The following is a 72089-nucleotide window of genomic DNA, read 5'->3' on the forward strand; positions in this document are numbered from 1 at the left end:
TAATAAGGAAACCCTAATTGAAAAACCCACGTGATTCTGCATAAACCCTAAAATTTTCATTACAATCAGAATCAGGATCAGGGCCCCTAAAACTTAGGGGGGGATAAACCCTAGTTGGTAATATCTTAATAAAATTTACGTGGGAGCTAAGTTTCCGTCGAAACTGATTCAGCAAAGCTATACCACGACAAGGCTACTCTAGGCTAGATAGTCACCTCAGGCGAGTCGCGACAGGATCAGGAACATCTTCCGCGACACGCGGGGGAGTCCAATTTCAAGTATAAATAGAAGGGGTTGGGACTTGAATTCAGATGTTCATTCGACGTTAAAACTCATAATACACACTGAGTTAGACGTAAATCACTATCAAACACACACGAATCACGAGGTGCTGCCACAATCAGGGTAATAACTCGATCGCTATTACGATTCAACGTCCGATCGATTATAACTATCCAACGATAGTCCGGGTGCTGCTCAATTGAGCTTGTACTTTGATTATTCGTCGTGATTTCGACTTGAATATTTGAGTGCTGTTCGAATTCGGACTATGCTCTGTTATTCGCTGTGAATCCGACTGAATTATCGAGTATTGCACTGATTAATCGTTGTGAGGGTTTAATCTCGTGAATTGACGTAACTGCTGTATTAGTTACTAACCTGTCTGTGTGTGCATTGTGTTAAACTAGGTGTAATCAAGGCTAATCAGTAGGCTTATATCTATTGCTCGTTAATCTGCAATGTGAGTCATTCTTCTTTTTAAATTGTTTTCTCACCGTTTGTGAGTAAGTATTACAATACCTCAAATTATTTTCAAGGTTATAATTACAGGGATTAAGTCTTTGTAATCACCAAATTACAGCTGGTATGTTGGGTATTGTGCACATTACTATTTTTATCACTCTATGTGAGTGAATATTACTCTATGTGAGTTATTATTACTCTGTGTGAGTACACCGTCACTATTAGGGCAACGGGACCCAATAGTGGTATGACCACAGTCACAGAAATGAATCGAGTGACAAATACCCATTCTTGATAATTGGTTGATAGAAACATTGTAATCGTTCTTAATACTGTGAATTATAACTAACGGGTCGTTTTAGAAAACAGAATGATTCACTCAGTATTTCCCCGCTGACAAAACCTTTTTCAAACATGTTTCAGGTGATCTGTGTGATCCAGGAAAAGTGCAGTAAAGCACTATCAAGCTCAGAGAAGTGGCTCAGTGTAAATAAACCAATAAAACGTGTTTTGAAAAATAAAGATTTCTGTGTGAAATCAACTTATTGTAAATTATGGGATTTATCCCTTAAACTTTGTGTAATATATTAAACGAGCATTTTACGGATAAAAGATCCTGTTATAAAAAGACTTCCGCTGCCGCATAAATAAAATACCACGGGAACTGCCTCGCGGGCCCCTACTCCGTCCAGGGTGGGTCGGGGGCCGTGACAGCGAAGGTGGTATCAGAGCTAATAATTAAATTGAGCCACTGATCGAGCCACTGATTAAGCCTAAATTAAGTATTTGGACAATGCTTAATTTTACTAATTGTTATTCGGTGATTATATGTTTTATTAACTGGCTATTCTTAGTTACAGTATGGGTAAGCAAAAGCTGTCTGCTATCTACCACAAACTAGATGTGGCATCTTCTTCTAGAAACCCAGTAAACCTAGAAGAAGGAATCTTTGTCCGCAAGGCAAACTATGAGAATCCACTTTCCCCAGAGAAAAGGGATTCGATACTTAAAAAGAGTCAGGAGACAAAGAAACCCCGAACCAAGAGAGTTAGGTTTAACCCAGAAGTCCAAGAATTGGGTAATAGTACACCTTGGGAAGATAAACGGGAAATGGGCAAATCTCTATATGCTAGCTACTGTAGCAGAAAATGCTAATCTCTAAATATCCGATAAGTTGGGTCTAGTAAGAGAAATCACTATCTAGTAAATAAATAAAGTCCTAAGTGTGTTTATTTCTGTTGTCCTTTGTATAAATTAGTATGCAATAAAACTTCAGTGTTTTGTTTGTTAAACTTTGTTCCAAAGTTTTAACATTACATTTTGCATATATGCTATGCAGCATGAATGAGATGTCGGAAACATTCCAGAATCTCAACTTATATCCAGTGCCTATCGAAGTCTCTCACGACTTTACTGGTTACATTGCTGACATAGAAGAACCTGTGGAATTCAAAGCTCCACCGCTGGAAAAAGCCAAACCGAAAAAGAAGAGAAGATACGTAGGGTGGAGGAAAGTACGCCGTAGGAAACCTGCCACTAGGAAACTCCCTAAAATAGAAAATCCTGTGAGTGTGAGCAAGGGAAAGGAAATAGAAACTGGAGAAAGTTCAAAACCACCTGAAAAAGAAATAGGAATAGATCTGAAACAAAAGGGAATAGAGATTGGCGAAAGCTCTAAACAATCTGAGGAATTCACGTTCCAAGACGAAATAGATCGCCTACTGGAAGATTGTGATGTCTTAGAGCCTATCAACGATAATCTCTTTTCTTACCCGGCTACAGTTCAATTCCCACTAAACCTAGGACCAGCTATTCCAGACCCACTAGTTCATACCAGACCATTAGGCCAAATGGAGGAATGGTGGACTAATGACTGGCAATTCCAAAATATAGTTAACAGTCCTTATAGCTTCCTTCCACAATTTGACCCAGAACCACTCCCAAATCCTCCCATGAGTAATGAAAACCTAGCTGAACTCCGTCAGTTCGGTGAAGAACTGATAGGTACAGGTAATAGGATCAGGGAAATGGGAGAGCATCTAACTTGGAAGTACGATGAGAGGGAGCATCGTTACTAGAACAGTCAGTTAAACCACAGAAAGCCGTATTGTATGATAGTAACTTAAAATTCTGTAAAATGGGCAATAAAACTCTGTAAAATATGGTGTGTATGGATGCATATACAATTTACCATAACAAAGTAAAAGTCGAGAAATCGACAATTTTGGTTATATTCGTATGATGTGATAATCTATGTGTATCTATGTGAATTTTGTCATTGATAAGTTAGACACTAATAATTTTACCAATTAGCAGATGGAAAATGCTAACAATGAACCAATTAATGAAGTAAATCAATCTGAGCAAGAACAGGAAAATCAATATATAACTCGACAAGATATCGAGCATTTTATCGCCCAAGGGATAGCTCATGCTATTCCAGAAATTGTAGCTGCTGTTCAGAAACCTGCCGAACCACAATTAATTCCTAGTAAACGTATTCCAGAAGATAACGGCAGTAACAGCATAAATGGAGGCGGCAATCATGACGATCATGATCCGCAACAGGCCCCACTCCCTAAAAGAATGAAAGCTGCAACGTCTGGTTGCACTTACAAGGAATTTCTTGCTTGCAAACCCGCTGAATTTGCAGGTAATGAAGGGGCAACTGCAACACTGCGTTGGTTAGAGAAAACCGAAGCAGTAATTGCAATAAGCAAATGTGCCGATGGAGACCAGGTGATGTATGCATCAAACCTGTTCAAAGAAGGAGCACTCGAATGGTGGAACACGGTCCTCCAGGCAAAAGGAAGAAGGATAGCCTATGCCATAGGTTGGGAAGAATTTAAGAGTTTGGTAGAAAGAAAATTCTGTCCCGAATACGAGAAGGAACAAATGGCAAACAAGTTCCTAAGTCATCGTATGCTAGGAGTAGATTGTCGGGGATATACTTCGACATTCTTTGAATATGCAAGGGTAGTGCCATCACTGGCTTCGCCAGAACCGGTACTTATCTCTCGTTACATCTGGGGGTTAATTAGTGAAATCCGAAACATCGTTAAAGCTGCGAGACCTCGTACTATTGACGATGCTGTAGAATTAGCTAATACCCTAACAGATGAATTGGTACGCACAAGAGAGGAAGATCGCAAGAAGGAATTAGCTCAAAAGATTACCCAGGGATTTCGTGTGGGTAATGCCAAGAAAAGAGGAACCGGACAATCCTCATCATCTCCTTTCTGCAAAATTTGCAAAAAGAAGCATTATGGACAATGCAACATGGTTTGCAATTTTTGCAAAATGAAAGGACATAGGGAAGAAGACTGCAGGAAGAAAACAAAAGTTTGTTATAATTGCAGAGAGAGGGGACACTTTCAATCTGAATGTCCTAAGTTAGCTAAACCTATAGTTAACCAAGCCAAACCCACGGAAGGAACAACCAAGAGAAATGCACGAGCATTCCAGCTAACCACTCAAGAGGCCGAACTCATTCCAGATGTGATAGCTGGTACGTTCTTAGTTCACAACGTATTTGCAAAAGTATTATTTGACTCTGGTGCGAACCAAAGTTTTATAAATACTTTATTTTGCCAAGATCTTAAGTTACCATTAACCACTCTTAGGCAAATCTTCACAGTAGAAACCGCAGAAGGAAATTCTGTAAAAATAGATAAAATCTGGCAAGAAGGAAAAATAGAATTATTAGGCCATAAGTTTTCTGCAAATTTGTTACCAATGAATTTAGCAGGATTCGATGTAGTGTTAGGAATGGATTGGTTAATAGCCAACCATGCACAAATCCTATGTGACAAAAATGCTGTAGAAATTCAAACACCTACAGGAGAAGTAATTTTGATTACTGGAGATAGACCTCGAAAGCCACTGAAATTTATCTCAGTAATGAAATTGGCTAGTTATTCAAGAAAACAGGAAATGGTGTATATGATTTCAGTAATCATTAACACTAAAGATAAAGAACTTCAGGACATCCCCGTAGTCTCAGAATACCCAGACGTTTTTCCAGAAGAATTACCTGGATTACCACCTGATAGGGAAGTAGAGTTTAGAATTCATTTAATTCCAGGTACTGCACCAATAGCTAAAGCACCTTATAGATTAGCACCTACCGAAATGCTAGAATTGAAAAAGCAATTAGATGAATTACTAGGCAAAGGATTCATACAACCGAGTTCATCCCCTTGGGGTGCACCAGTATTGTTTGTGAAAAAGAAAGATGGATCGATGAGAATGTGTATCGATTATAGAGAATTGAATAAGGTTACGATTAAGAATCGATACCCACTACCTAGGATTGATGATCTTTTTGATCAATTGCAAGGAGCTAGGTATTTCTCTAAGATAGATTTAAGATCCGGATACCATCAGTTGAAAGTACAAGAAGAGGACATACCTAAAACTGCTTTCAGAACTAGGTATGGTCATTATGAGTTTACAGTCATGCCCTTTGGATTAACGAATGCCCCAGCAGCATTCATGGACATGATGAATCGAATCTGTAAACCATACTTGGATAAATTTGTGATCGTTTTCATCGACGATATACTTATTTACTCCAAAAGCCAAAAAGAACATTGTGAGCATTTACATGTTCTCTTAACTTTGTTAAGAAACGAAAGGCTTTATGCCAAATTCTCGAAATGTGAATTTTGGCTACAAGAAGTACAATTCTTAGGTCATGTGGTAAATCACGAAGGTATCCATGTAGATCCTGCTAAGATAGAAGCCATTACGAAGTGGAAAGTTCCACAAACAGCTATGGAGATAAGAAGTTTTCTAGGCTTAGCTGGATACTATAGACGATTTATCAAAGATTTTTCTAAGATAGCCGTACCATTAACCAAGTTAACCTGTAAAGCTGCTAAGTTTGAATGGGGACCTAGACAAGAAGAAGCCTTTAAGATTTTAAAGCATAGGTTAACAAATGCACCAATCTTAGCTTTACCCGAAGGAACAGAAGATTTTGAGGTATACGGTGATGCTTCAAAATTAGGATACGGATGTGTGTTAATGCAACGCAAGAAGGTAATTGCGTATGCTTCTAGACAACTGAAAAAGCACGAAGAAAATTATACGACTCATGATCTAGAATTAGGAGCCATAATCTTTGCCCTTAAGATATGGAGACATTATCTGTATGGAAGTAAGTTTACTGTCTATACCGATCATAAAAGTCTAAGATATATATTTGGGCAAAAAGAGTTAAACATGAGGCAAAGAAGATGGATGGAGCTGCTAAGCGAATACGACTGTGATATCCAATATCACGAAGGAAAGGCAAATGTAGTTGCAGATGCCTTAAGTCGTAAGTACCATGAGAAACAGAAACGAGTCCGTGCTCTGAGATTAAATCTACAAGTAGATTTAATGGCACAAATCAAAGAAATTCAGAAAACAGCAATCAAAGACGATGCTGAAGGAATGAAAGGTTACCTAAAATAATTAGAACAAGGAAATGATGGAATTTGGAAATTCCATAAGAAACGAATTTGGGTACCTAAGCAAGGAGAGTTAAGAAATAAGATTTTAGAAGAAGCTCATAAATCTAGGTATACCATGCACCCAGGAAATAATAAGATGTACCAAGATTTAAGAAATAATTTCTGGTGGATAGGAATGAAAAAGGATATAGCTGAATACGTATCCAATTGTTTAACTTGTTCACAAGTTAAAGCTGAACACCAGAAACCTTCAGGACTACTACAACAGTTAGAAATGCCTGTATGGAAATGGGAACTTATAACAATGGACTTTGTTACAAAGTTACCCGAAACCAAAAGAGGCAATGATGCGATTTGGGTAATCGTAGACCGATTAACCAAGTCAGCTCATTTCCTACCAATGAAAGAAACCTTTAGTATGGAAAGGTTAGCACAACTGTACGTGGACGAAGTAGTATCCCTACATGGAGTCCCACTCTCTATTGTATCGGATAGAGATAGTCGATTTACTTCTCATTTCTGGAAAAGTTTTCAGAAAGCAATGGGAACTCGACTAAATCTAAGTACTGCTTATCATCCACAAACAGACGGACAAAGTGAAAGGACAATACAAACTCTAGAAGACATGCTCCGAGCATGTGTAATTGACTTTGGTGGTAATTGGGATAGCCATTTGCCATTAATTGAATTCTCCTATAACAATAGTTATCATTCAAGCATCGAAGCTGCACCATTTGAAGCACTGTACGGACGTAAGTGCAGAACTCCAGTATGTTGGGCAGAAATCGGAGAAAGTCAATTATCAGGTCCTGAAATAGTACATGAAACTACTGACAAGATAACTCAGATTAAGGAAAGATTGAAAACAGCTCGAGATCGTCAGAAGAGCTATGCAGACAATCGTCGTAAGCCTTTAGAATTTCAAGTAGGAGATAAGGTACTTTTAAAAGTCTCTCCTTGGAAAGGAGTAGTACGATTCGGAAAGAAAGGAAAGCTAAGTCCAAGGTACGTTGGACCATTCCCAGTGATTCAACGAATCGGACCAGTTGCTTATCGTTTACAACTACCAGAAGAATTGGCTGGAGTACATGATGTATTTCATGTATCCAATCTCAAGAAATGTTTAGCAGATGAATCCCTGGTAGTACCTCTTCAAGATGTAGAGGTGAATGAAAAGTTGAAGTTTATAGAGAAACCACTACAGATCGAGGACAGAAAAGTTAAGTTTCTCAAGCACAAACGACTAGTACTAGTAAAAGTCAAATGGGAATCCAAGAGAGGACCAGAATACACTTGGGAACTGGAATCGGAAATGAAGCGAAAGTACCCTCATCTATTCCAGTAAATCTCGAGGACGAGATTTTTCTTAAGGTGGGGAGGATGTAACAACTGTCACTAGAATCCATAATTAGGATGGTAATTAGGTAATAAGGAAACCCTAATTGAAAAACCCACGTGATTCTGCATAAACCCTAAAATTTTCATTACAATCAGAATCAGGATCAGGGCCCCTAAAACTTAGGGGGGGATAAACCCTAGTTGGTAATATCTTAATAAAATTTATGTGGGAGCTAAGTTTCCGTCGAAACTGATTCAGCAAAGCTATACCACGACAAGGCTACTCTAGGCTAGATAGTCACCTCAGGCGAGTCGCGACAGGATCAGGAACATCTTCCGCGACACGCGGGGGAGTCCAATTTCAAGTATAAATAGAAGGGGTTGGGACTTGAATTCAGATGTTCATTCGACGTTAAAACTCATAATACATACTGAGTTAGACGTAAATCACTATCAAACACACACGAATCACGAGGTGCTGCCACAATCAGGGTAATAACTCGATCGCTATTACGATTCAACGTCCGATCGATTATAACTATCCAACGATAGTCCGGGTGCTGCTCAATTGAGCTTGTACTTTGATTATTCGTCGTGATTTCGACTTGAATATTTGAGTGCTGTTCGAATTCGGACTATGCTCTGTTATTCGCTGTGAATCCGACTGAATTATCGAGTATTGCACTGATTAATCGTTGTGAGGGTTTAATCTCGTGAATTGACGTAACTGCTGTATTAGTTACTAACCTGTCTGTGTGTGCATTGTGTTAAACTAGGTGTAATCAAGGCTAATCAGTAGGCTTATATCTATTGCTCGTTAATCTGCAATGTGAGTCATTCTTCTTTTTAAATTGTTTTCTCACCGTTTGTGAGTAAGTATTACAATACCTCAAATTATTTTCAAGGTTATAATTACAGGGATTAAGTCTTTGTAATCACCAAATTACAGCTGGTATGTGGGGTATTGTGCACATTACTATTTTTATCACTCTATGTGAGTGAATATTACTCTATGTGAGTTATTATTACTCTGTGTGAGTACACCGTCACTATTAGGGCAACGGGACCCAATAGTGGTATGACCACAGTCACAGAAATGAATCGAGTGACAAATACCCATTCTTGATAATTGGTTGATAGAAACATTGTAATCGCTCTTAATACTGTGAATTATAACTAACGGGTCGTTTTAGAAAACAGAATGATTCACTCAGTATTTCCCCGCTGACAAAACCTTTTTCAAACATGTTTCAGGTGATCTGTGTGATCCAGGAAAAGTGCAGTAAAGCACTATCAAGCTCAGAGAAGTGGCTCAGTGTAAATAAACCAATAAAATGTGTTTTGAAAAATAAAGATTTCTGTGTGAAATCAACTTATTGTAAATTATGGGATTTATCCCTTAAACTTTGTGTAATATATTAAACGAGCATTTTACGGATAAAAGATCCTGTTATAAAAAGACTTCCGCTGCCGCATAAATTAAATACCACGGGAACTGCCTCGCGGGCCCCGATTCCGTCCAGGGTGGGTCGGGGGCCGTGACAGCCATAGAGATAAAATTGACGATGGTGACATCAGTTTCATCAAAGATTAACAAAATAGGGTAATGATGATGGTGGGTTAAACCATACCTGAACCCTAATTGCTTATGCTTTAAGTATTTTGTTTCCTTTAAATCTTTTCAATATTTGGCAAGGTTTGTTTTGATTTCACTACAAGAAAACGGGGCAATAGTCGCGACAAATGGCCCGACTAATCCCAAATACGAGGAAGAAGAGAGACTAAAAGTGCCAAATGGCCAAAGATGTAAAATCCAAGGACTAAACCTGCAAAATCCTCAAAATTCATTTTCTGGTTGTTGTATATGGACCGTAAAGCCTTATGGCTTATGGTCCGCAAGCCTTTTGAATATTTCAGCGCGTTAAGGTCCTTACGGACCGCAAGGACTTAACCCTTACGGTCTATAAGGGACTGCTAGTGGCAGTTTTTGCTTGGGGACCAAGGTTTTCTGCCACAATGACACCTATCTTGCACTTTGGCCACCCATGCTCAGTCCATGCCACCTTAATAACACCTGGGATGATCCTAGGATGATCATGGACACTTGTCTTGATCTTGTTCTTCATCTTCAACTATAAAAGGGCATGAATTCTTCACTTGCAACTTGCTCATTTGCTCTTTTCTCTCTCAACAACTCTTGGAGCCCTCCTCTGGACAAGATGACTCCTATTATCGGTTTCTTTTCTGCCAAACACTTCCAAGTAAGTGTTTACTTTAGTGCAATTTCATTTTATTTAGTTATTTTAAGATAAAGTCAAACAGAAAACAGTTGACTTTCTGTTTGACTTTAGCTTCTGACCATTTTGGTCAAAGTAAAGTTCGATCCGAACTTTACTACGTGATCGTAATAACTTTGGTATGATCTCTCTGCGATTATACGTTCGGACAATCATGTTTACTAGTCGAATTGTAAGTTGAGCATTTTCCGTAAAACTTGAATTTACGACTAAAATGTACAAATGGTTTCTACAACTTAAAACTCAGTTCTTTTTATCAATTATACAAGTTTTATAACTAATATAAACTGAGTATAACATGCTCAACTTGTTCAATTCAATTTAAGGTCTTATTCTATGTCAAAAGTCAAGCAGTTTGACTTTTGCTTTGAGTTTTGATTCTGACCCATTTGGTCAACGTTTAGGCATGTTTTAAACTTATTTTAGGACCATGTTATTCTTAAGTATAACTCACTGAAGTTATACTACATGGTCAGTCCGTTTAATGGGTTTTATGACAAGTCGCAATTATATTGTCAAAAATGACAACAATGCCCTTGTATTGTGAAAATAGCTAAAATAATGATTTTAAACTAAATCAAACTTATAATCTGACTTCAGATCAGTAAGTATTTCAACTCAGAATGTATTTTACTACTTGGACTTGTCTTATGCTCATCCGACCTTCCGAACCCGTCTTTATGCGAATAACTAGTTAAGCGAACCTAGTTCGCATAAACTAGGCGTAACGGGTCAAAACCTTTTAAAACTTATCCAAATCTGAATGTTGGTTAAATTACCATTATCCAATGAGTCCTTACACTCGGATAGGTATAAACCACATTCAAATCAATTTACGCTTAATCTTATTCTTACGTAACGGGTCGTGTCAAAGGAACTAACCTATGACCCGTATACATTCTAACAGATAGCTAAATCTGTTCACTTCGGACTATAGAACCCCCCAGATAATCGGACTTGATTTTAATACTTTGTCTTTACAGCTTTTACTGTTTTTGAAAACCAGTACGGTTGGAAGCGAGCTAAAAGGTAAATACTCTTAACTTATTTTCTTTGAAAACTTGGGGTATGGCGAATACGCCACTTAGAGCGAGTATTACATAAATGAGCCGCCTATGATTGCTCATAAATGTAAAAACCCGGTTTAATCCATTATATTTGATAACTCAAACAATTGGGGGTTATTGGTACCGTGTTCGGGCGTCCCGGCTCATGAACTATTATGGCCATACAGAATAACGTGCCGGGTAGGCATATCGACTGTAAGACACGTTATTCAACTTGGTGTGTACCTTAATCATTATAGCACTGAAAATGACCGGCTTTGATATCTGGTTCCCATTTTATGACAAATATGTAAATCTGGTGACAAGACAAAATCCCAAAAATATTAAATTATTACCTACGAGTTTTCTCTATGTATAAAATTCATTTTTGAAATTCTATTTTCAAAATGAGTTAGTTAATTGTATTTATCAGCGAAATCTGACGTATTTTCAAAAGACTGAACTGCAGGTACCGAACCTTGACTATTAGGTTGGGAATCCGAGTCGGCTATAATAAAAGCATTAGAATTTGCAACTCCTAGCTTAAGGCCTATGATGTCTAAGCTTCGTTTACTTCGATCCGCCTGTGGGCTATTATCTGAACACTTGAACAATCTTTGTATTTGAATATTTGAACACTTTGAATGATATGAATATTTATTCGAGCCGGGGGTCTCACTGGAAGCAACCTCTCTATTCTTATGGGATAGAGGTAAGGTTGTCTACATCTTACCCTTCTCATACCCTACCTTAGCTTTGCTATTGGTGGGATTTACTGAGTATGATGATGATGATAAAGACTCCTAATACTTTCATTGCATTATTATTAATTAATTGTGATAAACTGATATCTAACTGTCACGACTAAACCCGTCTAGAACCACCGGAAATCAGGGTGTATCACCCACCGGAAATCATATGATGATGATGATGATGATGAGGATGATGATGATGATGATGATGATGATGATGATGATGATGATGATGATGATGATGATGATGATGATGATGATGATGATGATGATGATGATGATGATGATGATGATGATGATGATGATGATGATGATGATGATGATGATGATGATGATGATGATGATGATGATGATGATGATGATGATGATGATGATGATGATGATGATGATGATGATGATGATGATGATGATGATGATGATGATGTGATGATGATGATGATGGATGATGATGCATGATGATGATGATGGATGATGGATGATGATTGATGATAGATGATGATGATGTGATGATAGATGATGATGATGATGATGATGATGATGATGATGATGATGATGTGATGATGATGATTGATGATGGATGATGATGATGATGATGATGATGATGATGATGGATGATGATGATGATGAGATGATTGATGATATGATGATGATGATGATGATATGATGATGATGTGATGATGATGTGATGATGGATGATGATGTGAATGATGATGATTGATGATGGATGATGATGATGATGATGATGGATCGATTGTGATGATTGATGATGATGATGATGATTGATGATGATATGATGATGATGATATGGATGATGATGAATGATGATGATGATGATGATGAGAATGAGATGATGATGATGATGATGATGATGATGAATGATGATGATGATGATGATGATGATGATTGATGATGATGATGATGATGAGATGATGATGATGTGATGATGATGATGATGATGATGATGATGATGATTGATGATGGATGATGATGATGATGATGATGATGATGATGAATGATGATGATGAATGAGATGATGATGATGATGATGATGATGATGATGATGATGATGATGATGATGATATGATATATGATGATGATGATGATGATGATGATGATGATGAATTGAATGATGATGGATATGATGATGATGATGATGATATATGATGATGATGATGATGATGATGATGATGATGATGAGATGATGATGATGATGATGATGATGATGATGAATGATGAGATGATGATGATGATGATGAGATGAAGTGATGATGATGATGATGATGATGATGATGATGATGATGATGATGATGATGAATATGATATGATGATGATGATGAATGGAATGATGATGATGATGAATACGACCGCCGTCTTCTCCAAATAAATTACCCTCCTACCGGATTGGGCTTAGCCCACCTAGAAAATATTTGTTCCTTTTCTTTGCCCCTCTATTCGTCCTGTGAAGCCATCTTTTAAGGTTAACCCAAACATCTGGATTAAGGCCCAAGTCATTCCCAATTAATTACTTTTATAGCCCACTGCCAATTAATTACTTTTATAGCCCACTAGTTTATAAAATAGAGATAGTGGCCTTGGCCCACTTAAGGAAAATAGTGGCAATTATAATTCGGTCACTAACGTCCTACTCTACTCAACTGGCTGGTTATTTACTTATAACTCGTTTTCGCTCCATTTGCACCAGGAGCTGGCAAAACACAAAATAATATAATAGAACACTAAAAACTAAAAAAACAAATAATGACTATATAAAATTTATACACTTCACACGGTACAAATATGTGTATTTTACCATATATCAATAAGCTAGCAGAGATTGTATTCAATACCGAAAGAGTTTACATCGTTAAGCACTAGATCAGAACATGTGTGTCCTATCCTCTCAAGACGTCTCTTGTTCAATATCATGACGCTTTTATTTATAGGCCATACCCATACGATTGGGAGCTTCAATCGTATGAAACATACGATTCAAAGGTTTAAGCGAATGGCTCATGCGACTGGCCTCAGTCAAACGTATAGCTCATTCGTTTGACCGTTCCATTCATTTAAATACATTCTAATACACATATACATTACAAACTCGATCTAGCATATTCCGACAATAACGAACACAAGTATATATCAACAGATACTAACACTAAGATGGATGCTAATACAAATACATAAAGACACTAAGTCAAACTGATACAAAACAGGACATGATGCTAACATAATCTGAGGCATAACTCGATACTTGATTCATATATAATCAGATGCATACCGAAGCATATCAGAATAAGATTATACAAATATCAAACTACATGACTACACATGTCATTAAATTAATTCATGTCAGATGGAAGAACCCACGAACCTAAAAGACTAGTGCACAATTGTCTAGTTTATGCACCTATGAGATGGTGAGTATGACGTGCACCATTATTCCATCTCCACAATACAAAATCAAAGCTAAGTTCGAACATCTAGGGGCCAAGGTGCTACATAAGCACATGCTAGAGACATCATGAACGTTTATTATGCATTGTCACGATAAGTGCCATGTTGTTGATGCCCAATCGGCAATTCAAATTTGCTTTGGTGACAGAGTACAAAAGCTACAGCCATGTAATTACTCTACAATAACATAATCATACAATAATGATTATAACTACTAAGGTATATTATATGCTACAACTAATTTATCAAATAAATAATTCGAATTAGAACCAACTTACACGAGCGGATTATCAACAAGGAAAAATCAAACGTAGGAAAATGAACTCTAACGGACATGACAAAAATACTACGATAAGAAGACCAAATAATCTGTATTCAGAAACTACTACATTAGAAAAGAAACCAGAATCATTACCTTAGGTTTAGCTAAGCAAATCAAAACAAAATGTCTTCAACAAGTATACGGACCTTAACATTGAAACAAAACAGGTCTGAAATCAACGGTTTGGAGCTTTGAGAATATCAAACATAAATGAACCAAAGTGAGCAGCAACAATGGCTCATACTCGCGAACAAGCTGAATCATGGACCGGAGAACGCGAATGACGAAACCGATGATGATGACGAGTGTGATGGTTGTGCGACGAGATGGAAAGATTCGGTAGAGCACCGGTGATGTGGTGTTGTAAGCCTGAACCAAGCGATCAAATAAAAAGCAGATTGTGTAGTTATATTACTAGGTTATAACCCCGTGTGTATTACCTGGGGTTGAACAAATAAATTTTATATACTAAATAATAAAACAATATATCTTTAAAAACCTTATTTTTTATACGGGTTGAATAAATATAATTTTATATATTAAATAATAAAAAGTTATATCTATAAGAATCATATTGTACGGGTTGAATAAATGTAATTTTCTGTAATAAATAATTAAACATATATATATATATATATATATATATATATATATATATGGGAGGGTTATCTTGAGAACGCTAAATATTGCGAGAACCGTGAGAACGAATGAAAAAACCATGAAAACTTGGTCAAAAACAATTCAAATTCAAATTTTTTTTCTACACTTATCATTATTATTAGAATACAATGTTAAAAATTTAAGTTACACGTTTAAATTTACGTGAATTCGTAAATAAAGAAAATTTACACATGTGTAAGTTTGCATACACATGTGTAAATCTGTTATATTTACACATGTGTAAAAAATCTAAAAAGAGTGATTTTGAAAGGAGAAATGAATTATTTGATGTTGTAAATTCTTTTTTTGATGTTGTATCTTAATTACAATGAGGTTTGTATTAAAAAAATTGCTTTTAATTGGTTTTTTCATTCGTTCTCACGGTTCTCACAATATTTAGCGTTCTCAAGATAACCCTCCCCTATATATATAGGGAGGGGCTCATGCGAGAACTCCATTTATTGTGAGAACCGCGAGAACCCCCCCCCCCCAAAACCTAAACCCCCCCTCTCCCACCCCCCAAAAACCTAAACCCCCCCCCCCCCCAAGCTAAAATGCTAAAAACTAAACCCTCAAAAAACCTAAAAAAATCTAAAAAAATAAAAAAAAAATCTAATTTTTTTTTGCTTCGAAAAGTAGCGATTTTTATATAAAATAATATTAAAAAAAATTGTGTGATTTTTAGCTATTTTTAGGCATTTTTGGTTGTCTTCACATTGGTTCTCGCGGTTCTCGCAATAAGAGGTGGTTCTCGCATGATCTTCTCCGTATATATATATATATATATATATATATATATATATATATATATATATATATATATATATATATATAGGGTAAGGTTATTGTAAAAAAGACCAAAAGTGTGAGAAAGGTAAGAAATAATCTCAGCCATTAGATCTAAATTAATTGAAAAGGGTAAACAAGTAATTTTATCATTAATTCAATTAATTAAAAACTTCCCATAACCGCCCCCTTAATTATAGGAAGTATATAACACCATTCAGCATGTATATAACACCATTCAGTATAACACCATTCAGCAAGTATATAACACCATTCAGCAAGTATATAGCACCATTCAGCATTCAGCAAGTATATAACACCATTCAGTAAGTATATAACACCATTCAGTAAGTATATAAACCATTCAGCAAGTATATATAACACCATTCATTGACTAAACATCTGATCGAAACATACTTTTTTTTTCTCTATATAAGTATAGCAATATGGTACTCATATTAAAGATAAAAAACGCTCGTTATTATGGTGTATTTTTTTTAAAAAAAAGTTACGTATAAAAAGTTATTGACGTTTAAAAAAGACGGGGGAAGTTACATGTGCATTATCTAATTTCTAGTGGGTTTAAAAAGACTATATTGCCCTTAGATATTTCAAATCAGTCCAAATTAATAAAAATATTTTACAATTTGGTCCCTATTGATCTCAACCATTAGATTAAAAGATCTAATGGCTGAGATTCTTTCTAACCATTCTCACACATTAGGCCTTTTTTTACAGGATCCTCTACCTATATATATATATATATATATATATATATATATATATATCCTTAAAAACCCCCGTGTATTTTACGAATCGAATAAATCTAATTTTATATATTAAATAATAAAAGGTTATATCTTAAAAAACCTCATGTGTTACATGGGTCGAGTAAATGTAATTTTGTATAGTGAAAATAAAAATATTTAATATATTAGTACAAAGTTTGGTTCGTAATAAAAATAGATTATTCTGTTGTTGCAAAATTTGTTACTGAAGTCTCAAAAATTTAACCCTTTATTTAAAACTCCGTAAATGGATAAATGATAAATAATATTAGTTAATTTTATTTTAAGTTTCGTCAAATTTATTTGATTCCAAACTAAACAAAACGTAAAATATAATTAATTCAAATAAATAATATTATAAATGAGAAGAAGATTAAACTAAATAATAATTATCCATAAGATATTAAATAATAATATTTAGTAGGAGGATTATCTATAATATATATTATTAAATTAAATAATATTTAGTAGGAAGGTTATCTATAATTAATTAGAAGAAATAAAACTAAAATAATAATTATCTATGAGAGATGACGTAATATAATGACAAGTGTCCCTAAAGTGGTTTCCGTGATCTATGAATGCTTGTACTATGCTTATATAGTGTTACACTATACCGCCTCTAGCAACGATTGTACTATAGTTTGGACTCAGCACCTGTCGTAGACAGGGGTTGCTAGGGATCACATTATTTTACTTCACATGTTCGCTGAACATGTGTCGCGCATACTCTACAACGCAGTCTCGTGGTTAGGTGGTATCATTGTTTGATAGTTACATGCTTCGCCCGTTACGTGTTACATGTTGGTTATGCGTAAGCGCTTTTACTACTATATGCTATGCAAACTTGTGTACTCACCTTTACTTTATGTATTGACTTTATTTTAATGTATGTGACAGGTTGATAGGATGCTATGCTATGCTGAATCAAGTTAGGAAGTCTAGAAACCCACTAAATAAATCTGAGTTGTCGGAATGGAATTGTTTAAATTTCGTAATCGTTGAAGAAATCCTAAGTAATCTGAAGAATTTCGTCAATCATTACGTTTTAGGATCTGAGTGAATTGTGTTTATTTGAATTGCGTTTTTTAATGGAATTGTGTTTTTATATATCTGAATTGTGTACATTTACGCTTTACGAGTTGGGTTTTCGAATTTTTCAAATTGCGTTTTACGATCTGGATTTTGCAAGTGTGAGTTGTGTTTTATGATATAGGTTTTACCATTGTGAATTGCATTTAACGATCTGGGTTCTACCATTGTGAGTTGCGATTAACGATCTATGTTTAACTATGGTAAATTGGGTTTTTACGATCTGGGATTTCGAAAAAAGATTTAAAAGTATAGCAATTGAAAACTTTTATTATGTTTACCCAAACCTGAAAAATCACCCAACCAATACCCTCGATATCTTACACAAAGTAAGATCTGATGTACAAACGTTTAGATCGACTGATTAATCAGTGGATCTACAAAATACAAAGACAGAAAAAACAAGAAAGTATACAAACTGATTTACGCAGACAAGATCGACACTAAAACGAACAAATCTCTCAGATGAGATTAACAATCAAGACGTTATTTCACGCCCTATAACATTCGTTTGGTTACTGGTAGAGTTTTGCCAAAAGTTTTATTAGGGTACATAGAACATGAGAAGGGAAAGAGGATATGATGGGAAAAAGGGCGTGGGTACGGGTTATAATAGGATCCGAAAGTTGTTCATGGGTCAGGAGTTATACCCGCATCAACTACCCATTTAATCAAAGGCTCTTTTTGAGTGACATGTGTCTCAAACTTGGTTTCTTTTATTGTAGTAGATAGATAGATGAGGTCGCGGGGATTTAAAATAAGTTGTTATTGGGTTATTTACTAGAAATTCTCAGTCGGTTAGCTGAAAAAGAGTTAACAAGGGTGAATAAAAAGTTAGTGGAAAAACTTGAATTGCAAAGTCAAATAATTTATTGGTCATAAATTCTTATTTTACATTTATTTATCAAAAACACTCGTCAAAAGTTATATATGCTTTCATTCAATTATTATTGAAAGGTGTACTAAATTTGCCAAATAAATTAATTATATAATCATATTCAAAGTAACTAGAACTTTATATAATATATTATATTATTATACTAGATACGCAGTTTAACAAATGAAAATACTTCGAATTTGTTCGGATTTATTAAAAATAAAATGAAAACTGATTAAATATTAATTAAAAAATGACTTATATATGGTCCACTTTTTTTGAATGGCAAAATGGAATCTTATTAACTCAACCAACAGAAACCATCCCTCAAGAACGTGTTACAGAAAGTCATAATTTTGAAATAAAAACAAAGCTGAAACAAAGACTCACAATGAACCAATATTGTTACTACACCACTCCTTTCACGATGGCAACGTGTTGATCGATCTCTGTTTCATTCATTGAAAAGTTGTTTCTTTTACCTCTGCTGCTATGTGTTGGTCAGGATACTTATGAACACAAACACAATGATAAACTACAAACAATCGAATGAATACTTGTATATATTGAATGTGAAAGTATAAGTGCTTCTAATACAATTGAAACATACAAACCCTATTTATACTAAACGAACACGCGCGATTGTAGAGACATGTCTCTTCATGAATAGTTGTGACTCTTGAACTTGTGGATGTGATTGAATGTTGAAGATTGACGTCTCTTCTTCTCTGCTTGTGCCCGTCGATCAGTAGATGTCCCAAGAGACATGTCGATCCAATTAAGGGGTGTAGATTACAATCTTTCAACTTGACACCTTCGTTCCTTATACTTCATAACTAACTTAAATAAAACATAAACTATCTATAAACTATTTACTAAACAACCCTCGTACTTTAGGACGTGAGGGATTAGAACTTCATTCACCCCCTAATCACGAACATCCTTGAGTTGTTATAGACATGTTAAAATATGATTACCGAGTAATAGAAATGAGTTTGGATTAATTTTGACGAATTTTAGCTGAATTTGGCTGTGGTGAAAATGGTTGAGCTGGGAATACCCGGCTCCACCAAATAAACTTTCTGGAAAATTGCCCTTGTCGCGTCGTGCGAGAAGTTAACCATATCTCCCTCGCGAGACGTGAGGGAGTCAGGTCAAAGTAGTCGGTCAACAAAAGCTTGTCGTGTCACGCAACAGGCAAACCCGTTCTCCATCGCGTGAAGCGACGAAAAGGATTTCAGCCAAAATCTTTTTATTTTATTATTTTGGATAGATGGGTTCGTTTAACACGTTTATGTCATGCATATACTAACATTTTGAATGATTAACGTGCTATAGGTATTTCAAATTAATGCATCAGGTGAAGGTCAAGTCATACGAAGAACCGAACACTATTCAAGACTTATGCTTCCGCGTTTTGTATACCTTAATAATGTTGTAAACTAGGTCTGGCAATATAAACTCATTTGGGTTTTTTGGGTCACTTTAAAAATCACGATGAGTTAGGATAGGTTAAGAAATAATTAAGGATGAGTCAGGATAGCTTGTATGATATCTATTTAAAATAATTCGTGGGTTAGGATATGTATTACAATAGGTAAATGGTTAACTTTAAAAAAGCATCACAGGCAGATTCTTCATCCTATTCGAGTGTTCGTAGACGTTAACTTCACAAAGCTAAAAAAATCAAAAAATTAAAAAAATAAAAAAAAATCAGAAAAAATTAAAAATTAGAGTAAAATCTTCAAAAACTTAAAAATAAAAAATAAAAACAAATCAGAAAAAATAAAAATAAATAAAAAAAATCAGAAAAATTAAAAAATTAAAAATAAAAAAAACAAAAATTTAAAATAATTAAAAAAATTAAAAATTCCAAAAAATGAGAAAAATAAAAAAATTTAATAATTAGAAAATAAATAAATAAATATCAAAAATTTAGAAAATCCCAAGAAATAGAAAATTCAGAAAAAAAAACAGAAAAAATAAAAAAATGTTAAAATATCAGAAACATAAAAAAAATTTGAAAAATCAAAATATCCAAAAAAAATTTGATTTTTTTTTAGTTTTTAGTTTTTTATTTTTTTATATTTTATTTTTTTAATTTTTTAAGTTTTTAATCTCTTTATTTTTCTCAATTTTTTTTGATTTTTTTAGGATTTTTAAATTTTGTTAATTTTTTTTATTTTTTTAAATTTTTTTACTTTTTTCGTATTTTGTTGACTTTTTTATTTTTTTTACATTTTTTAGAAAACTTTTTAGTTTTTTTTATTTTTCTGAATTTTTTGATTTTTTATGGATTTTTACTTTTTTTTAATATTTTGATTATTTTGAATTTTTTATTTTTTAGCGATTTTTTATTTGTTTACGTTTTTAAAAAATATTGTTTATTTCTAAATTTTTTATTTTTTTTGGTTCTTCAAATTTGTTTTCTTTTTTACTTTTTAATTTATTTTTGTTTTCATTAATTTTTTAGGTTTCAGTTTTTGCCTGTCATCATCGAAAGTCGAACCAATATTTACGCAAACTCATCTTAACCTTTAAAAAACTCATCCTACCCTTTTTCTTAAAAAACTCATTTTAACCCAAACTCATCTAACCGATATCCATCCAAACCCATGACCTAAACCTGATCAACCCATCACTTTTGCCACCTCCATCGTAAACGTATGTCTTTGCCTAACTTGAAATGACTTGGATTCCGTGATTTGGAGTAAATTTGAAATCTAATTTACTCATCTAATGGAATAGATATATATTTATATAATGTTGATGTAAATCTTTATAAAAAAATGTAATAGTCGGGGCCTTACATACATGAAACTTAACAACGTAATGAAACGGGTCGAAAATCAACGGTTTAGAGCTTGGAGATGATCAAACATAAACTGTAATATTCATAAACTTTAAAACCATATAACCACACAAAAGTCTAATTAGTTATGAGGATTATATTATTTAAATAAGGTAAATCAGTTATGGGGATTGACAAAAAAATATAAGGTTTATATTTTTCTAAAACCAACTTGATTGGTGTATGTTCAAAAAAATAAAAAAATAAAATATTTTGAAATGAATGAAGTAAATTGAAAGTTTTCAAATTTGTGTGTCACTTTATCCGCTCAACTTCACCACCACCAACACACGTTCAAAACCAAACAATTTTACCGAAAGTTTGGTGTGCCATTTTGAGATCACCTTTCTTTATAAACCAACACTTCCAAATCTGATTCTTGTTCCGTTTAAGATAACTCAACCTCCGCACAACCGCCGCCGCATACATCCCTCGCGAACTAGTCGTTGCTTATCCGAGATCGTCATAAGCTGTCGCACTCCATCGTCCGTCTAGCTCCGTCGCCGCGCTACTCCGTCGTGACCATCGCCACATCGTTCAGGTCAGTTTGGATAGCGACCCGAACACCATCAGTTTGTTCTTTTGTTTACGGCTTCTTAGAAACTCAATTTAAAAGTTTTTTGACTGTTCCCGTGATCGACACACAGGCCACATCCATTGTTGTTGCTTGACTTGGTTCATTTGATCATCCGAAGTTCTAGTCGTTGGTGTCCGGTTGGTTTCGTTCGACTTTTAAGGAACCCAATCGATCCCTCGTCTGATACAAATTCTGAAGTTTAAATTCTGGTTCGTTAAATTGGTTCCGGCGACTAATTTAGAACATAGTATTATATGGATAATATAACTATACCAATAATCTTGACAACCAAATTGGTGCTCTGTTCCTTTGTGATACTCTGTTTCTTTGGACATCATAACTTTAGGAATCACAAATGTATTAGTAGATTGTAAAAGACAATAGAATTAACTGTTTTGGTATTTATAAATTGTGGATTCAAGTAACTTGTATTATCATTATGCATAATCGCTCATACAGTCATACTAGGTGATTTAGTAAATGGTGTACATGTTAGTGTTGGTATATATAGTATTATTAATTATTAATGGTGTATAACTCATCTCTTTTAGAAAGCTATACGATGTGACACCCCAGGAAAACCAGTAAACGATACAGCTTACCTAGCTTCCTCAGTGAGTGCGTACCAAATTTCGGGACGAAATTTCTTTTAAGTTGGGGATAATGTGACAACTCGAATTTCCAAGATTCCTATTTCGCATTTATTGCACGTGCATGTATTGTTTGGTTGTTTAATTGCACAAATAATTGGCTATGAAATTGTATACGTTTTGATTCAATGAAGTGTATTGTGTGTTTGTACATGGTTATGTGTTAATCGTGATAGACTTGTCAAATGCATAAACTTGGTGGTGAAACTGTGAAATTGTTTGAGATGGTGCACTATTGTAAAATATAATAATAAAGGGTGTAAAGAGTTATTAGTGAAACCTAAATTATACTTAACCCTAATCCTTCACTAAACCTCACACAAGAAACCAAAGCACGTACTTCACATTCCCTGGCAATCATCACCATCATCATTGGCAAGATATTCCTCATTCTTGATTCCACATTTCCTCTAGAATCATCCAAGGTAAATTATTAATGATTGATTGTTGTTTTTGTTCTTGATTGTGTGTTTCATGAAAACCCTAGTTCACCATATGCTATTCTTTGTTAATTGATTCTGATTTACTGTGAAAGAATGTTGATGATTGTGTAATCATTGCTAGATGATTAAGATCCTTGATTTAGATGATTGAATTGTCCAAAACTATTGATGATTGATTTGATTCTATATTGTGAAAGTATGAATTAGGGTTTGAGCGTATGAAAACGTAACTGAACAATGATGTTAATGTGATTGAGATTCTGGTCGATGATTGATGTTAATTGTGAAATATGTTATAGTCCGAGCTTTGTGTCACATGAATGTCTGAGTTCTTTAACACATGATAAGGTCCGAATTTCATGAGGTATTGAGTGTGTCCGAATTTTTAAACAAAGTAAAGGGGTCCGAGTTTTGCCTTGTAAGGTTGGTCCGAGTTTCTTGAGCCCCACCCCTAGTCCGACTTTGTGAAAGAAGATCCCCCAGGTCCGAGTTTTTGAATGGGAAGTCCCTTGTCTCTTGTCCGAGTTTGTAAGTAGGGATACCCCTCCCCACTTGGTCCGAGTTTGTAACAAGGCAACAAGCAATGTCCGAGTTTTAAAGGGGATCAATGATCCGACTTTTAAATGATTGTGCCATGTCCGAACTTCTTTTATATATATCAGGAGTCTGAGTTTTTGGGGGATGATGTCCGAATGCTTACACCTATGATATCATCCGAACTTTTATGGTAAAGGAATAGGGTCCGACTTTTGATTGATTACGCATAGTCTGACTTTTATTGATTCTACCTAGTCCGACTTTTGTTGATTAAATATAAGTGATTAAATATAAGTGTTATCATTGATTGTATATTGATTGTATAATGAGTAGTCTGAATTCACTTGAACAATGTATGGTCCAACCCATGTGATCTGATCATGTTGCAGTTAGTCTAATCAATGTATGGAAAGTTTATGATTGTCGGCTATTCACAATCTGTTGCAATTGAGTTAGTATTAATACATGTAGCATTTCTAGTGTATGAGCTCCGTTAAGTGCGTTAACTGTATGAAATATGTTAACTGCCTGTAAATCATATCAAGCATAAGTGGTGCGATTTTGATTAAACTGCATACGTGATATATGATAATTGTTTAAACACACTTCATGACATAAATGGCAAGTGTATCATTACGAACATGAACTGATTTATTACATGTGCACACAATAGGACTTGACTGATTACTTGTGAGTGCATAACCTAGCATACCGAGCAAACCAAGGTGAGTTCACACAGCCAAGGCATGGGGATTCCCAGGGTGGGAATGGGATTTGATTACTTACTGGTACTTATCTATAATGGAACGTAGTGATATGATCCTCGGGTGAGGAAGGTGATTGGTTAAGATACTGCTAGACTAGTGATACTAATTGAACTGATCTTCGCATACACGCCAGGGTTGGCCGCGATATTATGACTGATCTTCGCACACATGCCTAGAAAGGCTGCGAACTATTCACTAAACTTCGCACAGATGCCGGGTGGCCGCGATACAAATATACCTAGTCTAGAATACTTGAGAACTTTCCTTAATCTTCGCATACATGCCTAGAGGGCCGCGATACGAACTATTACGATACATGACTTAATGAACGAATACAAGGCTTACTATACTATTACAAATACCGAACTATAAACTGTGAACTCGCGCAACTAGTTGTTGATCCTCTGTTACATGCCTTGCAGGTCGTTAGATACATGGAGCTTGCACAGGGAGGAGCAGGTCGTTGTGGAGCATGGATCGTGGATGCCATGTTAAAACATTTAAACATTTGAACTTATGTTACACATTGGGTTTTCATACTTATGCTTCCGCTACACTTTGAAACTATGATTATGTTTTGAACACCTATCGTATTGAATGATTGGTTTACATTTATTTTACTTGATATTAATTACATGTGCGATGCACGACATGCATAATAGTTATTGGTTTTTTTCTGAAACGACAGTGGGAAGGGTTGTAACTAACATAACAGTTATTGTCTTTATTTTGCCTTTTGAGACCACGCTATAATTGTAACTAACATGTTAACAACTTATTTATATCAAACAAAGTAAAATCACGTAATAATTGTTGAGATATAATAACCCAAAAGGCACCCATTGACTCAAGTGTTGTGACATTGAACCATAGCTTCCACATGGATTTTCATTTAGCAAGCAATGCATTTATTCATTCAAAGGATTTTGGGCACTCCATAACGAAAACCAGATATCAACTGGCCCACTGTACTTGCGAATTATGTTAGTACTTACCTGAGAAAACACAAAATTGCATTGACAGTTGAAAAGTCAAACATAAGAAAACACATGTTGCGACCTCCCACAAAATGATCTTAAAAGGAATGTAGGTATCACGTTACTTAGCCAAAAGGGAAAAAGGAAGCAAAATCTACATTAAAGCTGGATGAAATCATGAAGATATTCTAAACTTTTTAAAATTAAAGGCATCTGAAGGTAACGCCATTTTTGAAGAACAAAGACATAAAAAAATGAAAAACAAAGATATACCAGCTCCCAGGCTTCAAGTTCTTGTTAAGTATCAAGCATAAACCTTCTGATAAAAGAAAAGAAGAGCAGTTATTTCCACATTTTTAGTCTCGGTTTTCATAACGCACACACGTCACATATACGTAAGTCAAAGACCTATATAAAGAGGCATGCTAAAACTTTATTAAACCATGGATCGTAATTTGTTCTGTCGGCATAACTTTTGTGCCCAAAAAAAAAGGGAAAAGATGTCTTCCAAAATAAAAAACATGAAACGTAAATGGGAAAAACGCAGTAGCTCTCGCACGCCTCCTTGTCTTATTGGCTAACACATGGACCGAACTTTAGTTAACGCATGGCACTATCATCCCCAATCCCATCACCGGTCGACTGCCTGCAGTGAATTAACAAAAGTAAGACCGTTAAAAAGTGGTAGGTTTTGCATTTTTTTTTCTAATGTATGCAGCCTAGCTAGGAATAAAGTCAATTGAAACTGTTAAATGGACTTTGGTAGTTTCTTTGGAATAAAGGGGATTTAAATGTTAAATGGCATCTGAAATTTAATGAGTTACTGCTAACATTATAAAAGTGATATCTAAATGTGTATGTTTGTGTCCAAACGGTGTACCTTTCACGTGGATCATCGTCAACGTTTTCTTCTGAATCCGAACCCGATTTTGTATAAGTAGTCCTGCGAAGGAAAGAACAGGAACTTTTCTTGACAATTAAAAAAAGCTATAAGGTTGCTTAAAAAGCTAGGTTTGTTGGTTCATGGTCCCGATTAGCCCAACATATTTGTCTTGCATGGGGCCCTTCCTTTGAGGTCGTTTTAGACATTCATAACTAACTTATGTACATTTTAATGTAAAAAAAAAAAAGAAACAAAATCATAATTTATAATGCTGGACATACCTAACAAAACTTTTTGTAAATGTAATGCATATTGTGTGGTTTAAATATCATCAGTACAATTCTTATTGAAGTCAAAATCAATGATAAACGGAGATATACCTTATGGTCGTTTCAACGTGCTTAACTGGTGTCGGTATCGGCACTACCTCATTGTCTTTATTAGAGAGCGAATGAGGTGTGGAAGAACCAACGCACCCACCGCCATCTCCGTATAGAAGAACATTCTTGCAGTTAAAACTTTCGAAAGAACCATGATCATAGTACGTACATGAATCAAGCAGGAGGGTCTGAGTGCTGCCCACAAGAGACTGCAAACATTTCGGCAGTGCTGAGATGCTGTTGTCGGGGTTTCTTACTATCACCGGAGTGAACTTATCCTGGATGTCGGTAGAATAAAGGTTGTAGACGCCTGATAGGACAGACTCTGATGTGAGTATATCATGAGCAGTGGCATTTGTCAAGTGTTCGGCGGTGTCATCAAAGCAGACAATGACAGCTTCGGCTGTTGAATCAAACACCTCGAGTTCTAGCCTGAAACTGTGCAAGGTTTGTAATAAAAGGGTCAATTTATTTGCCTGCATGAAGATTGCCACAAATTAATATAACTGCACACCATCAGAAACTAACCTTACTCTTGGGAAGAGTACGGGGTTTTCGCACCCATCACACCACATATTCTTGTCTTCACCTACTACACCTTTCATGCAGCCTCCACCGCCACATGTCAGCCTGAACCACTCCTGGTTATTGCGTATGCGCTTAAGTTGAACATGACAGGTGAATTCAGCACTCTGCACAAATTACCAGCACTCTGTAAATATGCTATTTGGGTGCGATATATTAAAAGAAAGCATATAGTTTCATAGGGGGCATACCGTGTGTTGCCTATTTCTTCTTCCGTGGTTCAAGATGGCTTCTAGGGTGGTCCATTTTTCTGAATAGCCGGCGACAGTGTTGTTCCCTGACATGGCGTCACGTGTAGATCCAGCAACTACAGGTTGTTGAAGAGAAGGCGAGTATGACCTGCAATGTGGAGACTTATTTATATAGGCATTTAAAATAGTCTTTTGGAATGAAAAATGTTGTTTAATTCAAAATTTAATACAGAACTGTTATGGGCAGATGATCAGCCGATGTTATTAATGTGCAGTCTATTATTAATGTGATTATTAATTACATTAACATAACCCTCAAGTCAATGTAAAGTCACATTAGTAATCAGGGATATAATTGTATTTTAGTGTTAGCTCTTCACCTGCATAGAAACTATCAACAATTCAGACAAACTTAGTTACAAAACAATGTTAATCACATCATAAAGAAACTTACATCTATCAGGTCAGAAAGTCCAAGAATGGCTGTTAAACTTCCACCAACAGCTTTTAATGTATAATCGATTTTTGGCTCTGGCTGATAATGTATAGCTGATTATTTACCACTCACATCTTTCCGTTTCTTGTAAGCAAGTCGACCCCCTGTGGTCGTCAGTAATATGTGTTGCAGACCTGTTCCTACATAGCACCACACAAGAGTCGCCAGCATTGGCTATTATTATATGTATTCCCATTATCAAAACAGTTAAAGCTATCGTTCCACAATAATCGCTCACACTGAATTCATCAGCTAAGGATAAGTTAGCCTGTAAAAAACGCTTTGTTATGAGACCCTTCCACTTGTTTTAAAAACAAATCACCTGCATCTGAAGCACCAGTTGGTGCTGCTTGTGGTAGATCCGAATCCTCAAAGAATAACCTCATGGCATGTTCTTTAACATAAGATGCAGCCTCCGACCCATTATGACCATCAAATAAAGCATAGAAGGAACTCGCGAGACCCCACTTGTAAGCATCGCCCAGATGCTTTGAGAGGTCATCGATCATGATATGTGGTGTTCGTTTGATCTGCGCGGTCCAATGTCCGTATGACCTCCTGACCTGATGCTTGTTGGACAGAAACTCCTTGTAGTAGACTCCACAACAGTATTACTCTTGATATACACAGAGCAGCTTACAGCCTAAGCAACAAAGAACAATATGTCAGCAAATAAAAAAACCTAAAAACCAATTACAAAATTGCAATCAATAACATCCTTGTATAAAGCGAAGTGCGTGGCGTGGCAACACCTACAGGAAGCAATTTAAAGCTTTTTTTCTAAAGTAGAACAATATGATTAATAATAGAAAAAAAACAGCATTCAAATTCACGTACAGTTTAATCAATTCATACCACAAATAATGATGGCCCAAGCTGAAACTGAACGGGTAGACACACAAACCAGTCCTAACCGATTGAAACCGTAGGTTTGGGACCCGTTTGGGTTTCTCTCTTTGAAAACGATTTTAAACCAAACCAAACTATACGATAACAAGAGTTAATTAACCTAATTCGATCTGTAAATTCATTTAAAACCGAATCAACGAAGACAAAAAATATGAAATCGAGAGTTGATTAATGCGTAGTAACCTAATTCAATATGTAAATTCATAAAAAAAAACAAATCAATTAAAACAAAATGATACAAAATATAGAGTAAATTTGTGTTTATATTGTAACCTAATTTGAATCGTAAACTCATAAAAAGCTGAATCAACTAAAACAAAACGATACGAAATCGAGAGTTGATTAGTATTTATGTTGTTACCTAACTTTATTTACAAATTCACAAAGAAACTGAATCATTGTAACCTAATTCGATTTGTAAACTCATAAAAAACCGAATCACTGTAACCTAATTCAAATCGTAAACTCATAAATAACTGAATCAATTAACACAAAACGTTACGAAATCATAAGTTAATCAGTGTGTATGTTGTAACCTAATTCGATTTGTAAACTCATACAAAACTGAATCACTGCAACCTAATTCGAATCGTAAACTCATAAATAACTGAATCAATTAACACAAGTTAATCAGTGTGTATGTTGTAACCTAATTCGAACATTCGAACAGCAAATTCATACAAAAACTGAATCAATTGAAATAAACGATACGAAATCGAGAGATGAATCGTTACAGGAAGACGGTCGGGATATCTGGCGATAATATCTTGTGATTCCTGGCATCGTTCCTCTGCAATTTGCATAATTACGAACTGATTAAACGGTCAGATAAGAATAATTAGATTATTGATTGGACAGAAATAGAGAGGAAAGTAACCGAAAGTGAAAGTGTCCTTGAACGCCGTTGATTTCCCCATTCGATTCCGATTGTGATTCCGGTATAGATTCTTTCAATCAGAACTTCATCATTCAATAACACAATAAAACATTCAAATCATACAAAATCATCATAACAATAACAATAATAAGAGAGAGATAGAGAGAGAGAGTGTAATACCTCACGGCCGGAGTTATGCGACGGTGAACTGGACGCCGGCGAGGGTTTTGACGACGACGCGCCGCCGTCATGGTCAACGGTGGTGGCGACAGGTTTCAGGAGCTCCCGATCTCTGCTGCTCGGTGAGTTTTGTTGTGTCTCATATGGTGGGTTATGCGATAGGCTTTGTGATTACAGTAGATGAAAAAATTGTATAGTGAGGGATTTGCTTTGAATCTCTATCTTCAATATAGAATTTACCCCTTTTATATTGATTGTGGGTTATGCAATGGGTTATGAGATTACAATAAATGTTCTAGAATTTTGAAATATAATGTTGTGACGGTTGTTTTTTTATCTATAGAAATTGAGTTTTCATGTAACAGTGAATTTTGTATTGAAGATGATGATGAGTTGAAGAAATTTTGTTGTTAGGAAACCAAAGGGTCAAGGAGGGTGGCTGACAACTTTATGTTTTAGTGTAGTGAGAGAGAGAAAGAAGGACCCAATTTAAAACCATCATAAATTTTGATTTTAAAATAGGAACATGTAACTAAATTTTTGAATATATATAGATATAGATATAGATATTTCAACTTCTCGTAAGTTACTGCTTTGAACAACATGATAATAATCATGAACTTTAAATAAAGAGAACAAAAGTTTTCAATTTTTTATTAAACTAATTGGTTTAATCTAGTAATAAATAATAAATTATTTAGTTGATGTTTTCTTTGTACATGCGATGATACTACTATAAATAATAAAATAAATTTTTCAGTTGTTGGGAAATAGTATAACTAGATAAGGTTCCTTCGGTCGCCGGGATTTTTTTTACGAATCAAGTATTGTTCATAAAACTTATTTTTAAAATATGGGATTTAGGTTCGCAATATTTTTAAGGACGAATCGATTTGAATTTTTCTTTGCTTTGCTAAATCAAGGTACGGATTCGTAACCCTTTACATCGTAGTATACTTTTATTTTCTGTTACTCGTTGGTACGGATTCTGTTACCTTTTCATTATAGTATTTTATTCAAGTCTGTTACTTTGTAATACGGATGTTTTCGCTACTTGTCTTTGTCTCGTATTGTTACAAGACTAGTATTTGTTGTAGCATGCAATAAACCTTAAATTTTGTGCTCATTATTGCATGTTCCCTTTAGACTTATGTCAAGATACTTTTATTTCTGATACTCTTTGTACTCTGTCACCCGAGCAATTATACGTTTAGACTTGTCGTTGGGGCGTCAACGACATGGCACTCATCGTGACGGTGCGTAACTAAAGTTCACGACGTTTCTAGTTTGTGCTTGTGTAGCACATGGCCCCTAGAGGCGAATAGATCGATCTTAGCTCTGACTCCTGATTCCTGACTCCTGTTGAGATGGAATACTGTGTGTGTGCGCCTACACGCACCATCTCGGCGCATGGACTATAGCCATGTGTAACGTCCATAATTTTCTTTTAAATTTATTAAATAACAACGTACTTTTCTAACGAAATTTGGGCATGACCTGTTTGAAAAACGAGCGGTCCCCTGTTTTACATAATCCAAAATCATTCAAAAGACACAACATACACGTCAAAACATACCATGTTTACTTGCAAAACCATTAAGTTTATGTACGTACTTACGACAAGTTTTCCAAAAGACAAACATAATAAAAACTAGGTTTAACTACTAGACGAAAACATAAGTGACAAAGTATTAAACATTGACTTTTACAAAATGCGGAACGCTTGACGGGCTTGAGGCGTGTTCGAACCGGGCGAAGCTTGATAGCTATACATGAGATTTACCTACATGACCACAACATCGAAAACTCATTAGAGCAAAAATTACTTTCTTTAACTTAAGAATCTAACTTACGGACTTGAAACAAATGTGACATTCACAACTTGTGCTTTACTACATTCTTTCATTCTTGCACGGTAATGTGTTCCAACGGAACTTCATACCATTCCTTCTAGACTTACAATAACATCATTCGACCCGTTCAAGAGAAGGGTCTATACATACATCTTTCTCCATACTTGATTCGAAATTAACACATTATTGATAAACACATATCTATAATGAAAACCAAAATTTTGTACAAGAAGCGTACCTCGGTCTTGATCCCCTTGTTGCTTCACTTGACTCGAACTTTCTTCCTTAACGCCTACATATAACCATCCATTCTTTTAATTCATGTTTCATACTCATTTACACATATCAATCGATAAAACATCATACAATTTACTCATGCTTCATAAACATGTTCAATTCACATAAAGTTTATGACTTATATGTCTAGCATTTTCATTGAGGCATTTTGTCAAACACTTGATGTGCACATTATCAACAAAGCACAAGGTACAAGTATTTATAGCATAATCCTACATGTTCCCTTTACTAGTATAACAAGAATCAATCGAATTCACATATTTCTTTCATCCTACCTTAACTTATCTAATTTCTCTATCACATTCAGATTATGTATCAATTCACCTCCATAAGCATATTATCATAATTCATCATGTCCATCCTTTTTCTTACAACAAGTGGGTATGAACCCTAATCATCCAAACAATCAAAATTAAACAAAATCCTCAGCCTATTATGAATTCCTAACTTACAATTACACAAGATTTCCACATAAATTCATGATTGGGTTAAAACCCACTTTCTACAAAACATCAAAACCAAAATTTCGACTTACCAAGGGTTGAACAAGCTTAGATTACTCGAATTAGGGTTCATGCATCTACTAGAACACTAAATTTCCTTCTGATTTTGGAGAATTTGTGAAGTTAGGGTTTGGTCTTCTTGGCCCTAGCTTTGATCGATCCACACAAGCACACCAGGAGATGTGTTTGTGTTTTTCCTTTTCTTTTTATTTGTTTTAATCAAACTTTCATCCTTTTTAACAAGATTAGTCCCTTTACTTACTTATGTTGTTTAATTGTCATGTAACCTTCCTTCTAATCAAGTTACTAGTGTAAATACTTAACTTGGTTAAAATATAACATGACTAAACATTTTAAGTAGCATTTATAAATTGCATATTTTGGGGTGTTACAAATCTACCCCCCTTAAAAGAGGTTTCGTCCCCGAAACCTTAATACGTACCAAATAATGTCGGGTAGAGCTTCCTCATTTCATCTTCTAACTCCCATGTAAGATCCGATCATTTCCGATGTTGCCATTGCACCAAGACTTGCTTTATAGTTTTGTTCCGAAGGTGGGTTACCTTGGAATCTTTGATAGCTATCGGTCTTTCAACATAATTCAACTTTTCGTCCAATTCAATAACATCAAGAGGCACGTATGTCGTCTCATCCGCTAAACACTTTCTCAATTGTGACGCATGGAATGTGTCATGTATTCCATCTAAAATTGGCGGTAATTCCAACCGATAAGCTACCTTCCCAACCCGGGCTAAAATCTTGAAAGGTCCAATGTAGCGGGGACCTAGCTTTCCTCGCTTACGGAAACGGATTATACCTTTCCATGGGGAAACCTTTAATAACACATAATCACCTATTTGAAATTCGATGGGTCGCCTCCTTCGATCTGCATAGGCCTTTTGTCGATCTTGAGCCGCTTTTAAACGGGCTCGCACAAGATCGATCTTTTCGTTAGTTTTAGCCACTACCTCATTGGGTGCAATTTCTCTCTGCCCCACCTCTCCCCAACAAATTGGAGTTCTACACTTCCTTCCATACAACAATTCATACGGTGCCATTCGAATGCCATTATGGTAGCTATTGTTGTATGAAAATTCCACCAACGGCAAGTGGTCATCCCAGCTTCCCCCGAAGTCTATCACACATGCTCGCAGCATGTCGATAAGTGTTTGAATGGTTCGCTCGGACTGACCATCCGTTTGGGGTATCTCAATGAAAACCTTGCCAATATCGAGATGTGAATCGGGTATCTCGATCCGACACAATAGATACAGGAACTCCGTGTCGTGATATTATCTCGTTAACATAGATCTCCGCCATCTTTTCAGAAGAGAAAGCTTCCCGAATGGGCAAGAAGTGCGCGCTCTTGGTGAGGCGGTCTACAATCACCCATATAGCATCGTGACCTCTCCTTGTCTTAGGAAGCTTGGTCACTAGGTCCATCGTCAATTCTTCCCATTTCCATACCGGAATCTCTAACGGTTACAACCTCCCGTATGGTTTCTGATGTTCTGCCTTCACTTGCAAACACGTCAAACATTTTGCAACATACTTGACGATATCACGTTTCATACCGGGCCACCAATAACTTTTCTTCAAGTCCAAATACATTTTTGTAGCTCCAGGATGAACCGAGAATCGGGATTTGTGAGCTTCTTCGAGTAATACACCCTTTGCTTCGCTAAACCGAGGTATCCAAATACGACCATACATGGTTTTAATTCCATCGGATCTCTCTTCGAATTTATCCACAAACCCCTTTGTTCTTTCCTTTTTAGAATCCATTCCGCTTAGTGACTTGATTTGGGCTTCTTTAACCATTTCGAGAAATCGAGGTGTAATTACCATCTTCATGGACTTTACTTGAATTGGAGGCGGGTAATCCTTTCGGCTCAGGGCATCGGCCACTACATTAGCTTTACCCGGATGATAAAGGATCTCACAATCATAATCTTTAAGAAGTTCTAACCACCTTCGTTGCCTCATATTTAATTCCCTTTGCTCGAAAAAGTATTTAAGGCTTTTGTGGTCAGAATAAATAGCACTTTTCGTACCGTATAGATAGTGCCTCCATATCTTTAAAGCAAACACTACTGCAGCTAACTCCAAGTCATGGGTTGGATAATTACTTTCGTGTGACTTCAATTGCCTAGAAGCATAGGCAATGACTCTACCCCTTTGCATCAAAACACATCCCAACCCTTGGTGTGACGCATCCGTAAACACCACCAAGTCTTCCGTTCCATCAGGTAAGGTTAGTACCGGGGAACTCGACAGCTTTTCTTTCAAGGTTTGAAACGCCCTCTCTTGATCTGCACCCCATGAAAACTTCTCATCCTTCTTGGTTAACTTGGTCAACGACAAGGCCAATTTAGAAAAGTCTTGGATAAACCTCCTATATTAGCCTGCTAAACCCAAAAAGCTTCTTACTTCACTTGGGTTCTTGGGAGGTACCCATTTCATAACGGCTTCCACCTTTGACGGGTCTACTAAGATACCATCCGCCTTAATCACGTGACCGAGAAATTGTACCTCTCTAAGCCAAAAATCACACTTGGAGAATTTCGCGTACAATTTCTCCTTGCGAGGTACTTCAAGAACTTCACGTAAATGGCATGCATGTTCGGCTTTACTTCGGGAATAAACCAGGATGTCATCGATAAAAACTATAACGAATTTGTCTAACATGGGCCGACAAACTCGATTCATAAGATCCATGAACGCGGCAGGCGCGTTCGTTAATCCAAAGGACATTACTAAGAACTCGTAATGCCCGTATCGCGTTCTAAAATTCGTTTTCGCCACATCCTCATCTCGCACTCTTAACTGATGGTACCCGGAACGCAAATCTATTTTTGAAAACCAACTTGCCCCTTGTAACTGATCGAAGAGATCATCGATTCGGGGCAATGGGTATCGGTTTTTCACCGTCAGCTTATTCAACTCTCGGTAATCGATGCACATGCGCATCGATCCATCTTTCTTTTTGACAAAAAGTACAGGCGCTCCCCATGGCGACACACTCGGGCGTATAAATCCCTTGTCGAGCAATTCTTGTATTTGTACCATTAACTCCCGCATTTCAGTTGGGGCCAATCTATAAGGAGCCTTGGCTACAGGTTTGGCATCGGGATACAATTCAATCTTAAAATCCACTTCACGTTCCGGCGGAAGCCCCGGCAAATCTTCCGGAAAAACATCGAGAAACTCGTTCACGACTTCAACCTCTTCTATCTTAGGGGTATTCTGCTTAGTATCCACCACGTAAGTTAGAAATGCCTTGCTTCCATTTCGTACGTACTTGTATGCTTGGACTATAGAACAAAGCTTCGAATTGATATTCCTTTCCCCTTGTATGCTTACTCGTTTTCCTCCCGATGTTAACATATGAATCACCTTCTTCTCACATTGAATTTCGGCCTGATGTTTAGCTAGCCAATCCATGCCAACTATAACCTTAAATTCCCCCAATATCATGGGAATAAGGTCAATGGCAAACTTCTCATCTTCAATGATTATTTCACAATTTCTACAAACTTCGTGCAACGAAAAACTCTTACTATCGGCTATCTCTACTTCTAATGGTACATGCATTCTTTCGATTCTAAAAGAGGGGTGTGACACTAGTTCACTTGATACAAACGATCTACTGGCACCAGTATCAAATAACACGTACGTAGGCATCGAGTTCAATGAGAATATACCTGATACAACATTCGGGTGGTCCTTCGCTTCTTTGGTTGTGATCTGAAACATCCTCCCCTTAGCTCTTGGGGCTTCCTCCTTTCTTGCTTCCTTATCGGTTTTCTGTTGAAGCTTGGGACACTCAGCCTTAATATGACCCGGTTGGAAATAGTTGTAACATGTTCTGGAAGGATTAGGACACCTATAGTATGGGTGTCCCTCTTGACCACAATTGTAACAGCCCTTCTTCCCTTTCAAACACTCCCCCGTGTGTAACTTTCCGCACGTTTTGCATTTCGGAATACTACCCTTCGCCTTATCCTTCTTTCTTTGATCTTGAAATTTTGGTTTCTTTGAAGGGCTCGAGCTGGAAACATTCTCAGATACTCTTTTTTCGCCTCTTTCTGCCTGTCTTCTTATTTCAATCTCCCTATCTCGGGCCAAGTCAATGAGCTCATTCAAAGTTTCACATTTAGCGGGAATTATGAACTCCCGATATTCAGCCTTCAACATACCGTAATAATGGTTTATCTTCATTCTTTCCGTTCCTGCTATATCTTTACAGAACTTCAGCTTGTCAAGGAAAACGTTGGTGATTTCATCAATGGTTTCATCTTTCTGACGAAGATGTAAGAAATCTTCTTGGATCTTGTCAATGGCAGATTGCGGGCAGTGGTACTTTAGAAAAGGTTCCTTGAACTCTTGCCATGTCAAGACTTGAACTTTTTCTTCCCCAATCTCTTTACTATAAACATCCCACCAATCTTTAGCTTGGAGTTGTAGCAAACCGGTGGCGAACATCACTTGATCCTCATTTTCACAATGACTCCTTATGAACACCGCTTCCGTACTTGCAATCCACCTTTGACATGCTATAGGATCAATTTCTCCTTTGAATGGTAACGAGTTGCATGCCATAAATTCTTTGTATGTGCATTTGCGAGTTCCTTTCCTTCCTTGGACTTCACTAATCATTCCCTTCAACTCGTCCATCTTACTCGTCATCATTGTTTCTACCACTTCCAGCACATGACTTTCTACTTCTTGGGCTAAATGAGGATTACTTGCTTGCATTGCCCTTCCAATCTCTTCCGAGATCATAGTTTTCAGCTGCTCTTGTTGCGTGGCTTCATCCTCATTCGTATCCGTCATCTACACATAAACATCATTCTTTATTTCATGCATTCAATCATCCTTTCCATCAGATAATCATTCTAATAGTAGATAACTTTCTTTAAAAACCCTACATGCATACATAATATCATTCTTTAGACTCTTATTATAACATTCTATTACTCTCCGTATGATAGAGAACATCGAACAAAACATCACAATTGAAATGGGCTGAAAATGATATCCACCGTAAGTTACGGTGCCCACCGTAACTTACGGTGGCACCCTTTTCCTTACGGTGCGAAGCTACTGCTATACGGTAGAGGATTTTTGTCCCAGTGTCTCGTAAGCTACGGTAGCCACCGTAGCTTATGGTGACGCCCAGCATACTATGATAAATTTCATATTTTGCAGCCATCTTTCCAACCCGTTTTAACCCGTACCAGTCCGTTTCATCCCAAACTTTTACACATCATCCCGTAATGATTTCACTAACATTCCCTAACTAACTCATTCATAATGCAAATCAAACTTTAAAGGTACTTACTTGCTTCGCGCCGCGGATCGAACACATACTTCACATGAGCTTCCGGTTTGAGTTCAAGCATTTGATACTTGAATCCCTCAAACCTAGGCTCTGATACCAACTTGTAACGTCCATAATTTTCTTTTTAAATTTATTAAATAACAACGTACTTTTCTAACGAAATTTGGGCATGACCCGTTTGAAAAACGAGCGGTCCCCTGTTTTACATAATCCAAAATCATTCAAAAGACACAACATACACGTCAAAACATACCATGTTTACTTGCAAAACCATTAAGTTTATGTACGTACTTACGACAAGTTTTCCAAAAGACAAACATAATAAAAACTAGGTTTAACTACTAGACGAAAACATAAGTGACAAAGTATTAAACATTGACTTTTACAAAATGCGGAACGCTTGACGGGCTTGAGGCGTGTTTGAACCGGGCGAAGCTTGATAGCTATACATGAGATTTACCTACATGACCACAACATCGAAAACTCATTAGAGCAAAAATTACTTTCTTTAACTTAAGAATCTAACTTACGGACTTGAAACAAATGTGACATTCACAACTTGTGCTTTACTACATTCTTTCATTCTTGCACGGTAATGTGTTCCAACGGAACTTCATACCATTCCTTCTAGACTTACAATAACATCATTCGACCCGTTCAAGAGAAGGGTCTATACATACATCTTTCTCCATACTTGATTCGAAATTAACACATTATTGATAAACACATATCTATAATGAAAACCAAAATTTTGTACAAGAAGCGTACCTCGGTCTTGATCCCCTTATTGCTTCACTTGACTCGAACTTTCTTCCTTAACGCCTACATATAACCATCCATTCTTTTAATTCATGTTTCATACTCATTTACACATATCAATCGATAAAACATCATACAATTTACTCATGCTTCATAAACATGTTCAATTCACATAAAGTTTATGACTTATATGTCTAGCATTTTCATTGAGGCATTTTGTCAAACACTTGATGTGCACATTATCAACAAAGCACAAGGTACAAGTATTTATAGCATAATCCTACATGTTCCCTTTACTAGTATAACAAGAATCAATCGAATTCACATATTTCTTTCATCCTACCTTAACTTATCTAATTTCTCTATCACATTCAGATTATGTATCAATTCACCTCCATAAGCATATTATCATAATTCATCATGTCCATCCTTTTTCTTACAACAAGTGGGTATGAACCCTAATCATCCAAACAATCAAAATTAAACAAAATCCTGAGCCTATTATGAATTCCTAACTTAAAGATTTCCACATAAATTCATGATTGGGTTAAAACCCACTTTCTACAAAACATCAAAACCAAAATTTCGACTTACCAAGGGTTGAACAAGCTTAGATTACTCGAATTAGGGTTCATGCACCTACTAGAACACTAAATTTCCTTCTGATTTTGGAGAATTTGTGAAGTTAGGGTTTGGTCTTCTTGGCCCTAGCTTTGATCGATCCACACAAGCACACCAGGAGATGTGTTTGTGCTTTTCCTTTTTATTTGTTTTAATCAAACTTTCATCCTTTTTAACAAGATTAGTCCCTTTACTTACTTATGTTGTTTAATTGTCATGTAACCTTCCTTCTAATCAAATTACTAGTGTAAATACTTAACTAGGTTAAAATATAACATGACTAAACATTTTAAGTAGCATTTATAAATTGCATATTTTGGGGTGTTACACCATGTATGCCTCTGTTTAGGCTCGTGGGCGCTTCTATATTACGTGACTTGTTTTACTGTTGCTTGTTGTCACGTATGTCTTGTCTCTGTTATGATATGTGTGATATGATTATATGCATCTGATTATGTTCAGCATCCGTTATCTGTTCAGTATAAGTTTTGGGATTTAAGTTATATAAGTATCTGTTTCAGTGCCAAAATCTAGACTTGTTTAACGTCAGTACCGTTCATGTTTCTGTCTACATGCCTACCTTACTTTTACTGTTGATTTCTCTGTTACTGGGTAACTTTTTGGCTCAGCCGTAGTTTCTTTCTTGTCTTTGTCTTATGTGTTTACAGGTAATCGGGGGAAACAGGGATGAGTGGAAGGAATATGAAGTTCAAGTTTTTAAAGCTTTTCATTTTCTTTTTATTTCAGCAACCGAATAATATAAGATTTAGGTTTTCTGGTTGATTCGAGACTTTTGTTTCTTGGTTTCTATCGTTTATTGAAGCTCTTTGGTTTTTGATATCTGTAACAGTGACATGCCAGTCGTTCTGGGTTGGGGTGTTACAGTTATGGTATCAGAGCCCAGGCTCTTTCTTGTAGAAAACTTAAACAATAATAATTAAACACGTGAGTTAATGGGTAGACATCGGGTTAGGATTCCATCTGTGTCTGTAACATCCTAAAAATTCAACAAATAAGTATTTAGACTAAACGACAACCCAGATTTTATCAAAAGATTCGTTAACGGGTTTTAAATATCTTTGGGCCTATATCTTGGTTTAAATTTGTTAAGGGACCCAAGTGTCGTTATTGAAAGATGATTTTAATTATTTTGGAGAAAAGATATCAACATGTGAGTGTTTAGGGACCCAAGCGTAATTGTGGGTTTTGATATCGATTAAAAAGAAACCATAGGGCATGTGTAGCCATAACTGTGCGACGGCCACAAGGAGCAAACGAGAAGACGCAACTTGGCGGTTCACGACGGTTCGCTATGTATCCGATTTTTCGACTCGCGACTTAGGTAATCTCTTGATCCATTCTTACATGTTACTATGTTTTGATTTATATGAGGCTATTTCGGTTTGTCTGTGGTATAACGGGGAGTGTGTGATGCGATGTCGGTACCGTGTTGGTGAACGGTGATGATGTGTTGACGGATGGTGACTAGCGGAGTATACGGTGGCGATGGTGAGTGGATGTGGTTGTCACGTTCGGGGACGGGGAGCGGTGCGCGGTGGCAGTTGTGGTCGAATGTGGTTATGACGGTGTAAAGGGTTCGGATTCAGGCGAGTGAAGGTGGAGGTTGCGAAGGTGAGCATTGGTGGAAGTTCAAGTGACGGCTACGGAGGTGGTCGGTTAGGGTTGCGTGAGGAGATTAGGCCATTCGATGAAGATGAGGCATGTGGTGAGTGGCGTTTGGCTGCGGGTAGCGATGGTGTGTAGAATATTGGGTGTTCGGAGACATGAGAAGTCGCATGGTGGGTTATGATGATGCGTACGGGTGGCGGCTATGGAGTCGGACGGTTGCTGTTAAAGATACATGGTGATGATGAAGGTGGTGTGCTCGGCCGATGATGGGTATGACGATGGTGGCCGTGATGATCACGGTGGTGTTGTGGGTGTGTGAATATCATATGGTGATGTGGGTTTTGTATGCATGGTTTTTAGACATGGGAGCTTGTAAGTGGAGGCATGGAGTGTATGGTTTAGGTTGGATGAGATTCATGGCTTGTAATGAGGAAGCATTAATAAGTTTTGCATGGAATGTATGTATGTGTGCATGAAACTCCATAATTAACAAAGTATTGGTGGTTATTCATACTGACATGAATGGCAGATTGCCTAGAGCTTTGGGGTTTTCATGGTAGGCTAAATAAAATAATGCATGTACTGTTAAAGGGGTACGCATGCGTGTGGTATGATGAAGATGATGGGTAATGCATGGTTCATGTTATGACATGCATTTTTTTATGAAATATAATCTCAAGTTAATATTAAAATGACGAGGATGATGTAATTGTGTGACTACTGGGTTTCGTGAGAGTTTGTGGGGTGGTGGCACGCCTGGGACCGCGGTGCGAGTCGCGGGTTCAAACAGGTCGGGAGCGGTCCAGTGCATGTTGTAAATGAGACGAGTTGGCGAGTAGCTAGGCACGGTGTTTGGGAATTTGATTTGTTTTATATTGTTTATAAACTATAAATTTAGATAGTAACTAAGAGTTATCCGGTTACAGGATATGCGTGGCAGTGCGTAGTTTGAGGTGGTTTGACATGTGGATTTAGACGCTTCGCAACCTGTGAGTTCTAATCCCCTTTTTCTTAAATATTTTCGGGGCTAGCATACATGCTTTTCATATGTTTTCATACGTGGTTACGAGTTTTATATATTAACGAGTTTTGTGATTAAAATGTTTTATAAATGTTTTCCCACGACTAATGTTTTTATACGATGTGGCGATTAATCGGGATTTATTAGTCCTGCATGGGCGAATGACATTTTATTTAGTGATATCGAGGTCGTAAAGGGATGGGGTGTGGTAGGTGCCAGTGTTAAAAGCACGATTTGTGTTGTGATAAATTTTATTTGATAATTCTACCATATTTTTCGAACCTTAGTGGTAGCGAGATGGTGAAGGTAGTAGTTGTCAAGTAGTTGATGTGCTTTTAACATTATGTGTGTATTTTTTTATGCCTTATGTGAATTAGCATCCTTGAGGTGCTTGATGTTGGTTACTCGTGATGGCGGCGTTACCTTCGGGGTGGCGTCAGGTCACGAGATGTGGATTACTAGTGATGGCGGCGTTACCTTCGGGGTGGCGTCAGGTCACGAGATGTGGATTACTAGTGATGGCGGCATTACCTTCGGGGTGGCGTCAGGTCACGAGATGCGGGTAATTTGTGATGGCGGCGTTACCATCGGGGTGGCGTCAGGTCACGAGAAACATCACTGAGATGTTTAGATGATTAGCCCTAGTGGCAATGATGAACCCTTCGGGGTATTATGCGGATGACGGACTCTTCGGGGTCAAATTGGAGGAGACGAAACCCTGACGAGGGTGCCCTGACGAGGGCAAATGATGATAGCCTACGGGCAACAACTGATGTGTTAGGTGCCCACCTTATATGCTTATGTGTTTCACGTTAGAAAAATGGTGGGTAAATGATGACTATTTGTGTAGTTGACGAATGATGTTAAATGATATGGGTGACGAATGTTTTTAGGCCATTAATTGTTATGTCCTAGATACGAGTCGGTTTGGTTAATGGTCTTATGAATTAAGATCCATTGCGGGTTGTCCTTTGGTGTTTAAGTAAGATGATCCATATCGGAAAGGATTACTTGTAGGATGATTAGAATGAGGATATGGGTGGAGTTTTGGGTTACGGGTTCGAGTCATTAAACTTTAAAATGATGTTAATGTTTTTTATAAACATTGGTGAGTTTACAACGGTGGTGTTTTGGTTTTCAAATAAAGTGTTTGTGAAGTGTTTTAAATACTTCAACTTAAACTATTAGAACTCATTCAGCGTAGCTGACTTTTGCATGTATGTTAGATTGTTTTGCAGGTGTGTGATTCGAGTCGGTGTTGCTCTTGGCTAGCAGATAGGATTACTCGTTTATTTGGTGGAATGCATTCGACTTGTTAGTAATTAAATAACATTTTGACTTTTTATTTAATCAAGTACTGTTTTAATTAAAATTTCCGCTGCGCATTTTTGAGAAAAGACTTATTTTCAAACAGTACACTGTGATGTGACCCGACTGTAGGGTGCCAGGTTTGGGGCCTTACAGTGTCATCTTCCGCACGCTTTGAAACTTTCCTCTTTTCACATGTATATCTTCTTTTCAGATGCCTCCTCGAAGAAACATGAACAACAACGACGTCCCTATTGAAACTCTAATTGCTAACGCTGTCAATACAGCTATAGCGGGTTTAGTTCCCAACCTTTTAGAACAGTTGCAGCAGAATAACGTTAATGTACAACCACCGGGGGGAAACAATAATGGTAACAATAACGCTCCTGTTACTATCCTTGATTGGCTTGAGCGCTTCAGAAAGGAAAAGCCAAAATCGTTTAGTACCGCTGCTACACCAGTTGAGGCGGAAAACTGGATTGCTCATATCAAGAAGTTGTTCGAAGTGATGGGCGTGGGTGATGCGTTCAAGGTTAGGCTTGCTAGTTATAAACTGGAGGACGATGCTCATAGGTGGTGGAAGACGTTGAAAGAAGCTCGTGGAGGAGATCAATATGCAGCAACACTTCCTTGGGCTGAATTTCGCACTTTGTTTTATCAGCAGTACTTCACTGACGCTGATAGAAGTGAGTATCTGAGAGAGTATGCTTCTATCAGGCAGGGGGATGATGAGCCTATTATGGAGTTCAAAGCTCGTTTTAGTTGTTTAGTTAATTTTCTGGGCCCAGCAGCAGGTACACCACAATAGTAGACTGAGAATTTCAAATGGGCTATATGTGATCGAGATAGGAAGTTCATAGAATCTTCGTTTCACTGACATTACTAAGTTAGTCGATGCTGTCAAGGAATTGAATAATGAGAAGAAGCAGCGTGAGAAGAAATTGAATGGGGATCGCAAACGCTCTAGGGAGAACGACCAGGATAATTCCGATAATCAAGGTGGCAATGAGCAATCCCAAGATCGTGAGGACCGTTCTGATAGGTATTACTACAATAAGTCACGAAGTGGAAGAAACCGTTATCAGAATCGTAGGCCTGCACAAAATCAGACGCAACAGAGCAAGGAAAATGGAGCGCAGCCAGATAATCAACAAAACCCGAATCAGAACCGTGCTGATATTCCTCCTTGTACTCATTATGGGAAACGTCATGGTGGTGCATGTCGTCTTGCTGAAGGTCGTTGTTTCAGATTTGGAGATTCAGACCACTTGATTAGGGACTGCCCTCAGCCTGAGCAGCATGCTAATACTGGTGAAAACACTAGAACTGCTGGGGGAGGTCGCTAATGATGCAACTAATGCCCCAGGTATGCTTTCCGGTGATGTGCAATTGGTGAATGTGATACATATGCTCTTTGATATTGATGTGACATATTCTGTAGTATCACTTTTATTTGCTAAGTATTTGAAGTTCTTGTCAACCGATTTAGGGTATCCTTTAATTATATCTACTCCTTTTAGAGATACTTATTTTGATTTGATTTAGTATCCATAAATTTGTCATCTCAGAAACTTCGTACCTTAGTATGTGTGATGTCTAAATGTTTGCTATGTGTTAAGTCTCTTCTATGTCTGTTATGATTGAGATCATTCGTATCCGTGCATAGCAATTTCAAAGACGAAATTTTTTTAGGAGGGTAGAGTTGTAATATTCATAAACTTTAAAACGATATAACCATATAAAAGTCTAATTAGTTATGAGGATTATATTATTTAAATAAGGTAAATCAGTTATGAGGATTGAAAAAAAAATATAAGGTTTATATTTTTCTAAAACCAACTTGATTGGCGTACGTTCAAAAAAATTAAAAAAAATATTTTGAAATGAATGAAGTAAATTGAAAGTTTTCAAATTTGTGTGTCACTTTATCCGCTCAACTTAACCATCACCAACATACGTTCAAAAAAGTGACGGACCTAGAAATTTTTCCCTGAGGGTGTGAAATATTTTCAAACATTTTAGGCCCCTAGCTGTATAAAAATATCGGTTCATAGCGGGTCGGGTTGGATCATGTAAGAAAAAAGAACATCAAACTAAAATTTATAAATCTTCAAAAACACGTCAAATGTCACTACAAATTACAAACGTATTTAAAAGTATGCCCTACAGGTCTTTTTCCTTTTTTTTTTTTAAATATATCCAAAATATCATCTAAAGATACTAAACACGCCATAAGTTCATTATATTCTTACTTATTGTTCCTAACACATATAATTTGCTCCATAAGTTCATAAAAAACACTAAACACTTAAATAAAATAAACAATCATGTTCAACCATAGCCCATAACTTTCAATTATATTTTTAAACATTCAAGCCCTAATATTAAATGTTGATTACTTGTAACTAATCATTTAAACAAACAAAGCTACAATAAAACAACAAAATCATTTAACTACAAGTCTAGAACTACAAAAAAATATAAAAAGATTAAACCCTTACACATCTATATTTTCTCATAATCATCACATAAAACAAAATAAATAAATATACCATACTAGTTCTATATTGGAATTCTGACGTAATATGGGTCGGTCCAACCGGAATTTTTTTTTTTCCGGTAAAAAAAGCCACCAGGTTGTGAGCAGTGGCGTTAAGTCGCTGGGAGTTTTTTTGGGGCGGGATTTGGAAATGGAATGGGTTGATGAATTTAGATTATTTTATTTAGTTCAAATTTCTTTAGGTTGGGTTTGAGCTTTTATTAATAAAAATTGATTGCAGATTTGGCTTTGATTGGATTAAATAATTAAGTAAATAAGTGGTTAATAATTATGTGTTTTCTAAGTGGGGCGGTTGAAAAGTTTCAAGGGGTGCGGGTGAAAAATTCCAAGGGGTGCAGTCAGAATTTCCAGCGAAAAATAACACTAAAAAATATTTTTTCATGGGGTGCCCCCGCCCACCCTTGGCTTAGGGTGGGTACGCCCCTGGTTCAAAACCAAACAAATTTACCGAAAGTTTGGTGTGCGATTTTGAGATCACCTTTCTTTATAAACCTTTCCTGTAAACACTTCCAAATCTGATTCTTGTTCCGTTTAAGATAACTCAACCTCCGCACAACCGCCGTCGCATACATCCCTCGCGAACTAGTCGTTGCTGATCCGAGATCGTCACAGCTGTTGCACTACATCGTCCGTCTAGCTCCGTCGCCGCGCTACTCCGTCGTGACCATCGCCACATCGTTCAGGTCAGTTTGGATAGCGACCCGAACACCATCAGTTTGTTCTTTTGTTTACGGCTTCTTAGAAACTCAATTTAAAAGTCTTTTTACTGTTCCCGTGATCGACACACAGGCCGCATCCATTGTTGTTGCTTGACTTGGTTCGTTTGATCATCCGAAGTTCTAGTCGTTGGTGTCCGGTTGGTTTCGTTCGACTTTTAAGGAACCCAATCGACCCCTCGTCTGAAACAAATTCTGACGTTTAAATTCTGGTTCGTTAAATTGGTTCCGGGGACTAACTTAGAACATAGTATTATATGGATAATATAACTATACCAATAATCTTGATAACCAAATTGGTGCTCTGTTCGTTTGTGATACTCTGTTTCTTTGGACATCATAACGTTAGGAATCACAAATGTATTAGTAGATTGTAAAACACAATAGAATTAACTGTTTTGGTATTTATAAATTGTGGATTCAAGTAACTTGTATTATCATTATGCATAATCGCTCATACAGTCATACTAGGTGATTTAGTAAATGGTGTACATGTTAGTGTTGGTATATATAGTATTATTAATTATTAGTGGTGTATAACTCATCTCTTTTAGAAAGCTATATTTCAACTTCTCGTAAGTTACTGCTTTGAACAACATGATAATAATCATGAACTTTAAATAAAGAGAACAAAAGTTTTCAATTTTTTATTAAACTAATTGGTTTGATCTAGTAATAAATAATAAATTATTTAGTTGATGTTCTCTTTGTACATGCATGATGATACTACTATAAATAATAAAATACATTTTTCAGTTGTTGGAAAATAGTATAACTAGATAAGGTTCGTTCGGTCGCCGGGATTTTTCTTAACGAATCAAGTATTGTTCATAAAACTTATTTTTAAAATATGGGATTTAGGTTTGCAATGTTTTTAAGGACGAATCGATTTGTATTTTTCTTTGCTTTGCTAAATCAAGGTACGGATTCGTGACCCTTTACATCGTAGTATACTTTTATTTTCTGTTACTCGTTGGTACGGATTCTGTTACCTTTTCATTATAGTATTTTATTCAAGTCTGTTACTTTGTAGTACGGATGTTTTCGCGACTTGTCTCTGTCTCGTATTGTTACAAGACTAGTATTTGTTGTAGCATGCAATAAACCTTAAATTTTGTGCTCATTATTGCATGTTCCCTTTAGACTTATGTCAAGATACTCTTATTTCTGATACGCTTTGTACTCTGTCACCCGAGCAATTATACGTTTAGACTTGTCGTTGGGGCGTCAACGACATTGCACTCATCGTGACGGTGCGTAACTAAATTTCACGGCGTTTCTAGTTTGTGCTTGTGTAGCACATGGCCCCTAGAGGCGAATAGATCGATCTTAGCTCTGACTCCTGACTCCTGACTCCTGTTGAGATGGAATATTGTGTGTACACCTACACGCACCATCTCGGCGCATGGACTATAGCCATGTATGCCTCTGTTTAGGCTCGTGGGTGCTTCTATATTACGTGACTTGTTTTACTGTTGCTTGTTGTCACGTATGTCTTGTCTCTGTTATGATATGTGTGATATGATTATATGCATCTGATTATGTTCAGCATCTGTTATCTGTTCAGTATAAGTTTTGGGATTTAAGTTATATAAGTATCTGTTTCAGTGCCAAAATCTAGACTTGTTTAACGTCAGTACCGTTCATGTTTCTGTCTGCATGCCTGCCTTACTTTTACTGTTGAATTCTCCGTTACTGGGCAACTTTTTGGCTCAGCCGTAGTTTCTTTCTTGTCTTTGTCTTATGTGTTTACAGGTAATCGGGGGAAACAGGGATGGGTGGAAGGAATATTAAGTTCAAGTTTTTAAAGCTTTTCATTTTCTTTTTATTTCAGCAACCGAATAATATACGATTTAGGTTTTCTGGTTGATTCGAGACTTTTGTTTCTTGGTTTCTATCATTTACTGAAACTCTTTGGTTTTTATATCTGTAACTGTGACATGCTAGCCCGCTCTGGGTTGGGGTGTTACATAAACGAATCTAAATGAGCAGCAGTTGTGGTTCACGGTCGAGAACAAGCTGAATGGTGGATAAGAGAACACGAGTGACTGAACTAAAGGTGACGGCGATTGCGGTGGTTGTGTGACATGATGGAAAGCTCCGGCGGAGGACTAGTGATGCGGTGATGTAAGTTTGAAGAAAGCAATCAAATAAAAAGCGGATTGCGTAGTTATACTAAGAGGTCGTGACATTCTAATATGAGTTGTTGATCGAGTTAAATATTTGTAATTCTCATCAGGTTAGCTGGAAAAGAGTAGACAAGGGTGAACGAAAAGTTTGTAGAAAAAAAAGAATTGCAAAGTTAAATCATTTATTTGTCATAAATTAGAATATGTAAATATTACGTAAATAATATTCACCAATATCTTAGGAGATAATTATGTATTTGATAAGTTTCCATATTTTTTGTATTGTATCTCACCATATTTAAAGGGATGTTATTATTCAATGGAGGACACGAATTATTTTTGATCCATAAACACTTTTACGGTATCAGAGCTCACGATTTATAAACTCTAGCCGTCGCAAGTTCCCAGCCGTCGCAAGTTTTCTTTTTTTTTTTTCCGGTCTTCCCCTGTTTCGACAGCCACCATGATCGGCAAAGAGCATACGTCCAACACCGAACCAAAATCCCCCTCCCTGCATCTAGCTTATACCATGACCAACATTCAAAACAAGGTCCACCCTCTCGACGACACCAAGGTTACGTATTCCTCATGGGTAAAGCTTTTCAAACTACACGCAAAAGCTTACAAGGTTCTTGATCACATCGACGGCACGACTGCGCCAAAGGAAGGCGACGATGAGTATGATTCATGGCAAGAGATCGATGCCCTCATTCTACAATGGATCTACCCCACGCTGTCCGACGAATATTTGGTTCGGGTTCTTGAAACCGACACTACGGCGCGAGCCACCTGGGCCAAACTCGAAGGTATTTTTATTAACAATAAAGGCTCTCGAGCTACAACTCTTGAGCATGACTTTACGAATCTCACACTTGGAGCCTGTGCATCCCTCGATGAGTACTGCCAAAAACTTAAAGACATTGCCGACCAACGAGGCGATGTCGGATTTCTGGTCAGCGAGCCACGGCTTGTTATGCAACTTGTTCGAGGCCCACCGTCCGAGTATGATGTTACCGCTGCACTCATCAATCAAACCTCCCCTACATGGGATGAAGCTCGCACCAGTCTACAAAAAGAACAACAACGCCAAGCCGCTCGCCAAAACAACAATCAGTCGATACTCGTTACCACCATGGTTCCCGCTGCTACCACCACCGAACCACCTACACAACCTAACAACCCACCCGTACCCAATACCGCCCCTACCAATCATAATCGGTACCCACCAAACTTTTATGGCCCGAATCGTCCTCGAGGCCGTGGTCGCGGCTACCGCGGTGGTCGTGGTCGGGGTTATCGGGGACGCGACAACTATCCTAATTCTCACTGGAACCAACCTTCACCCAACTATCATCCCACTTACGGCCCACAGCAACCTCCACCTCTTTTTCCCTCCTGGAACACACCGCCCACCCCATACCCCTCACAAGCTTGGGCCCCTAATCAACCCCTTCCTACTTACCCCCAAGCCCAATACAACCAGGCCCATCTTGCTTATCAACAGGCCCAAATGCAACAACTAACCTAGCAGCCTCCCACCCCTACCCAATTCCACGACCCATGATGCAAATCAATAACCTGGACACTTCATAGAACATGGACACAGGAACATCATCTCACATCACGTCCAATATCGGTAAAATTTCTACTCCCTTGTCTTTTTCTACAAGTACTATTCTCGTTGGAAATGGCCATAAATTACCAATTACGGGATCTAGAAATTCCCTACACACTGTCTCAACCAAAACCTACCAACTTAATAATGTTCTTCATTCACCCACTGTTATAAAAGATTTACTTTTTGTTCGTAAATTCACTCGTGATAACCAAGTTAGTATTGAATTTGACCCTTTTGGTTTTTCTTTGAAGGACCTCAAGACGGGCACCTTCCTTTCACGCCATGATAGCACGGGGGACCTCTATCCTCTTACACCACCTTCCTATGCTTTGGCGCACCTATTTTAAATTTTTTGTCTAGTCATAATTTCATTCATTGTAATAAGACTACAAGTCATTCCATTTGTTCGTCTTGTCAAATTGCTAATAGTCAACGATTACCTTTTAATGATTCAAAATATATTACTTTTTCTCCCTTTGACATCGTACATTGTGATTTGTGGACATCCCCGATTTTAAGCAAAAGCGGTTACAAATATTACATGGTACTTATTGATAATTTTACACAACATGTTTGGGTTTACCCACTCAAATTTAAATCCGAAATGTTTCCTACCTTTGCTAAATTTCATAAACTAATCCACACTCAATTTAACCGCCTCATTAAAACTTTTCAATGCAACTTGGATGGTGAGTTTGACAATCACCACTTCAAGCAATTTGCCGCTCAGCAAGGCATGGTTCTTCGTTTCTCATGCCTCCAGACCTCACCACAAAACAGCAAGGCCGAACGAATGCTTCGTCGCCTTAATAATATTATCCGTGCCATACTTACCCATGCCCGTCTCCCACCCACTTTTTGGGTTGAAGCTCTCCACACCGCAGCTTATCTTCACAATATTCTTCCTACCCCTAAGCTCAATAATCACACCCCGGCCTTCGCCCTTTATCAACGACACCCAACCTATGATCATTTTCGCGTTTTTGGGTGCGCTTGTTACTCGAACGCTTCGGCCACTCAACCCTACAAATTGTCGCCCCGTTCTACCCGATGTATCTTTCTGGGATACCCGCATAATTTTTGAGGGTATCGATGCATGGATCTCCTCACTGGTCGGGTCCATATTTCACGACTTTGATGAACACGACTTCCCATCCATCACCACCATTCCGCCCAACGTTTATCAGTTCCTTGATGACGAGGCCTGTCCATTCTTCACCTCGATACCCACCACCGCACCTAACTCACCACCGGCCCAACCCGTCCCGTCCTTGACTAGCCTTCCCATCAGCACAACGCAAACAATCTCGGCCCACCTCCCTATCGGCTCAACCCATCCCGTCCCCAACCAGCCCGTCATTAACTCAACCCCACCTCAGCCGCATTCACCAATCTCATCCCCACCACATTCCCCACCGGCCCAATCCACTAACCGTCACCACATGTATACACGCTCCAAGGCTGGCATTTCCAAGCCTAACACAAAGTTTAATCTTGCTACTCCTTCCTTAAACCATACCATCTCACCCATTCCCACATCCCACCTCAAAGCCCTTCTAGATCCTAATTGGCTTATGGCTATGAACAATGAGTTTAATGCTTTGCAGGAAAATCAGACATGGGAATTGGTACCACGAACGGAGGGGGTGCCCATTACACGTTGCATGTGGCTCTTTAGACATAAATTTAAATCGGACGACGCTCTCGAGCGCTACAAAGCTCGGTTAGTGGTAAATGGCAAATGGTTGGAATAGACTGTGATGACACATTCAGTCCAGTAGTAAAACCTGCCACCATTCGCACAGTTTTAAGTTTGGCGGTTTCTCGGAAGTGGCCCATTCACCAACTCGACGTCAAGAATGCTTTCTTGCATGGCAACTTGGAAGAAACAGTGTTTATGCACCAGCCACCGGGATTTATTGACAGTCAACGTCCTAATCATGTTTGTCGGCTAAAAAATCTCTATACGGTCTCAATGTCACACCCCGATTTCCACGTGTCTCACCGGTGGGCCCGGTGGGGGATTACCGTGACGTAGGTGGCAACATTATAGTCAAACCACACAATATATGAATGCACAGCGGAAGCATAAAGATAAATATATTTCAACCTTTACGGTAATATCAAAGTATCACTGTTCGTTGAAATAAAATCCACAGGGGATCAAATAATACATAAAAATATTGTTCAACAGACAAGGCATCAAAAGCTTGCGAGACTCTTTAAGATGCTAAGGAGCTATAGCCAGCCGATTACGTTTAGTACCTGCATTTAATCTTTTTGGGAAAATACGTCAGTTTACACTGGTAAATACATTCACTTGACACTTTGGTAAAATGTTTGATAAAATTGGTTTAAATGCTCAAGGCACAAACTCTTTATAACTTGGGATAATTTATAATCAAATCTTGTAAAGAATTACATGTTACTATGCGTTCGGTCGCCCGAGTTAAAGTTTAATAGACACACCACATAGTATAAAACCGTGGCGGGTAACCAACGGCTACACTTTTATAATTATAGACATAATGTCGGGTGTACGCCTACACCGGGATGTCAAGGTCGTGGCCATTCGTAAATGCTGCTAAGGATATCCGGGACATAGTCATTAAGCCCCCAAAGGCGTCAAGCCAACAAAACAAGTTTTCAAACGGTCACATTGATAATACCCAACTACTAATGAGTTGGGGTCAATTGCCCGACCAAGCGGTATTTTAGATACCGAACCGTTGCCATAACCGCGGGTTATGAGCAAGTTAAAAATAATTAAAAATCTTTAAAAATCCCAAAATATTATTTTACAACAGTGAGTAAAAGGTTTGGTGTCGAAATCCGGGTTTAGGTAGGCGTTATGCTAATTGCGCTATTTAATTACTAAAGTTTCGCAATTTGCGCTATTTGGCATAACTCCTATTCTGGACCTCGGATTGACGTGAAATTTTAGGGACATGCTTAGAATTCAGTAACCAAGGTTATGGTCCTTTCACATGTCCGAAATTCTCGTCTTAATTTGAAAAGGGCGTTACGGTCAACTTTTAAGCATTTAACGGAAAGGTGTAAAAGACTTGGACAAACGGCGAACCGGTCACAGAGGGTTATCCATCATGTAACCTGGTCCTAAGAGAGCCCTAAGGCATTTCTACATTACACTAAAACGGGTCAGAACTGAAGTCAAAGCAAAAGTCAAAGTTTTGCGACTTTCGGCTCCGAACCGGGTCAATATAGAAAATGGCCGAATCAAACAAGCTTAGACTTGTTAATATACTTATTATCATGTTTTATGAGTGTTTAAGCAGGTTGCATACCATCTACATTACAGATTATGCATAAATCGCAAAATAGTATTTATGTTGACTTTTTCTAAGCACGTTTGACTCGACATTTGAACTAGTTAGAGTGGTGATCAGGGGGAACCCTTTTAGGGGTTTATTACCCACATAAATACCAACTTATAACTACTTTTGATTCGGCTAATCACTGGACCATTTGTGATTAACCGTTATGTCAACCGTTAATTACGACGGTTTGACTTTTAAGCTAAAACTAAGCAAAAACTAAACCATAAAGGGTTGAACCAACTTACAGAAGTCCTATGCACGAAATGTGAAGCTTAGATAGAAGTCTTGAGCTCCAGAGATGATCACAGATGCAAGAGAAGGTGCGAGGAACATTGTTGCAACCTTATGGCCTTTTATAGGCAATGAGGATCACTAAGATCATCACACAAGGGTCTACAAGGCTCCCTTGATGATCAACAACTGTCCCTCAGTGCTAAAATATGATTAGGGGTCACCCATATCTCTGGAAGATCTTGGCATTAATGTTTTACCGTTTAACACAGCCAACAGCCAACTTTCTGTCGCTGGCATCGCTTACGGACCGTATGGCTTGGGCCTTGCGGTCCGTAAGCCTATGGCGGAAACACTTTTACCCCTTCACCCCCCTTACGATCCGTAAGGCATAACCCTTACAGTCCGTAAGCGATCATCAGTGGCAAAAAAAATTAACCTTTCATGTATTGAACGGTCAACTTTGAATTAATAATTTTGATGGCTGGCCTTTTACCCATACTTGACCAGATGCCTACCCCATATGCAATATGGGTTTGCAAGAAGGATGGGCTTATGACCAATTATTTGTCTTGCATTATTTTCTTAGGATTAGATTAGCAACTTGTAGGCTTGTGATTATTATTAATGACCCGATTAAGATTAGGTGCTTATAAACTTGCTTGGGGTCTCGGGATTTATAATACGAAATCGCTCAGAGGTATAAAATTAACATGTCGACATATTCGAAAATCCTACCGCATATCTTAGTTAAATCCGGGTTTATATTATTTTTGTCGTATTTGACACGTGTCATTTATTTATTGGACACAAAAATTCGAGGTGTTACATCCTCACCCCCTTAAAATAAATCTCGACCCGAGATTTACTGAAACAAATAAGGGTATTTTTCTTTCATCGTGGATTCAACCTCCCACGTGAATTCGGGACCTCTACGGGCATCCCACTTGACCTTTACTATAGGTACATGCTTCCTTCGAAGCTTCTTTACCTGCCGATCTTTAATCGACAAAGGCTTTTCTACAAATTTCAAGCTCTTATCTATATGCACATCTGTGTGTGGGATCACCAATGATTCATCAGCGAAGCACTTCTTTAGATTGCAGATGTGGAACACATTGTGAATTCCATTGAGCTCTTCAGGTAAGTTTAACTTATAGGCAACTGACCCGACACGTTCGATAACCTCGAAAGGTCCTATGTATCTCAGGCTTAGTTTGCCTTTCTTACCAATCGCATCACCCCCTTCCAGGGTGATTGATGCGTGTGTAGTGTAATATATTTTAGATGTATATTTAAGCCCCTTTTTTACACTTTTAGCCAAGTTTTAAATTTATAAAACACGATATTTACTAACACTAAACACACATATGGGCAAGTGCACCCATCGTGGACGTAGTATAGTGTTGGTAAGATACCGAGGTCGTCCAAGGACACAAGAGCTTTTAGTACCGGTTTATCCTCAACGTCTAATCAAATCAAAAAGTGAGAAAAATGTTTTAAACTAAGAAAATAAAAACTAACTAAATGCTGAAAAATAAAATAAAATAAAATAAAACAGATAGACAAGATGAATCACTTGGATCCGACACGTGTATTAGTATAACCTTTGATTATTTTCGCACTTTTGCACTTGTTTAAGAGATTATCTTAGTTATTGTAGTAGGCCCCTCTTTTGAAGGCGACGTTACCCTCAACCCAGTAGTTTGAGTCAGCAAGGATACAATCCTAAAGGGTCGGATTATTGAAAGATAATGAATTAAGTTATTAATGCAAATTGTGGTAGGCCCCGCTTTCGGCGGTGACGTTACCCTCGGCTAAGTAGTCTGAGTCAGCAGGGATACAGTCCTAAATAGCCGGGTTATAGTATTAATAGTAGTTAACTTATGAGGGGGTCAAAGAGTTTGGATCCCCGCCATCCAATACCTATGGGCATTGAAGGAGATCCTACTAAATTTGACCCAGGTCCCAAGCAGGACCTCTAAACGCTGAACAAGGGCAAGACCCTTACCAAACCGTACCCTTAACCCCCGACCAGGTAGCCAACATACCTCCATATAGACCGTGGAGATATGAATGGTGAAAATCTTTTATTTTATATAGACAGTAAAATAACGCCAAGACACCACGGACAAACGATAAGGAAAGATCACCTTCAACATAAGTAACTAGTTATTAAAGTCATTAATACAAAACCAATTAAAAAGTGCAAAAGATTAAAAATAAAAAGTATTATACTAAACACTTGTCTTCACCAAGTGATGTAAGAGACTTAGGCAAACATGGCCTTGATTGTCAAGAACTCTTACGATCAATCTTGGATCCCGAGACAACTCACACACTCTACGATGGACAATGGATGATGGTGGTGGATGATGGTGTTATGGTGGTGGTGGGTGGTGGATGAAGTGTGAGAGAGGTGGTGTGCCAAGGGATGAGATGGAATGAAACCAAGCACCCCTATTTATAGGCTGAACAGAAGGCTGGGCACGGCCCCGTGTCCGCTGGACACGCCCCCGTGCCCGTCTGACACTCTCTCTCCTCATTAATTGTAATTCGCAATTACAATTAATGCGCCTGCTGTACTTTCACCACGCCCCCGTGCCCGCTGGACACGGCCCTGTGGTGGGCAAGAGAAGCTTCTATAGGTTTGTCTTTTCTGCTGCTTCTTGGGCACGACCCCGTTCTGGCTGAGCACGGGGCGTGTTCAGACTTCTGCTTTCTCTTCTTTGCCTTGGAGGATGCTGTTGAGGGTCCGGACAGTCTACTTTTATTCCTTTTCTTGTATTTATGCTAGAATTAGTTGTCTTTTTGTTTCTTTTGTGAATTTGAGCTCATTTCATCCTGAAAATACAAAAGAAAGACAAAAACACTCTTTTTCCAACATTAGTACTTAAAAAGGGTTAGTTTTATGCCTTAATTGATGTGATTTATATGTTGTATTTTACACACATCAAATACCCCCACACTTGAACTTTTGCTTGTCCTCAAGCAAAACTCTTTAAATGTGGCTTACACTCCCAAATGGAATAGGTAGAAGAGAAAGTTTTTGGCTTGTCCTTGAGTGTCGGGAATCCAAGATCTTTGTAAGTTTTATTTTTATTTATTTACAATCCTATTCGTTATGATTTATTTAGAACGTTTCATAAGATAAATTACTTATTCGGGCATAGCATGCCTTATTAAAATTCCATTTATATACAAGTTCACATACCTCACGGGAGATCACTCAACACTCGGCCGAAGGTGTTATTTTCTTTTAGTGAATCACTCGAGAGCGGCATGGAACTTACGCCTTCCATAGGCTTGCCAAGCAATCAATCCTCCTCCTTTTTAACTTTTTACCTTTGTAAATATCAAGAGGACTTTTGGGTGAAGGGTTAGGCTTGGGTTAAAGGTGGGTGGTTGGGTTAGTGGTTAGTAAAAAGGGCGAAAATCGTAAAAAGCGTCGGTTCTCGTGACACACCTTGTTTTCAGTGACTTTTTATTTTGAAGTATTTCTCCAAACAAGCTTTTATAGCTTTTGTTTGTTTTTGACTTCATCATCATTTTTTTTTAAGTCACATAAAATAGCGAGCTTACGAAAAACCGAGCTTGTTACTAAAATAAAAGGTGAAAAATAAAAAGGGTTTTTGGTGGGTAAAAAGGGTTTTAGGGTAATGAAATGAAAGGTTTAGGCTCAAAGGGGCTAACTAGGGGGATTTTTGGGTAGGTGGTAAAAAAATGAAAAATAATGGTGTAGAAAGAAAAATATGGTTAGTCCTAATGCCTCCATCACTTACTTACTTGGGTTTAAGTTGGTAAGGACCGGGAATGTATCGTCGTGGCAAGTTCTAGAGTTGTAAGAACCAAGCGGCTATTCACACAAGAAACGAAAAATGAGCATTTAGTCTAAAGATGTATATTTGTATGCTCAATAAAGGCTCAAAACTCACTTTTGTGGGAATGGGTTTTTAATGTGATCAAGTATATATAATCGAATTTTTAACTAGACTTGTTATGCCGTTTCGTAATTTTCTTATATTGGTTCTTTATTATCACGACGCTATCGGTTGTAAATTTGTAAAAATATAACCTTTTTAGAACTTGTTATTCCCAAATTAAACCAAGACAAGCAAATAGTAAAAAAAAACGAAAAGTTTTTGAAAAAAATTTGGGGTGTTGAGCGGTTCCAATAGAGTTTTGTGTAAGGCTTGTATTTAGGATTTGCAAAATTCAAGGTTTTAGCATCCCCCCCACACTTAAATTACACATTGTCCTCAATGTGTCCAAAAATAATATTTTCGGTTGATTAGAATGTGTAAAAATGGGGTAAAAAGCAAAGATTTATGTTACTAGCATCCTGGACACGGCCCCGTGGTGACCGGGCACGGCCCCGTGGTCAAGTGCCAGTAACAGAATTTAAAGAGTTAAGACAGAAGCCTGGACACGGGGGCGTGTCCGCTGAACACGGCCCGTGTCCAGTTACCTGAACTGGGTGTTTTTCTGCAGGTGGCTCAGCACGGGGCCGTGTTGGTTGGGCACGGCCCGTGTTGAGCCTTCTGTGATGGAGATTTGTGTCGGGTTGCTCTGTTCTTCGTGCATGGGTCCATTTTTCTCGTTCCCTTTTTCATCCATTACCACCAGGAGTGTGTTTTATTCTGCAAATTAAAACTAAAAGATTAAACTAACTAAGGATAGTTCTGCGGAATGCCTCCGTGGTGCGCCACGTTTATAAGGGTCCTTGGCTAGACCCAATGCGAGTTTATATGTTTTCTGAGTGGGATGTCTGGCATCCCATGTTACACCGTCGGAGAGCAGCATCCAAGCTCGAATCAATAACCTTCATGTAATTGACTGGGTCGTCGTCCTCTATTCTCTTCCCAACCCCGAACTTCACTTCATCATCCCCGTACCTCAAGGTGAGTGTCCCGTCATTCATATCTACCACTGCTTGGGCGGTGGCAAGGAAGGGTCTCCCTAGTATAAGGGGGACCTCGGTGTCTTCCTCCATATCGAGTATGACAAAGTCAGCTAGATAAACGAATCTGCTTACCTTTACCAAGACATTCTCGATGACACCCTGTGGGAATTTGACGGATCGATCGGCGAGTTGTATGCTCATTTTTGTAGGGCTCGTGGTTCCTAAGCCGAGTCTTTTGAACATTGATAAGGGCATGAGGTTAATGCTAGCCCCAAGGTCGGCTAAGGCATTACGAACGGGTGATTCCCCTATTGAGCAAGGAATCGTGAAGCTTCCGGGATCGATTTTCTTTTGGGGAAGTTTATTGAGTACGAGGGCAGAGCATTCTTCGCCTAAATTGACTAATTGCAAACTTTCAATTTTCTTTTTATGTGTAAGGAAGTCCCTCATGAATTTAGAGTACTTGGGCATTTGGGTTAGGACTTCGATAAAAGGAATATTGACATGCAATTGTTTTAACAGACATTCGAACTTTGCGAATTGCTCATTGGTCTTTTGACGAATTAACCTACCGGGGTATGGAACTCGAGGAGCCTTGGTAGGCTCTGGTGACGGAGGGGAGTTCTTTTCCTGCAGAGGTGCGGGTACTGTTTCCTCCGTTGGTGGCAGCACTTCTGCAGGCCCTACGGTGCGGTTCCGTAGTGTGATGAGGTGAACTTGCGCTTTTGGATTCGTTTCGGTATTGCTAGGTAATGCGCCTTGCGGTCTCTCGGAAAAATTTTGAGCTATTTGATTTAATTGTTTTTCTATGTTTTGAATACTAGCTTGTTGATTTCTAAAATTTGATTCTAATTGTAGAAATCTTTTCGAGTTTTTCTTATCAGTGTCGGAGACGAGGCGAGATACAGTATCTTCGAGCCTTTCTCGTCCACTTTGTTGTTGAGTGAAATTTTGTGGCTCATTTCTTGGTTGCTGAAAGTTTGTTCGTTGGGTTTGTTGGTTACTACTATTGCCGGGTTCCCTCCAACCAAGGTTTGGGTGGTTTCGCCACCCTTGGTTGTAAGTTCCCGTTGGGGGACCCGACGGCCTAGGTCTATTATCAATGTAGTTTACCATTTCTTGTTGATCGTCTGTTTCTTTCATGCAACTCCAATTTTCATGTGACCCACCACACCCTTCACAAGCCATAACCGAGACCGTTTTTGTCATTTCCAATTTTTTTATCTTTGAAGAAAGGGCCTCGATTTGGGCTTGTAAAGAAGTGCTCTCATCGACCTTATGGGCGCCCGGGGCGATAGAGTTATTTCCCCGGGGGGTGTGCCATTGAAAATTGGTTTGAGCAATTTCTTCAATTTGATTATATATTTCGTGTGGGCGTCGATTACCTAAAAGTCCCCCGGAGCTAGAATCAAGTGTCTGCCTAGTGTGTGGCGACAATCCATTATAGAAAGTGGATACTTGTTGCCATATTGCGAAGCTGTGATGAGGACACTTGCGTAATAGCTCCTTGAACCTTTCCCAAGTTTCATATAAGGATTCCCCGTCCTCTTGTGAGTATGTGTTAATTTCAGTCATTAATTTAGCAGTTTTAGCGGGAGGGAAATACTTATATAGAAATTTTTGGGCTAGTTCATCCCAGGTGTTTACCGATCCAGCTGGGAGGGCGTTGAGCCAAGCTTTCGCTCGGTCTTTTAGTGAGACGGGAAACATACGGAGGCGGATGGCGTCGTTTGATGCTCCATTGATCCGAAAGGTATCACATATTTCCAAGAAATTAGTTATATGTAGATGGGGATCCTCGTCCGCAAGCCCATGGAAGGTTGCGGAGTTTTGGAGCATTTGTATCAAATGCGGCCGGAGTTCGAAGTTATTAGCTTCGACATTCGGAGCATTGATAGCGGCGCCTAGATTACCTACGGTGGGTCGTAGATAATCCATAAGGGTACGTTGGTCCGCCATTGGAGGTGGATCACCCGAAACCTTCTCTTGGTTTTTGGCTTTTAACCTTTTTCTGAGAAAGCGTTCGGGTTCTTCTAGTGGTTCTTTTATGTCTTTATTGGAACCGGAGCTCATACACTACGTAAGGTTGGCGTCGGGTTCCAAGTCCTGCAATAAAAACAGAAAAGAATGTTGGTCAGAAGGTTCACCACGGCCCCGTGTTGAGCGAACACGGCCCGTGGTCGGAGTTTCAGTGATTGTTTTCCAAATCCCCAGTTACTGGAAGTTGGACACGGCCCCGTGTTGCACCGGCACGGCCCCGTGGTCAGCCTTCTGTAACTTGGAAAACAAAAACTGCCAGTAACAATGCTGGGCACGGCCCGTGTCCGACCAGGCACGGCCCGTGCTGAGCCCTGTAGAAGCTGAAAAACTAAGAAAAATCCTAAAAATTAAAAAGAAAAATAAAAATATGATTAGGCCGTTGATTCCTAACTTTCTTAAAATCCTTGTGTCCCCGGCAACGGCGGCAAAAACTTGATGCGTGTGTAGTGTAATATATTTTAGATGTATATTTAAGCCCTTTTTTTTACACTTTTAGCCAAGTTTTAAATTTATAAAACACGATATTTACTAACACTAAACACACATATGGGCAAATGCACCCATCGTGGACGTAGTATAGTGTTGGTAAGATACCGAGGTCGTCCAAGGACACAAGAGCTTTTAGTACCGGTTTATCCTCAACGTCTAATCAAATCAAAAAGTGAGAAAAATGTTTTAAACTAACAAAATAAAAACTAACTAAATGCTGAAAAATAAAATAAAATAAAATAAAACAGATAGACAAGATGAATCACTTGGATCCGACACGTGTATTAGTATAACCTTTGATTATTTTCGCACTTTTGCACTTGTTTAAGAGATTATCTTAGTTATTGTAGTAGGCCCCTCTTTTGAAGGCGACGTTACCCTCAACCCAGTAGTTTGAGTCAGCAAGGATACAATCCTAAAGGGTCGGATTATTGAAAGATAATGAATTAAGTTATTAATGCAAATTGTGGTAGGCCCCGCTTTCGGCGGTGACGTTACCCTCGGCTAAGTAGTCCGGGTCAGCAGAGATACAGTCCTAAATAGCTGGGTTATAGTATTAATAGTAGTTAACTTATGAGGGGGTCAAAGAGTTTGGATCCCCGCCATCCAATACCTATGGGCATTGAAGGAGTTCCTACTAAATTTGATCCAGGTCCCAAGCAGGACCTCTAAACGCTGAACAAGGGCAAGACCCTTACCAAACCGTTCCCTTAACCCCCGACCAGGTAGCCAACATACCTCCATATAGACCGTGGAGATATGAATGGTGAAAATCTTTTATTTTATATAGACAGTAAAATAACGCCAAGACACCACGGACAAACGATAAGGAAAGATCACCTTCAACATAAGTAACAAGTTATTAAAGTCATTAATACAAAACCAATTAAAAAGTGCAAAAGATTAAAAATAAAAAGTATTGTACTAAACACTTGTCTTCACCAAGTGATGTAAGAGACTTAGGCAAACATGGCCTTGATTGTCAAGAACTCTTACGATCAATCTTGGATCCCGAGACAACTCACACACTCTACGATGGACAATGGATGATGGTGGTGGATGATGGTGTTATGGTGGTGGTGGGTGGTGGATGAAGTGTGAGAGAGGTGGTGTGCCAAGGGATGAGATGGAATGAAACCAAGCACCCCTATTTATAGGCTGAACAGAAGGCTGGGCACGGCCCCGTGTCCGCTGGACACGCCCCCGTGCCCGTCTGACACTCTCTCTACTCATTAATTGTAATTCGCAATTACAATTAATGCGCCTGCTGTACTTTCACCACGCCCCCGTGCCCGCTGGACACGGCCCCGTGGTGGGCAATAGAAGCTTCTATAGGTTTGTCTTTTCTGCTGCTTCTTGGGCACGGCCCCGTGCTGGCTGAGCACGGGGCGTGTTCAGACTTCTGCTTTCTCTTCTTTGCCTTGGAGGATGCTGTTGAGGGTCCGGGCAATCTACTTTTATTCCTTTTCTTGTATTTATACTAGAATTAGTTGTCTTTTTGCTTCTTTTGTGAATTTGAGCTCATTTCATCCTGAAAATACAAAAGAAAGACAAAAACACTCTTTTTCCAACATTAGTACTTAAAAAGGGTTAGTTTTATGCCTTAATTAATGTGATTTATATGTTGTATTTTACACACATCAGTGATACTTTAAGTAACACTTTTTCACCTACTTCGAAGTGAAAATCTTTACGCTATGGATCCGCGTAACTCTTCTGCCTATCTCGGGCAACTTTGAGACGGTCTCGAATCTGGACAATCTTGTCCGTCATCTCGAAAACTATCTCTGGTCTAGATAATTGGACATCTCCAACTTCCGCCCAACAAACAGGCGATCTACACTTTCTACCGTATAATGCCTCGAAAGGCGCAGCCTTAATGCTGGTATGGTAGCTATTGTTGTAGGAGAATTCGATTAGTGGTAGGTTCTTATCCCAACTACCACCCAAATCGATAGCACATGCACGTAGCATGTCTTCCAATGTTTGAATAGTACGCTCACTCTGACCGTCTGTCTGAGGATGGTAAGTCGTACTAAAATTCAAACGTGTGCCCAAAGATTGCTGGAAACTTTTCCAGAAATGCGACGTGTATCTAGTATCCCGATCCGAGATAATAGACACAGGTATGCCATGCAAGGCTACAATCTTATCAACGTATAACTGGGCTAACATGTCGGAGCTATAAGTCTCCTTGATGGGTAAGAAATGCGCTGATTTAGTCAGCCTATCAACGATAATCCATATTGTGTCATTTCCTTTCCTCGTCTTGGGTAACTTGGTAATAAAATCCATAGTTACACATTCCCACTTCCATTCAGGAAGTTCAGGTTGTTGTAGCAAGCCAGATGGCTTTTGATGCTCAGCCTTGACTTGTGCACAAGTTAAGCATTTTGCTACATAAGCGGCTACAGACTTTTTCAAGCCTATCCACCAATAATTTGTCTTTAGATCCTGATACATCTTATCAGCTCCCGGGTGAACAGAATATTTGGAACTATGGGCTTCCTGGAGGATAACATCTCGTAGTCCTCCATAAATCGGAACCCATATTCATCCATTCAATCGTAAAATTCCGTCTTTGCTAAGAGTTAACTGCTCCTCAGTTACTCCTAGCTTCTCTTGAGGATAGTTAGCTTCCAACACAGCCTCTCGCTGTGCAGCCAATAACCTTTCAATCAAATTATTCTTGACTTCGATGCTCTTGGCATTGATTCGAATGGGTTTCACCCTTTCCTTTCTACTTAAGGCATCAGCGACTACATTCGCCTTGCCGGGATGATATCTGATTTCGCAATCATAATCATTTAAAGTCTCCATCCAACGGCGTTGCCTCATATTTAACTCCTTCTGATTAAACAGATGTTGAAGGCTCTTGTGATCAGAATAGATCACAAACTTGATACCATAAAGATAATGCCTCCACAGCTTTAGTGCGAACACAACGGCACCCAGCTCCAAGTCATGGGTGGTATAGTTCTTCTCGTGCACCTTTAACTGTCTCGAAGCATAGGCAATAACCTTGCCTTTCTGCATGAGCACACACCCCATGCCAGTGTGTGATGCGTCGCAGTAAACTACGAACTCCTCGGTACCTTCCGGTAGTGTCAGCACAGGAGCGTTGCTCAGCTTTTGCTTTAAAATATCAAAGGACTCTTGCTGCTTAGGGCCCCAAACAAACTTTTCCTTCTTCTTAGTCAAGGAGGTTAAGGGCGCAGCAATCCTTGAAAAATTTTCAATGAATCGCCTGTAGTATCCTGCTAACCCCAGGAAACTACGAATCTCAGTAGGCGTCTTTGGCTCTTGCCAATTCATGACAGCCTCTACTTTAGCGGGATCCACCTGGATACCACGCTCGCTGACAACGTGTCCTAGAAATTGGACTGCTCGTAGCCAGAATTCGCACTTAGAGAATTTGGCATAGAGTTTCTCATGGTGTAGCAGTTTGAGAATACAGCGAAGGTGTTTCTCATGGTCAGCTCGGTTCTTCGAGTATATAAGAATGTCGTCGATGAAAACGATGACGAATTTGTCCAAGTACGGCTTGCAGACGCGATTCATGAGATCCATGAACGCAGCCGGTGCATTTGTGAGCCCAAAAGGCATCACTAGGAACTTGTAGTGACCGTAACGAGTCCTAAATGCGGTTTTATGTACGTCTTCATCTCTGACTCTCAGTTGATGATAGCCTGACCTTAAGTCAATCTTCGAAAAATAACTTGCCCCTTGTAACTGATCGAACAGATCGTCGATCCTCGGCAAGGGATATCTATTCTTTATCGTGACCTTATTAAGCTCGCGATAATCGATGCACAGACGCATCGATCCGTCCTTCTTCTTAACAAACAGGACAAGTGCTCCCCAGGGAGACGAACTAGGTTTGATGAAACCTTTAGCCAGTAGTTCATCCAGCTGGGTCCTTAACTCCTTCATCTCGGTTGGTGCTAGCCTGTAAGGTGCTCTAGCAATAGGTGCTGCTCTAGGGATGATATCAATCCTGAATTCCACTTGCCTATCTGGTGGCAAACCAGGCAGATCTTCAGGGAAAACTTCTGGATACTCCGAAATGACGGGAATGTCTTCTATCTTCGGTTTAGGCTCTTCAATGATCACCTATGCCATGTAGATGACACAACCCTTCTATAGACATTTTGAAGCTTTGAGCATAGTCACTTGCTCAGGCAATCCGTACTGGGTATCTCCCCGAATGGTAAGCGATTCACCAGCCGGAGTCTTTATCATAATCTGCTTTCTGTTGCAGACGATTTGGGCCTGGTTGTGAGATAACCAGTCCATACCCAATACCAGGTCAAAACCGGTCAATTTAAAGGGAAGTAGAGATAAAGGAAAAGAGTGGTTCTTAATGGATATCACACATCCATCTAACACAATGGAGACGGTTTCTATGGTGCCATCTGCTAGCTCTACCTCGTATTTCACATTTAAGGTTTTGACAGGCATATTAGCAATATGCAAAATTTATGATCTACGAAAGACTTATCAGCGCCCGAATCAAAAAGTACTCTTGCAAAGATATCATTTACGAGAAAAGTACCTGTGATTACGTTGTCATCCAGCACTGCTTCTTTCGTCTCCATCCTGAAGACTCTAGCATTGTTCTTCTTGGCCTCTTCAGGCTTCTTGGCATATTTAGGGCAGTTGCTTTTCATATGCCCCTTCTCGTTGCAGTTATAGCAGGTTGCATCTTTTATCTTCTTGCAGTCCACAGTCTTGTGGTCCTTGGACTTGCACAACCCGCAAGCATACGACCTCGACTAGGTCTGCGAGTTTGACTCGAGCCTACACTTTCCAAAGTGATGTCTCTTGCAAGTCTTGCACTTGGGCTTCTCACCAGACTGTTGCCCATCCTTCCTTGACTCCGACCCCCTCTTGTTATCACCGTTTCCACGGTGTTTCTTGCTCGACCTCCGTGAAGTTTCATCTTCACACTTTCTCTTTTCAGCTTCTTTGTTCCTTAGCGATCTTTGTCGGACCGCATCCAGAGTAAGGGACAAAGATATATCGGCTATAGATCGAAAGGTCGCTGGCCGAGAGGCCTTCACGCTTGCCTTTATTTCGGGGGCTAACCCACCGATGAAACGAGCGATTCTCTTTGGCTCTGGGGTTACCAGATATGGAACCAACCAAGACATCGTGTTGAAGCTCGTTAGGTAAGCTTGGCAGTCAAGGTTCGTCATCACCAATGATAGAAAATGAGATTCTATCTTTTCCACCTCATGTTGAAGGCAGTAATTCTCCTTGATGAGAGAAACGAATTCCTCCCATGTCATGTTGTATAGAACAACCTTTCCCGAGGCCTGAATCAACGACCTCCACCAAGCCAGGGCCTCGCCCTTGAATGATTGAGACACAAACTTTACCACATCTCTTTCCGCACAGCCGCTGATGTCCACCACGGTGTCCATCTCGTCAAGCCACGTCATACAATCGACCGCTCCTTTCTCCCCAGTGAAGTCCCGGGGCTTGCATGATACAAAGTACTTGTAGGTGCAGCCTCTGGCGCGAGATGCGTCAGTATATACTCTTCCTTGACGGACACCGTTTTCATTGGACGAATGATTATCATCGTCCTTTTTAGGCTTGGACAGCGGTTTGCTGTGAGATTTTGTGTGGGTTCTCGGCTTGGAGTGTGGTTTGGATATGGTTTGGCTCCGAGATTCAGTATATTCCTCATATTGTCGATCCAGAGCTGCCTTGACAGCGTTATCGACAAGAGCTTTCAACTCTGCGCCCGTCAGATGAACTTGGGCGTTATCATATTCGTCTTCCTTCGAGTGGCTATTTTCTCCACTATGGTCAGCCATGGTAACTTGAATCTGTTACAGAAGATAACGAAAATTTTATTTAGGAGTTTATTATGGAATTGTCTTTTATGGCAATTCATTAACCATGGTAACAGAGACCATATCTGGTTAATTTGTTACTCACTTTTACTTAGGATTTGAACATACTTATCCTAATTACAAATAATATTGTTATTGGCACAAAAGCCTAGTCACGAGGACGTTTTATATTATTAGCCGAGATTACAGAGAATCAAGGTATGAAGGTTTGAACCGTAGTCCTTTTACCCTTTCTGACAGGGAGTCATAGACCACCACTGTCTTTTGTCTTATGTGACAAGCATTATGGCCCATAGGCGCTACATCACTAATGGATGCTTAATAATTCGGCCCGTAGGCACTACATCGCTAATGGATGTTTAACAAGTTTGGCCCGTAGGCACTACATCGCTAATGGATGTTTAATAGTTGATCATCTTTATTGATGATTTAACCCATGATTTATTATATCATTAATTTGGGCTTTGAAATCCTTAGAAGGATTCTTATTCAAGAATGACGCGTGTGATTTTAACGAATCACATCTGCCATGAACGTTAACATGATTATAGAGGTTAACTGGAATTCTGAATCTTTTAATCAGGTCTTACCATCTTGGCCGGTCTAAAAGACACCTGGCTAGGTTTCACTCTTAAGATTCTTTATTTAGGCAGATTTAAATTTAAAAGGAATGATTTTAATTTATTTCATACATAGTAATAACAAAATGAAATCTATAACATAACATTCCATAAACTTCAAATACGATTACACGCTGCCCTAAACGGGACTTTTAAACAAGTACATACCTACATAGAGGTTAATAAAGAGACAAGTCCACACAGGGACCAATACAAGATAGGTGTCCACGCAGGGACTAAAGGATAAGTCCACGTAGGGACTGAAATACGATAAACGTCCACGCAGGGACTTATTTAAAATAGGCACTACATTAGAACATATATAAGGACTAATGGTCACGTTTCTTCTTCTTGCCCTTCAACAGGTTTGCTAGACCCTTAAGGAATCCCCTGTTGTTCTTTCGTTCTTCCTCGAAATCCCGTTCCACACGAGTCAAACGGTGCAGGATCTCTTCTTGTTCGGGCGGAGAAAAACGTGGTTGTGGCGCCGGTTGCGGAACTGGAGGTCTAGGAGGTGCTGGATACCCATGTGCTGAGTAATCTGGTATCCCTAGGTTTCCAAAAGCTCCGTCGGGATAGTGGGCATAATACCTAGCCGCTATCACATATGGGTCGCGCTCATAGTTGTAATTGTAATGCGTGTGCGACGGCTGTTCGAACGGGTTGTATGCCGTTGGACCCGTGTATGCAGGTATTGGGTGGTCATACCCAAATGGTGGCGAAGATGGTGCAACTGGTGCGGGGTTCGCCTCCTGTACTGGACTTGAAGGTCCTTCTTCTTGTAGTGACGGGTAGTGACTACCACTAGAGTGTCGAGGGGTGCTGAAGTGGAATTCCCCTCTTCGGGTGGACATACGAGCACCTGATCTCCTACGCCTTGGCGGATCAGGCATTTCTGGTTGAACCGGTGGCGGAGGTGGTGGCGTAACTGCCACGAAACGTGGATCCTCGGAGGGATCTTGCTGTTGCTGCTGCTGGTGTTGCGATGTCTGATAGGAGGGTGTGAAGTACCACTCGTGCTGGTTGAACAGCGCTTGAAAACTATCTGGCCCTTGATAAGGTGTGCCATGAAAAGAAGATCCATCGGAGATCTCGATAGGATGTGTGGGCGTGCCACGAGCAGGTTCTATGGGATCTGTGTCCTCATCCATATGGTCTTCTGAGAAGTGATCCTGTGGTCCTAACGGGACAAAGCCTGCAGGTTCCTGAATGTAATCTGCTGGGTTAAACTGACCTCTGAAGTAAGGAGTGGGATCATCAAAAGCACGGTGCGATACCGAACGCTGTAGAGGTAAAAAGGATGGTTGAGGGTTATTGGGATTATTTTCCGAGTTTGGTCCAAATGAATGGCAGTATGAGGGTGTTGAGCTATGCGAGGTAGAATGTCTCGCACGTTCAAAAAGGTTTCTTCGTCTATGTGGTTCTTCACTCCTTGTACTGGAAGGAGCTCGTGTGTTCGAAGGTCCAGCTTCGTGATCATTGTGAGTAATGATCGTTCCTCTGCATCTTCCTCCTCTTCCTCGTCTGATTGCAGGCAGCATATTTCCTGCTTTTAAAACTTTAAATAACAATAAACAATAAAAAGACAAACTGGAATAACAAATTCGAATTTGTCCTATGTTCTTGTCTAGACTCAAGTATGTGCAATTGTGTAACTGAGATTAAACACAAAGGCTAGTGTTTAATTCACTCAGTGTTGGCTCTGATACCAACCTGTCACACCCCGATTTCCACGTGTCTCACCGGTGGGCCCGGTGGGGGATTACCGTGACGTAGTTGGCAACATTATAGTCAAACCACACAATATATGAATGCACAGCGGAAGCATAAAGATAAATATATTTCAACCTTTACCGTAATATCAAAGTATCACTGTTCGTTGAAATAAAATCCACAGGGGATCAAATAATACATAAAAATATTGTTCAACAGACAAGGCATCAAAAGCTTTGCGAGACTCTTTAAGATGCTAAGGAGTTATAGCCAGCCGATTACGTTTAGTACCTGCATTTAATCTTTTTGGAAAAATACGTCAGTTTACACTGGTAAATACATTCAACTGACACTTTGGTAAAATGTTTGACAAAATTGGTTTAAATGCTCAAGGCACAAACTCTTTATAACTTGGGATAATTTATAATCAAATCTTGTAAAGAATTACATGTTACTATGCGTTCGGTCGCCCGAGTCGTATCGGGTTAAAGTTTAACAGACACACCACATAGTATAAAACCGTGGCGGGTAACCAACGGCTACACTTTTATAATTATAGACATAATGCCGGGTGTACGCCTACACCGGGATGTCAAGGTCGTGGCCATTCGTAAATGCTGCCAAGGATATCCGGGACATGGTCATTAAGCCCCCAAAGGCGTCAAGCCAACAAAACAAGTTTTCAAACGGTCACATTGATAATACCCAACTACTAATGAGTTGGGGTCAATTGTCCGACCAAGCGGTATTTTAGATACCGTAACCCAAGCCCGTATAACGGAAAATAAGTTAAAAGTATTTACCTTTGCAAGTATAATCCTTAATTGAATAAATCACAGATAGCTTTTACTGGTCTCCTATTCTGGAATGAAGGTTTTAAAAATAACCTATTAGAATCCTAACGGGTCTTTATAATTGCCGTAGCTTAGACCGGTCAGTTTCAAAGGATAGTTACGGTTTAATCGCGTGAAAGGCGAAAACCATGAATGGAGTGTGATTTTGACCCAACAAGTTTGAAGACTTGTTTTATATGGGTGTAATAATCATACTCTGGATTTTGGGGTCAAAACAATATGGTTTGACCCGTTTCGGCTAATTTATGTAAACTAGTTACATAAGCCGAACCGTGCGCGCAAAAGGCGTAACGGGTAACCGTAAGAGTCCTACACTTTTTTCCTAAGTCAATATGCCTTAAAGGGGTTGTGGTATTAGTAGGATACCTTCCGTAATGCTCGTAACGAGTTTAAGTTCATATTATGCCCCGTAGGGGTATTTTGGTCTTTTTAAAGATTATAAAAGAGGTTTTAGAGTTCTACAGGAAACCTGAGTTTCCCGAACAGTTTATAAAGTCTAAAATACTTTATTTATTATTTAAAAACAGTAACAACTGGAATCGGGTCAAAAGACCTTGTAGATCTCAAGTTATGGCCGAAAAGGGCATATTCGGTATTTACCGAACCGTTGCCATAACCGCAGGTTATGAGCAAGTTAAAAATAATTAAAAATCTTTAAAAATCCCAAAATATTATTTTACAACAGTGAGTAAAAGGTTTGGTGTCGAAATCCGGGTTTAGGTAGGCGTTATGCTAATTGCGCTACTTAATTACTAAAGTTTCGCAATTTGCGCTATTTGGCATAACTCCTATTCTGGACCTCGGATTGATGTGAAATTTTAGGGACATGCTTAGAATTCAGTAACCAAGGTTATGGTCCTTTCACATGTCCGAAATTCTCGTCTTAATTTGAAAAGGGCGTTACGGTCAACTTTTAAGCATTTAACGGAAAGGTGTAAAAGACTTGGACAAACGGCGAACCGGTCACAGAGGGTTATCCATCATGTAACCTGGTCCTAAGAGAGCCCTAAGGCATTTCTACATTACACTAAAACGGGTCAGAACTGAGGTCAAAGCAAAAGTCAAAGTTTTGCGACTTTCGGCTCCGAACCGGGTCAATATAGAAAATGGCCGAATCAAACAAGCTTAGACTTGTTAATATACTTATTATCATGTTTTATGAGTGTTTAAGCAGGTTGCATACCATCTACATTACAGATTATGCATAAATCGCAAAATAGTATTTATGTTGACTTTTTCTAAGCACGTTTGACTCGACATTTGAACTAGTTAGAGTGGTGATCAGGGGGAACCCTTTTAGGGGTTTATTACCCACATAAATACCAACTTATAACTACTTTTGATTCGGCTAATCACTGGACCATTTGTGATTAACCGTTATGTCAACCGTTAATTACGACGGTTTGACTTTTAAGCTAAAACTAAGCAAAAACTAAACCATAAAGGGTTGAACCAACTTACAGAAGTCCTATGCACGAAATGTGAAGCTTAGATAGAAGTCTTGAGCTCCAGAGATGATCAGAGATGCAAGAGAAGGTGTGAGGAACATTGTTGCAACCTTATGGCCTTTTATAGGCAATGAGGATCACTAAGATCATCACACAAGGGTCTACAAGGCTCCCTTGATGATCAACAACTGTCCCTCAGTGCTAAAATATGATTAGGGGTCACCCATATCTCTGGAAGATCTTGGCATTAATGTTTTACCGTTTAACACAGCCAACAGCCAACTTTCTGTCGCTGGGCATCGCTTACGGA

The 72089-nt window shown here is 38.5% G+C and overlaps 4 protein-coding genes and 1 non-coding gene across 5 annotated transcripts; 3 read left to right on the plus strand and 2 right to left on the minus strand.

Annotated features, from left to right (window-relative positions):
• Positions 1-25821: 25821 nt before the first annotated feature.
• On the minus strand, positions 25822-28211 carry LOC110876782. Its single transcript, XM_022124944.2, has 4 exons — positions 27460-28211; positions 27212-27375; positions 26301-27121; positions 25822-26066 (listed from the first exon to the last, which is right to left on the minus strand). The coding sequence occupies exons 1-3, from the start codon at positions 27550-27552 to the stop codon at positions 26662-26664; spliced, it is 717 nt and encodes a 238-aa protein (XP_021980636.1). The 5' UTR covers positions 27553-28211; the 3' UTR covers positions 25822-26066; positions 26301-26661.
• Positions 28212-34056: 5845 nt separating this feature from the next.
• On the minus strand, positions 34057-37789 carry LOC110876781. Its single transcript, XM_035985617.1, has 4 exons — positions 37649-37789; positions 35575-37410; positions 34629-34923; positions 34057-34490 (listed from the first exon to the last, which is right to left on the minus strand). The coding sequence occupies exons 1-4, from the start codon at positions 37787-37789 to the stop codon at positions 34057-34059; spliced, it is 2706 nt and encodes a 901-aa protein (XP_035841510.1).
• A 5699-nt stretch (positions 37790-43488) lies between these two features.
• Positions 43489-44602, plus strand: LOC110876780. Its single transcript, XM_022124942.1, has 2 exons — positions 43489-44050; positions 44148-44602. The coding sequence occupies exons 1-2, from the start codon at positions 43489-43491 to the stop codon at positions 44600-44602; spliced, it is 1017 nt and encodes a 338-aa protein (XP_021980634.1).
• Positions 44603-49190: 4588 nt separating this feature from the next.
• Positions 49191-50189, plus strand: LOC110876779. Its single transcript, XM_022124941.1, has one exon. It carries the CDS (start codon positions 49191-49193, stop codon positions 50187-50189), a length of 999 nt encoding a protein of 332 aa, XP_021980633.1.
• A 10036-nt stretch (positions 50190-60225) lies between these two features.
• On the plus strand, positions 60226-60332 carry LOC118488560. Its single transcript, XR_004885104.1, has one exon. It is a non-coding gene; the product is annotated as a small nucleolar RNA R71 (small nucleolar RNA).
• Positions 60333-72089: the final 11757 nt, after the last annotated feature.

The sequence above is a fragment of the Helianthus annuus genome, chromosome 16 (assembly GCF_002127325.2).
Source record: "Helianthus annuus cultivar XRQ/B chromosome 16, HanXRQr2.0-SUNRISE, whole genome shotgun sequence".
Taxonomy (NCBI): domain Eukaryota; kingdom Viridiplantae; phylum Streptophyta; class Magnoliopsida; order Asterales; family Asteraceae; genus Helianthus; species Helianthus annuus.

What these genes read in the sequence shown, in the direction of transcription:
- LOC110876782 (XM_022124944.2), bottom strand. Translation starts at nt 27,552, where the DNA reads ATGTCAGGGAACAACACTGTCGCCGGCTATTCAGAAAAATGGACCACC. An exon ending in GAAGAAATAGGCAACACACG is followed by an intron (nt 27,376 to 27,459) that starts GTATGCCCCCTA and finishes TAATTTGTGCAG; the next exon opens with AGTGCTGAATTCACCTGTCA. An exon ending in GTACTCTTCCCAAGAGTAAG is followed by an intron (nt 27,122 to 27,211) that starts GTTAGTTTCTGA and finishes AACCTTGCACAG; the next exon opens with TTTCAGGCTAGAACTCGAGG.
- LOC110876779 (XM_022124941.1), top strand. Translation starts at nt 49,191, where the DNA reads ATGACCAACATTCAAAACAAGGTCCACCCTCTCGACGACACCAAGGTT.
- LOC110876781 (XM_035985617.1), bottom strand. Translation starts at nt 37,789, where the DNA reads ATGGCTGCAAAATATGAAATTTATCATAGTATGCTGGGCGTCACCATA. An exon ending in TGTCGCCATGGGGAGCGCCT is followed by an intron (nt 34,924 to 35,574) that starts GTACTTTTTGTC and finishes TCGTTGACCAAG; the next exon opens with TTAACCAAGAAGGATGAGAA. An exon ending in ATGGAGGCACTATCTATACG is followed by an intron (nt 34,491 to 34,628) that starts GTACGAAAAGTG and finishes ATCCGGGTAAAG; the next exon opens with CTAATGTAGTGGCCGATGCC.
- LOC110876780 (XM_022124942.1), top strand. Translation starts at nt 43,489, where the DNA reads ATGAACAACAACGACGTCCCTATTGAAACTCTAATTGCTAACGCTGTC. An exon ending in TTTTCTGGGCCCAGCAGCAG is followed by an intron (nt 44,051 to 44,147) that starts GTACACCACAAT and finishes TTACTAAGTTAG; the next exon opens with TCGATGCTGTCAAGGAATTG.